General features: G+C 43.6%; 3 protein-coding genes across 3 annotated transcripts; 2 read left to right on the top strand and 1 right to left on the bottom strand.

The window, feature by feature from the left end:
• Positions 1-21,371: 21,371 nt before the first annotated feature.
• Positions 21,372-22,847, top strand: LOC123039971 (uncharacterized). The gene has a single exon (XM_044462941.1). The coding sequence runs from the start codon at positions 21,372-21,374 to the stop codon at positions 22,845-22,847; it is 1,476 nt and encodes a 491-aa protein (XP_044318876.1).
• Positions 22,848-35,981: 13,134 nt separating this feature from the next.
• On the bottom strand, positions 35,982-39,491 carry LOC123038753 (4-hydroxyphenylacetaldehyde oxime monooxygenase-like). Its single transcript, XM_044462240.1, has 3 exons — positions 39,009-39,491; positions 36,741-37,178; positions 35,982-36,599 (listed from the first exon to the last, which is right to left on the bottom strand). Exons 1-3 carry the CDS (start codon positions 39,489-39,491, stop codon positions 35,982-35,984), a joined length of 1,539 nt encoding a protein of 512 aa, XP_044318175.1.
• A 17,670-nt stretch (positions 39,492-57,161) lies between these two features.
• On the top strand, positions 57,162-58,859 carry LOC123038752 (tyrosine N-monooxygenase-like). The gene is made up of 2 exons (XM_044462239.1): positions 57,162-58,091; positions 58,230-58,859. The coding sequence occupies exons 1-2, from the start codon at positions 57,162-57,164 to the stop codon at positions 58,857-58,859; spliced, it is 1,560 nt and encodes a 519-aa protein (XP_044318174.1).
• The last annotated feature ends 13,230 nt before the right edge of the window (positions 58,860-72,089 follow it).

The following is a 72,089-nucleotide window of genomic DNA, read 5'->3' as shown; positions in this document are numbered from 1 at the left end:
CTATCTTCACTTCTCAACTTATAAAACAAGCCTCATGGTGTCCACGATCATAGATAACAACGTCTGACACGGTCTGTGTCTCCTGCGTCGGTGCTGGTGGTGGAGTGTGAAACACTGTCTAGGAGAAGTCATAAGTGTTTGCAGCTTCGTCATCATCATCGGAGAGTGTTTCACACTTATGACTTCTCTCACACAGTGTTTCACACTCCACATGAAGGCATCATCGTCATCCTCCGTCGATGCAGCACTCCTTAGTGTGGCGGGAGAGAATGGCGGGAAAGAAAATGGCGGCAAAGAAAATGAAGGGAAAAAGATTGCGGGAAAGTACTTTTTTTCATGTATAAAACGGCAATGGTTATACAGGATTTACAAGGCACTTTTAAATATAAACTCCTATGAAGCTCAAAACAATTTTTCTAGTAGGATAAAAGAAATAAAATACAAAAAAATACTATAAATAAAATAGCTACTGATAACTAAATAGAAACAAAATGAATATGTCAAAAAAACTAAAGAAAAAAATTTAAAGCAATTAAAATTGAAAGAAATAGCATAAAACCTATAAAACACTAAAACAGAACTGTTTTCATAAAAACATAATTTTAAATAATTATAAAATTCGCCAATTAATTACTACTGATAAACAAATTCACAAAGAACCAGTGGCAAAAGGAATCATCTAAAAAGAATACACCTAGCTCAAATTATAGGCAATCTAGTGATTTGAGAAAATTCATGAAAATTCAAATTCAAATTTTCAAATCTAGTCAAACTTGATATCTACAGAAACTTCATAAAATTTGTAATCTAATGCAAAAAGAATCAAATTAAAATACTAAAAATCCTATTTGATATGAATTTTTAAAAAAGTAGAGCAACTGTTGGCTGAAGTTGGCCAACGGTTGGCCGAAAAGTCCTTTTTGGCCAACGGTTGGCTGAAAAGTTCCTCTTCGGCCATCGGGAGGCCGACGGGGTGACACTTTTGATTTTTCTCCATTAGGATGTATAGTTTCCGAATTTGTTATAAAAATCATCATAGTTTCAAAAAAAATATGTTTCTATCCAAGGTGGTACTAAATTTTTGTCCAGAATTTCGTACTTGGGCCACGCATTATAGCCCAGTGAAGCCAACCCACTTATTTTCTTGTCCATGCAGCTAGGAAAATTCTATTTGCCACATGGTCCAAGAAATAGTCAAAGTTTCGCACACGACGCCCATGACCGAGCCGACCCGTTTTAGTTTTTGCTGTTGTTCTGCTTCTATTTTCTTTTTATGTTTCTTTCCCTATTTATTTTTCACTCTTCGCTTCCAAGTTTATTTTTCTTTATTTTCTAAATTTAATATTTTTAGAAAACTTATAGAATTCAGTTCCTTTTCATTTTCCTAAAAACAAAATCAAAATTCTGAAGTACCGTTCCTATTTTAAAAATGTTCGGTACTTTAAATTTTTTCTTTTGTTCAAAACAATAAAACAAGTTCCCATTGTTTCAAAAAATTATTGTGTGTTCTAAAATTATTCTTATTTTCTAAATAAAATTGTACTTCAAGAAAACTATTTTAAATTATAAAAATATTCTTGTTGTCATGAAATGTTCACGAAATATAAATAATGTTTGTGTTCAATAAATCACATCTCCTAAAATTGCTCTGAATGAGCAAAACATGTTTCCATTTTTAAAAATTGTTCACAAATTTGAAAAATGTTCATATTTTTGTAAAAGATTCATATTTTCAAAAATCTTCCCATTTTAATTTCTGCTAGTATTTTTTGCAAAATGAATGGAACTTTCAAAAAACTATTTGTATTTAATAAATATGGTTGGTTTTTTAAAAATATTCTCGTTTCCATGAATATCAAGTAATTCATATTAATTAATATAACTTTTTAACTGTTTGAAAAAAATAAAAAATGTTTCGAATCTAACATTGGAGTATGTTTTTAAACATTCGTTCTGGCCATTGGTTTGCAGGACCTGTTTGTTCGTGTGGCTAGGAGCACATGGTTGAGTTTTTGAAGTTGTGAGTTCCATCCTGCAAGTAGTCATTTTTTGGATTTTTTTTACTTGCGCCTTACAGACACATGTCGTTTTGGTGCCTGCCAGTGGGCTGGCCCAGACGGAAACCGTTGTGCGTCTCATGCGCTTTTTGACGATAAAGGAGAACTAGCTGGCTGGTTATAATTGAAAGAAATCATGGGCACATGTCAATAAAAAATAATATACTAATTTAACATTAATGAAAAAAATAGTAGACACGCGAGCGCTAAAATAATTAAAAACAATAACCCTGATAAAGAAGAGATTGCCTGGTTACGCGCTAATTATGCTAATGAAATGGAACTTATACGCTCCAATTAGTATTCCATCCGGTTATGCTGTCATAGGAGAGAGTGGTCGGAGCAACCATGCCATGAAGGTCGCCACGCATCCAACAAATGAGGACGCCGCCACAACCCCAACACGGAGGCGGACCCGCAGAAAAAAAAAAGGCACGAGTTTGTGGTCGTCCTCACAGCGACCAAACCCACCACTATCAAGATCTCACCGGCCTAACGTGACCTGTGAGAAGACCGAAACTCCTCGCTCTGTAGCCCCACTACCACGGAGACGCTTTTTGATGGAGACATCAATTTTCTCCCCCTATTGCTTCTCACAAAATAATATCTCTTCCGTTGCAATGCACGACATATGTGATACTACCTACTAATAAAGCAAGGTGTGTTTTTTTGATTTTTTTTATCTGTTCACCATCAAGAATATATTTGTTTATATCCAAAGTGATACTAAATTTTTGTCCAGATTACGTACTTGGATCCCGCATTATGACCCAGCGAAACTAGCCCACTTATTTTCCTATCCATGCAGCTAGGAAAATTTATTTGCCACGCGGTGCGACAAATAGTCAGAGCCTCGCACACGACGCCAATGAACGAGTTGACCCGTTTTTGTTTTTGTTGTTGTTGTTGTTCTTGTAACTTTCCTTTTCTGTCTTTGTCTATTTATTTCCTATTTATTTTTCACTTTACCTTTCCAAATTTATTATTCTTTATTTTGTAAATTCAAAATATTCAGAAACGTTCAGAATTTATTTATTTTTCATTTTGCTAAAAATGTCTGAATTCCGAAATATTGTTCCTGTTTTAAAAAATGTTCAGTACTTTAATTTTTTGTTTTTTGTTCAATATAGAAAAGTTTCCATTTTTCCAAAAAAATGTCTATAGAACAACAACAAAGCCTTTAGTCCGAAATAAGTTGGGGCAGGTTAGATGTGAAACCCATAAGATCTCGCGATCAACTCATGGCTCTGGCACATGGATAGTAAGCTTCCACGCACCCCTGTCCATAGCTAGTTTTTTGGTGATACTCCAATGCTTCAGGTCTCTCTTAACGGACTCCTCCCATGTCAAATTCAGTCTACCCCGCCCTCTCTTGACATTCTCCGCACGCTTTAGCCGTCCACTATGCACTGGAGCTTCGAGACGCATGCGTTGAATATGCTCAAACCATCTCAGAAGATGTTGGACAAGCTTCTCTTCAATTGGTGCTACCCCAACTCTATTTCGTATATCATCATTCCGGACTCGATCCTTCCTCGTGTGGCCACACATCCATCTCAACCTATGCATCTCCGCCATACTTAACTGTTGAACATGTCGCCTTTTAATCGGCCAATTCCCAGCGCCATACAACATTGCAGGTCAGACCACCGTCATATAGAACATGCCTTTTTGCTTTTGTGACACTCTCTTGTCACAGAGAATGGGAGAAGCTTCACGCCACTTCATCCATCTGGCTTTGATTCGATGGTTCACATCTTAATCAATACCCACATCCTCCTGCAGCATTGACCCCAAATATCGAATGGTGTCCTTCTGAGGTGTCATCTTCCTCACACCTAGTAGTACTGAAAACCGCACATCATGTACTTGGTTTTAGTTCTACTAAGTCTAAACCCTTTCGATTCCAAGGTTTGTCGAAACTTGCACGTGTTTTCTAAAATTGTCCATATTATCTACATAAAATTCGCTCTCTAAAAAATATTTTGAAATTAGAAATATATTATTTTTGTCATGAAACGTTCACAAATTCAAAATAATGTTTGTCTTTAATAAATCACATTTCCTAAAAATGTTCTGAATGTTCAAAACTTGTTTCGATATTAAAAAAAGTTCAGAAATTTGAAAAATGTTCATGTATTTATGAAAGATTCATGTTTCAAAAAATCTTTCCATTTCAAATTTTGCTCATATCTTTTAAAAAATGAAGGAATTTTCAAGAAAAATTGTATTTTTGAAATATGGTTTAATTTTAAAAAATCTTCTCGTTTCTAAGAATATACGGTAATTCATAATTATTAAGATAATTTTAAAAAGTATGAAAAAATGTTTCAAATCTAATGTTGTAGTATGTTTTTAAACATCCGTGCTGCTTATTGGTTTGCAGGACCTATTTGTTCAAGTGGCTAGGAGCACGTGGTCGAGTTTTTGAAGTCGTGAGTTCGATCCTGCAACTCGTCATATTTTTGGATTTTTACTTGCGCCTTACAAATACAGGTTGTTTTGGTGCTTGCCAGTGTGCTGGCTCAGACGCAAACATTGTGCATCTCATAGCTATTTGACGATAAAAGAGAATTTGTTGGTTCGTTATAATTGAAAGAAATTATAGGCACATGCCAATAGAAGAGAATATGTTGATTTAGCTTTAATAAAAACAACAATGGGCACACGAGCGCTAAAATAATAAAAGATAATATACCCTGATAAAGAAGGGACTGCCTGGTTACGCACTGATTATGCTAATGAAACGGGATTTATACGCTACAATTAGTATTCTATCCGGATATGCTGACATATGAGAGAGTGGTCGGAGCAACCGTGCCTCGAAGGTTGCTGCGCAGTCAGCAAATGAGGAGGCAGCCACAACCCCAACATGGAGGCGACCCGCAGATACTAAGGCACGCGTTGGGTGGTCGTCCCCACACCAACCAAACCCACCACTATCAAGATCTCGCACGCCAAACTTGTCCCGCGAGAAGACCAAAGCTCCTCGCTCTGTAGCCCCACTGTCACGGAGACTGATTTTGGAGGACCCATCAATTATCCCCCCTATTGCTTCTCACAAAACAATTTCTCTCTCGTTGCAACGCCAAGACATATGTGCTAGTACCTACTAATAAAGCAAGGAGCGTTTCTCCGATTTTTTCATCTGTTCACCATCAAAAATATATTTGTTTCTGTCCAAAGTAGTACTAAAATTTTGTCCCGAATTATGTACTTGGGCCACGTGTTATGGCCCAGCGAAGCCAGCCCACTTATTTTCTTGTCCAGGCAGAAAGGAAAATTCTATTTGCCACATGGTGCGACAAGTAGTCAGAGCTTCGCACATGACGTCCATGACCGAACTGACTCGTTTTTGTTTTTCTTGTTGTTCTGCTTCTATCTTTTGTTTTCTGCCTTTCTCTATTTCTTTCCTTTTTTTTACTTTTCCCTTCCATGTTTTTTTTATTTTGTAAATTTAAAATATTCAGAAAACTTTAGAATTTCATTTGTTTCATTTTTCTAAAAAATGTCAGAATTCTGAAATATTATTCCTGTTTTTTTAAAAATGTTCAGTACTTTAAAATTTTGTTTTTGTTCAAAATAAAAAAGTTCCCATCTTTTAAAAAAATGTTTGTGTTTTCTAAAATTGTTCATATTTTCTACGTAAACTTGGCTTTCTAAAAAAATATTTTAAACTAGAAAAATATTCTTGTTGTCATGAAATGTTCGCAAATTCAAAATAACGTTTGTGTTTGATAAACAACATTTGCTAAAATTTGGGAAATGTTCAAAACATGTTTCCATTTTAAAAAAATTGTTCACAAATTTAAAAAATGTTCATATTTTTGTAAAAGATTCATGTTATCAAAAAATCTTCCCATTTCAATATTTGCTCGTATTTTTTCAGAAATGAACAGAATTTCAGCAAACTATTTGTATTTTTTAAATATGGTTGGAATTGTAAAAAAATGATCACATTTTCAAGAATATCCGGTAATTCATAATTATTAATATAATTTTTAAAAAGTTTGAAAAAAATCTTTTGAATCTAGCATTGTAGTATGTTTTTAAACATCTTGCCATTGGTTTACAGGACCTGTTTGTTCGAGTGGCTAGGAGCATGTGGTCGAGTTTTTGAAGTCGCGAGTTTGATTGTAAAACATGTCATTTTTTGGACTTTTACTTGCGCCTTACAAACACAGGTCGTTTTGCTGCCTGCTAGTGGGCTGGCGTAGACGCGAACCGTTGTGCGTCTCGTGAGCTATTCGACAGTAAAGGAGAATTTGCTAGTTGGTTAGAGATAAAAGAAATTATGGGCACATGTCAATAAAAGAGAATATGCTGATTTAGCTTTAATGAAAACAACAATGGGCACGGGAGCGCTAAAATAATTAAAAATAATAAACCCTGATAAAGAAGGAACTGCCTGGTTACGCACTGATTATGCTAATGAAACAAGATTTATACGTTGCAATTAGTATTCCATTCGGTTATGATGTCATAGGAGAGAGTGGTCGGAGCAACCGTGCCTCGAAGGTCGCCGCACAGCCAGCAAATGAGGAGGCAGCCACAACCCCAACATGGAGGCGGACCCACAGAAAAAATGGCACGAGTTTTGACTATGAAGAAGACGAGAAGGGACTACAGTTGCAGGTATCATGTGGCGTCTGGGAGTAGCAGCGGTGCTCATGGCGTATCTCAAGTCCATTGTACATGGAGGTTCGATGCATGGATGAATCCAAGGTGGTGGAGAATATTCGTCAAGGTGAAGTTTGTTAGAGTTGTGTCGAATATTATTATACAAGGTAGGTTACAGTTGGACTCTGAGTCGTATGGTGCGTAGACAGGATATGGAGTCGTGTCCAAGTAGGATACTTGTATCCTAGACCTCTTATATAATGAGAGGGTAGACACACAATGTAACCTATGCCGACAGAAGGCCTTGTACAATGCAAGGTGCCTAGAAGAGATGTTTAGAGAAATAAATCATGCATTCCTTAAGCACCGGTGCTTATTTGTACTGGGTAGACGCTTAATTAGACGTCTCTTGTATAAAAATAGGCACCGGTGCTTCAGAAAAATTCGGTTTATTTTTCTAAGCACCTCGCTAAGCATTTAACATTGTACAAGGCCTAATAGCACAGGCACGCAAGGGGGAGCCGGCGTGCGTGCCGACGCCCGGGCGGCCGGGGTGCGGTATTGTAGCGGTGTCATTGGGAAGAGCACCCGTAGTTAAGCCTCAGGGATGTAGCCAAGATGGTAAATCTTGTTAACAAATTTCGGTGCCATGCTCGTGTGATTGCTTGGTCCTTGATAGATCAGCTATGCACCTCGGATTTATTATAACATTACTTCCGTGAAAGATGAGTACTCCCTCTGTCCCATATTAATTGACCCTCAAACGGATGTATCTGTCACTCTATATACATTTGTTTCCGTGCCAATTAATATGAGATGGATATAGTACTAGAGTATGTGCTAATGAGTTGCTCCCATGCTTTCTCCACTAAAGTTTATCTGGAAAAGCCCGAACAATTTCCCCGGTCAAACTTTGCTAGAGTAGACTACACACATACATCGGATACCATTCTGATTTTTTCATATGTAGTGTAAAGAGAGTCTAATGACAGAGAAATGCAAAGGTAACTAAAACTAATTAATTTAGACCCACCATAAATATTGAATACCGGTGCATTTTTCCATCCTTCTTCTACTCCGTGTTCCACACACCCACTTGTCCCAGTTAAAGTCATCCATGAAGACTTTCCCATTTGGCCAAGAATCTCCGTAAGCCTTGGGAGAGGCCAGCATAGTTAAATTTGTCCTGAGACCGGCCAACAACTTATCGCATCAATCCCAGCCATGGAGACCGTCATATCTGCAGTTGCAAGTGAACTCATGAGGTTGGTCGTTGTGGGGAGTATATGATACTAGTATACGATACTACCTTCGTAATGCATAGTATCATAAACTAGTATCTTAGTTGCTCTTATTTATTGTCATGCGTGACACATAGTAGAATCGAATTTCTTATGACACGGTATCATAATATGATACTCAACCCTCTCTTTCTTCGTTTAAATCTACGTCACCCCATTAAAATTGTCTAGTTAACACGCATGATACTAGTTATGATACTCCCATTACGACCAGCTCAAGTCAGTTCATCTTCTTCCTGATAAACAAGTACAACTCCTTGAGTCATGCCCAATCAGAGGAGAAGGTGGTGCAGAGGTTGCAGCACCTCCTGATGAGAGCTAGCACCATCATTGAGGAGGCAGACACGTGATATATAACCAAACTCCGGGATGATGATGCAGCTCAAGAAACTCCAGGCCGTGTACCGCGGATGCTGTGAACTGGACAACTAGAGGTACCATGCCTTTCATTGGTTGACAGTGCAGGCTGCGACAAGGTTAGCATCAATGACTCGTCTTGCAGCAGCTTGCAGTTAGCCATTCCTTTTCAAGCGTTCTCGAGCAACAATGACCAGGCAATGCGCCTCGAGTCACATGGTGCCTTGAAAAGTTTTAGGAATTGCTATGGCTAAAATCAGAATTTATTATTCTTCTGCGTGGATGTGAGCGCATGTCCCGTAGGCCATGTGATGTTTATCTTTAAAATTACAATTTCATGTTCGGCTGACACACTGAGAAGCAAAACCTCTTGAGCTTCTTGCTGGAGCACAATTACCCTCCTGGTGATCATGCACCAACAGTTCTTTCAATAATAGGTGGTGTAGCAATCAGAAAAGAACTTTGGTTGCCCATGTGTGTCGCAACGAAAGGGTTCGGTCACACTTCTCTATTTTGCACTTGAATGGAAACAACCTCCTGACCATACTTGACCATGGATGGACCTTGTTTGGGACGATGTTGGTAGTTATTGAGTTAGCTTCTGATGTGGGCGACGATGAATGGAACATGTTTTATTTATTTGCCATTAGAATGGGCAGAGGAACAAAAATCGTCATCCTAAGTAGACTTCAAACGTTAGCCCGGTTCGAATCGAGGAAACCTATTTTTCTAAGTGGTCTGTCTTGCGATAAGGTGAGGTACCTTGTCAAGATACTAGCATCCGTGAGTGTAGACCCTACAGAACATCCACGGTTAGTACAACTAGCAGAAGAATTTACCAGGTTGTTGCACAATGCGCCAGGTACACTTCTTGCAACAAATATGCTTGCGTATGTGTTGAGAATGAACGTCAGTGTTCAGTTTTGGCGTTGCATATTGGACAAGGGACTAATATATGTGCAATCAAGCATGCTTAAGGACCAAGCCCCTCTAGTAGACATGACGGACTATGCTTTGTATCCACTTAGCATGATAGCTTGTACCTCTAATGTTTCAATCAAGAAAGAATTGCCAAGTCTGACATTTGGGGAACTTACGAGGGATCCTAGTGTTACGCCAAAACAAGACATCAAGGATACCACCTCATAATTCATTTCCTCATTTTGTTACAAGTCATGCCCAGGTTACACATTTCCTTCCCAGGGAGGAAGCGGATAGGAGCGCCAATCTAATTTTGTTTCAAAACTCTTGGACCTCTTGTTGTATTATTTTTTGGTAGATGTGATTTATTAAAAAGCTATTTTTAGGTGTGATTGTATACCATTCAATGTACTGGAGATCTATAATAAAATGGTATGCTCTATCAGAACCAACCATGCCCTGCACTTCTTTTATGACCAACAATTTTATCTCACACCATTGTACAAATCATGATCCCTACACGAAAGTGAGAAAACTGAACTGAAATTAAAAAAGAATGTTTTCTGGAGTGTTGGACACTGAAACTTCTGAACATTTAGAAAACCGTTTGCTGCACTGGTTTGGCTCCCTGGCCACAACGGGAGGCTAAACGGGATAGAGAAGCTCTAAATCTGAAGCTACAAAAAATATAAGAAAAGTGTCATTTGCTTCACCAAAAAGAGGTAAGAAAAGTGCATGTTTACTATTGCGGAGAGCAAAATCAGATTTGCTCATCAACATAAGTCTAATTGAGCCAAAAGGCCACGCGCAGACTCACTTGACCACACTTTCTGGATTAGGTTCTGAGGAACCAAAAAGGAATGATATCTATATTATTTGTATGAGAGACACTACTCAATGCTTGCTTCTCAATCTAATCCTCTTTGGCTTGTCTTTCTAGGCCAGATATCTACTTGTGTGCACGGATTCAAACTTCTGTGTGAAAAAGGGCAAAATAAAACCAAATGGTGCCGTGATCTCCTATGGCCAAAAACAGGTTAGAAATTTAAAACTGAGTTACAATTGAAGATCACCATGAGAATGGACTTCTATGGTCGATCATGAACAGACAGGCACACCCCAGGTAAGCAGTTTAGTGACTGCACTAATAATGATATAAGATGATAAAATCAGCCTGGCTTGTCTTTCTAGGCCAGTTGACATACAGGAAAAAGAAGAAATCAGCTTGGCTTGTCTTTCCAGTAAAGGAGCGCACTTCTGCTAACAAGGACAGCCAATAATGACAAAATTGACTGTACAAGGCAGTCCTGAGAATCCGGGCTCTGCAGTGCCACTGCTGAGCTGCCGGGCATGGAAGTCGTTGCTTGGAAATAAACATCAGGTCAAGCAACACATTAACCATTGTGGAAATCAACATCCGGTCAAGCTACATCTTTACTTACCATTGTGGACATCAATATCAGGTCAAGCCTGACATCTGACGAATGCACAGATGTAACGTTTTTCGATTAAAAGACTGAACTAGTGCAAAATAAACCACACATTATCAATCAGGTTCTGCAAAACCCAAAAGACGACAGTACAAACAAACAGTTTACCTGTGCCCTGAGAGATTACTGAAGTATATGGAGCTGTGATTCTCATCATCACTAACCAAGATAGAAAGTAAGCATATCGTTTCTTGTCGATGTGTTGCCCCTTACTTCTCCACTCAAGTCCTTCTCGAAAAGACCGAAACAATTTCCACATACGGTCAAACTTTGCTAGAGTGAGTGGTCAATATTCTCATGCTGCTTAGCTTATCCATGTCACATGTCAGGACATTTAGACAGGTATCCTTGTGTCACCCACCATCTTGTCGCGATCAACTACTTATAAATCTCTAGAGACTTCTCCATTTTGCAAAGATTCTCTGCGAGACTTGTTCGGCAGAGGTCACTTAAATTGTCAATAGAGAGAGTTGCTTTGAATAGGAAACAAGACTAAGTTTGTCGATCGTCCAAGTTGCAGCAGATGAAAATTCTTCTCCATTACCATAGTGCAGATCAACATCATAGTTTTCACTTTCAGTGAGATTTCATTGAAATTCACTGAATTTCATTAATTTCGGTAGACAATAAAATATTACATTTTGGCCAAAATATTTCAGGAATTTCAGTAGTACACAACAAATAAAATAGTTTTCAAAATATTTTTTCAAAATTTCAAATATGTAATTAAATTCAAGTAAATATTTCGGCTATTTGGCCGAAATGCAAACTGAAATCACTGAAATTCAGTGATTTCGGTTGGTGCTGAAATTTTCTCGAAACAGAAATTGAAAATCGTGATCAACATCAGGTCAAGAACTCAAGATTGACCTATATGAAAAATGCTCACAGTGCAACTTTTTTTTATTAAACACTGAACTAGCACAAAGGTGAAAATGACAAGTATCCTTGTGTCGCCCACCCACTCGTCACAGTCAAAAGTCAAGCATGGAGACTTTTATATTTCGTGAAGACTCTCTGCAAGACTTGGCAGATGCCAGCCTATAAATTTGTCAAAAAGCCGACCAGTTGATTACCTAATTAATTCCGGCCATGGAGGTTGCCTTGTCTGCTGTTGCAGGTGAACTAGTGAGCCGTTTCATCTCCTTCCTGCTGAACAAGTACCATTCTAGCCATCCACACTCGCAGGAGAAGGTGATGGAGAGGTTGCAGCATCTCCTGGTGGGAGTTTGCACCATCGTCGAGGAGGCGGACACACGGTACATAACCAACTCCGGGATGATGATGCAGCTCAATATGCTCTCAGAGGCCATGTACCGAGGATACAGTGTGGTGGACAACTCAAAGTACCGAGCTCTCCAAGACGGGGCAAGCTCTGACAAGGTTAGTAGCAAGGACTCATCTATCGGGGGCTTGTATTTAGCCAAGCGTTCTCGAACAAGTAATAAGGGCACACACCTTGAGTTGCATTGTGCCTTAGAAAGCTTGGAAATTGTTGTTGCTAACATGGCAGAATTTGTGATCCTTCTGGGTGGATGCGAATGCATGTCTCGTAGGCCATATGATGTTTATCTTTACATAGATAACTTCATGTTTGGCCGGGCATGCTGAAAAGCAAAAGCTCTTGAGCTTCTTGCTGCAGCACGACGACCCTCCTGGTGATCATGTACCGGCAGTTCTTCCGATTATTGGTGGTGCAACAACTGGGAAGAAAACTTTGGTTGCTTATGTGTGCGGCGATGAAAGGGTTCGTCTGCGCTTCTCCTCTATATTGCACTTGAATGGAGACAACCTTCTAAGAATACTTGACCACGGAAGGACTATGAAAGGGATGATGTTGATCGTTATTGAGTTTGTTTCTGATATAGATGACAATGACTGGGAAAAGTTTCACTCATTTCTCATAAAAATTGGAAGAGGAAGCAAGATCATCATTGTAAGTAGAATTAAAAGATTGGCCCGGTTTGCATCGGTGAAGCCAATTTTCTTAAGTGCTCTATCTCACGATGAGTTGAGGTACCTTTTCAAGATAATGGCATTCGGAAGTGTAGACCCGACAGAACATCCACGACTACTTCAGCTCGCGGATGAATTTGCCAAGGTGTTGCATAGTATGCAAGCTTCACTTGTCGAAACAACTGTGTTTGCAGATGCGTTAAGAAGGAGTCTGGATGTCCAATCTTGGTGTGGCATATTGGACACGGGGATAAGATTCCTTAAAAGGAACCTCTCCTTGTATGGTATGCAGCCAAGAATAGCGCTCCTAGAACAAGGCCATCCAGTGGACATAACGGACGTTACTTCTCATCCACACATCATAGCACCTTATACAATGAATGCTTCGATCGAGAAACCGCAAAGTGTGACTGCTACGGAACTTCTAACAGATCCTAGTGTTAGACCAAAAGGAGACTTCATTCTCATTTTATGGGAATCAAGGATACCCCCGCACGAATCATTTGTATATTTTGTTACAAGTCGTGCTCAGGATACACATCATGGTAGCACCTTGCCAGGGAGGAAGCGACGAGGAGTGCCGGTCTAATTTTGTTTCAGAACTCTTGTAATATGTAGCTCTTGTTGTATTTTTTATTCAGAATAAACAGATGTGTTCATGTATACCATTGAAGTAATAAATGTACTAATTATTTTAGTTAACGTACCATAAACTTGTACATTTTATCAGATCCAACGATCCACCACCTGCTCTTTTTAGATAACGAACAAACTAACATCATCTAATGTGACAGTACCTACTACCATTCTTTACATCATTAGCTAGTGAAGTCTAAGTAAGGTGACTTGCTAATTATGTGCCTCCCATCCCTCCATCCCCGCGCTTGACGTTGGCGACCACCATGGCTCCACATGAGGTGCGACGGGGAGGCCACATGTTGGATGGTGGCACGGCACGCCTGCGGCCTCGAGTAGGCAGGAGGAGGCTCATGGTTCCATGATGGTGGTTTGGGAAAAAAGGGAGGTTGGGGATGGATTCATCTCTGGTAGGCGCTGACGACAGTGTCCGCCATATTAACTGCACAGGAAGTTGGTCCACTATTCTCTCGGGGATGACGGGGCGGCTTGTGCTGTGCCACTATGGATTCTGTTTTTCTCTATCGAGCTAGATAATTAAACAAACAGAAACAGTAATGAACGAAATGCCCATTGACATGCCTAGCTAGGAGCAATGGTTAACTGACCAAAATGTAATGCATATTTGCGCAGGTTATTACTCCTATATGGCAACGGTTTGTGATCAAAGTAAATTATGAAAGGCCAGCACTCTGCGCCGATCGACCAGCCCAAGCACCTACCACAATCGTTGGATTACTCCATCTCGGACCGTCAGATTAGAACCCCACGTCATCCTTTCTCTTCCCCATAACTTCGTCCCAGATTAGAGACAGAGGGAGGGACACGGCTTCACTTGCTCTAGACAACTGGCCCCTGCAGGCCCGCCGCCGTCGCTCCCATCTTGAGCCGCCGCCGCCGCACGTCCTCCCTCTACCGACCGCCGCCGCCTTTGCCGCCGTCGTCCCATCTTCGACCCCTTTCTCTCGTCATGGAATTTTCCGGGTCTTCATCCCGCTCCTCCCGTTACTCCAATCCCTTCGCCGGCACTAAACAGGTGTCCATCCGCGATGTCCCAATTGCTGATCACGTCCCCATCAAGCTTTCCCACACCGCGGCCAATTTTCATTTGTGGAAGACTTACTTCAATCTTATCTACCGCGAGTATGATCTTCGCGATCACATTGATGGCTCTGTGAACTTCTTCGCCACCCGCGCCGACTCCGAGTGGATGGCAATCGATGCTACCATCATCCGGTGGTTCTTCCTCACTGTCTTCGACAACATCACACTGTCGTGAGTGACGGTGACTCCGCCAGCGCTGTCTGGAGCAAGATCACCGGCCTCTTAACCGACAATCGACTGCAGCTCATGGTCTTCATCCAGCAGGAGTTTTTTGGGTTACACCTAAACGACTCTCCTATTGAGGAGTACTGCATGCGTCTCAAGACGATCGCCGATGAGTTGCGTGACCTCAAGTTTAAGGTCTCCGATGGGCTAATGCTCTCAACACTGACGGCCGGCCTTGATGAGGACCGAGGCAATGCCGCCTCCAACCTCACGCTCCTCACTACGCCGACATTCGAGAAGGCCGTCGCCTACCTTCGTCTTGAGGAGCGCCGCATCAAGCAATAGCGGGCGCACGTGGTTCACACCGCCCTTGCCGCCGACATTTGATGCCGATTGTCCACCCGGGCCGGCTCCTCCATCCCAGCGGAACCCGACACACCGGCACCCGGCGCCTCACGCGCCCGCGCCACCGCAGTCACCTGCGGCCTCCGGCCGACATGGAGGGCGCAAGCGCGGTGGCCGTAATGGCTAGCAGCGCACGGGCACACCCTTTGCTCCCTATCAGCAGCAGACGCCACCACCGCCCCCGCCATGGAGTGGCGGGTACAGCCACTGGACAGGGGTCGTTCACGCCTACACCATACCAATGCCCCACGTACTGGCGCCCAACCTGCTGGGTACCCGCCCATTGGCTCACCAGGCGTTCATCGCCACACCGCAGCATGCTACCACCGCGGGTTTTGGCGCCTACCCCACATCACCTGTCTTCCCTCCTTCCTACTCACTGTGGGATCCAGCCCTACTCACCGCTCTCAACCCCGCCCCTACACCGACCCAGTATGGCGGCTGAAGTGATTGGTTCATGGACACTGGAGTTACTCCTCACATGGCGACTAACCCCGGTAACCTCCTCACCTGCCGACCCACCGCCACTTGTACCCGCATTATTGTTGGCGATGGGTCTACTCTTCCTGTCGGGGATATACCCCGCTGTGTTACCCGGCCGGAGATATGACCTGGCTGGGACTTGGTGTTTCATTGGTGACCCGACAGATTATAAGCCGGTGGACAGTTAAGCATTGTAAGCCGGCGGACGCAGTTAGGCATTGTAAGCCGACAAACACAGTTAAGCCGGCAGACAGCTAAGCCAGACAGTTAAGTCAGATGGCAAGCCAGATTGTAAGTTAGATTGTAAGCCGGATTGTAAGACGACTTACGTTAAGAAGCCCAAGACGTTAAGAAGCCCATGGTGAGAAGCCCATGGTAAGACGTCAAAATAAGTTAAGTCCTAATCCAAGTTTGACTCTACATGTAACCCGTCCCTTCAACATATATAAAGAGGGGCGGGGCACCCCAAAGGAGAAGGGCAAGAAAATAATCGTTAAGGCTAGACACAACTAGAGGAGAGCCGGATTTACGGCGTCTCTCTCATGAGCATAATGAGACCTAGCCCCAAACAGCATGTTGGGATATTACTGGATGATGTTTCCCGGGGCCCGAAGCTGTCTAAATCCTTGTCTTGTGTGTTGTGTCTCTCGTCCCGATCAACCCTCTCAAGCTACCACATAGATGCGTTGGCCTCACGACTAAGTCCTCACACTAGGACATCTGCCGTGACGTTTGCACGATAGTTGGTGTTTGGAATAAACGGATGTGTTCATGTATACCATTCAAGCAATAAATGTACTAATGATTTTAGTTAACGTAGCATAAACTTGTACATTTTATCGGATCCAACGATCCACCACCTGCTCTTTTTAGATAACGAACAAACTGACATCGTCCAATGTGACAGTACCAACTACCACTCCTTACTATCACTAGCTAGTGAAGTCTAAGTAAGGTGACATACTAAATTATGTGTTGTGCTGTTGGGTGGCGGCACGGCACGCCTGCGGCCTGGAGTAGGCAGGAGGAGCCTCATGTTGCCGTCATGGTGGTTTGGGAAAGAAGGGAGGTTGGGGATGGATTCGTCACTGGTAGGCGCTGACGACAGGGTCCCACACATCAACGGCACACCAAGTTGGTGCACTATTCTCTCGGGGATGACGATAGGGACTGTTTGTGCTGTGCCACTATCACTATGGATTCTGTTTTTGTTGACCGAGCTAGATAATTAAACAGGCAGAAACAGTAAGGAGCGAACATTCGCTCCCAAGCTCGTTGGCGCGACTCCATCTGCACCCTTGTATCAAGGCGTGCATCTCCGTGCGTACACATGAGCTCATCGACTCTGCATAACCGGGTTGTGGCGAAGAGCAGCTTCATTTCAATTCCCCTTCATTCTCGCGTTGCTCCTCCGTTGCCATGCGCTACCTCCACCGCACCTACCGCCGTACGCCGCGCCCGGCCAAGATCCGTCAAAGAGGATAATGATTTAAATTTGAGGTGTTAATGGTGTGGATATTCGCAGTAACATCAACAGCCTCCTGACCTGTCGGAACGAGCATCCAAGCACTCGTCCAGAAGCCAAGAAACAATTTCTTGTAGGAAGACAGCTGCTAGTTTCGGATTGTTGAAACCTTGGCCCTTGCTCAAGCTTGCCCTAGCTCTCTCTCTCTCTCTCATCACCCTCTCTTGCCGTGGCTCGAACCAATGAAGAAGAAGGAAGAGGAGAAGAACAGGAGCACAGAGTGGACACGGTGGTGTTTTTCTGGCGCACGAACGGCTTCTAATTTCTGAGCTCGAACTCAAGATCCACACCGTTACAACAATCGCTGCACGCGATTTATACCCGGAGCCAGCGCCCAGGGCACGAACCCACGTCTCCACTCCCTTGTGCCCCCATTCCGCCCACTCTGGCCGCGCTCACGACACGCTCCAATGCCCGCGACCACGGCGAGCTCCAATAGAATGGCCACGATCACCCCCGCTCAGCTCGCTAACGACTTGGCCCTACACACACACACGGTGTACTCCTACACGGACACCCCCGTGCTCCACACGCACGCTCTCACGTACACACACACACCACGGACACGACGTGTGCGATACGGCCAGTGCGCGCGCCCGCACGCACGCCCAACGCATCCTGCCGCGACTTATTGGCCAACAATAGCAAATAAAACCAAGCGTCCATCGTCTAAAACTTACCAGAACTGAAGAGTGGAACCAGAAAATATAGTACAGTCAGTTGTCTAGCTAGACCGGAAACAAGAAGGAATTCTAACTGTTCCCTTATAACCGGTTAGAGGAGTGAAAATTCGGTTTACTCTTCTAACCGGCACCTACCGATCTCCAAAAACCGTTAGAGGAGTAAAAAAATTGCCAGGCCGCCGCAAATCTTCCTATTTTTACTCCACCGCTCAATGGCGAGTAAAATTTCTCTCCTTCTCTTTCTCTTCTCCCTGTTGCCCTGCCGACGGCGTGTCGCCCGCCCATCCCCCCCCCCCCCTCTCCTCCCAATGGCCGGACGCGGTGGCCGGAGGTCCCTGCTGTCAGTGTCAAAATAGGTGGATCTTGGGTAGGGGGTCTCGAGTTGTGGATCCTGGATCGACAGGTAAGAACAGGCGTAGAGACAGTGTTTACCCAGGTTCGGGCCCTCTCGAAGAGGTAAAACCCTACATCCTGCTTGATTGTATTGATGTGTTTGTATGATGATTGTAGAGTTGATCTACCACGAGATCGGGTGAACTAAACCCTAGATGAGTAGGATGATGGTTCTAGCCTCTACAGACTAAACCCCCCTGTTTATATAGACTCCAGAACTACCTAGGGTTACATATGTCGGTTACCATCGTGGGATAAACATGCCGATCATACCAAGCGAGACTTGGCGGATATGCCAAGTGTCGAAAGGTTTCCTTCTGGAGCACGAGATCGTCAGTAGTCCGGTCTTCCTCCAACGAACCAAAAGTAGACCTTCAGTCCGTCCCATGAGAGATAGGTCGGCAGCCCGAGGACCCCTTAGTCCCGGACACCCTCACCCTCCGCCAATCGACAACGTGGACCCGCGCTGCCACGCCTGTGGGTCCTCGTCCACCAACGCATCCTCGAGCCACCACCGCTCGCCCGATCCTCCCGCCCCCACCTGATTCGAGGATTTCCCGGAGCTGCCTCCGTCGCGACCGCCGACAAGGATCTACCTCGGCATCTGTTAGTGCTCGTGGGGGACGTGGGTGGCGGAGATCACCGACCGGGAGTTCCACTAAAGGAGGTAGATCGGGTCGTTCCATAGGGCTGAGCTCGAGGCCATGGAGTACGACCGGTGGCAAGTCCGGTACCACAGCTCCGCCGCCCGGATGAACTTCCCATTTGGGACGGTGCCGATCCATCTCGTCCTGCCGGAGCCGAGGTGGTGAGCACTCGGATGGCGCGGTAGGACCAAGGGACTCGGGAGCGCCTCGAGGCGGAGGCCGTCGATGAGGCGTACATGGAGGACCTCCGCCGGCAGCACCCGAAGCTCGTGGAGGCGGATCGGACAATATTCGCAGTCAATGGCGGCGAAGTCGTCGTCATCTCCAACGACGAGGAGGGCGGCAAGGAGGGAGGCAAGAAGGGCGGCGAGGAGGAGGAGATTGACGTCGAGGAGTTGCGGAGCGTCTTCCCTGAGGACGATGACGGCACCAGCCCTGACCCAGCTTTCACCGAGGGTGGCCTGACGAGAAAGAATTGGCTCGACCTCCAATTCGGCCGTTGAATGTAAGTTGTTTTTAGTGTAGTTTAGTTTAATTTTAAATTTGTGCTCGATGTTCGGTTGTGAAGACTACCTATGTTGAACTTATGTTTAAATGCATGCAAGTTTCGGTTGAAACTAGATCTAATTTATGCAAAGTTATGTTTATTCCGCTAAGTTTAAAGGATTGGCTAGAACCAACCAAAATTTAGTGGAGTATAAATACTGCACTAAGGTTTATTAGGCCGGATACTCTGCTATTTTTTAGGGATCGGTTAAAAATGCCCTAAGCTATGTTTTTCTGAAGGAAACTACTTGCTATGTCGACGTGAACCATAAACACTTAAAAAGTGATTGCAATGCGCTCTGTTACACTATGTCAGTTATAATGTCCCATAAAGCGTCTAATATGGGCTGTACTATGTCAGTTATAATGTCCCATAAAGCGTCTAATATGGGCTGTTACTAAATTCAGTCCAAAGCCTTTCTCAGCACTGAAAAGAGATCCCGATTAAGCCCACCAAATAATGGGCCTGGGTGCTATACAGAGAACTCGGTTTGAACGCAACCAGCCTCCGGCGACAACAAAGACAGCAGACGGCGTCGCTGGCCGTCAGGAATCCCCCAAAGCATATCGACAGGTAATCGGCACTGATAAGGGTTTCTGTGGAGTTAGATTTGTATCGGTGGCTTGGTTGTGGATGTTGGTTGCTTTATAATCTAAAGCGGGGGGAAACCCTTTTTCGGATAAGGGTTTCTGTAGAGTTGGATTTGTTGGATAATAAATAAATCGTTGTGTGCTGTCTTCCCTACACCAACAGTTGGTATCACTAAATCTGCATTTTGTTATGAAGAATAAATAATCACAAAATGCACATTGACATGCCTAGCTAGGAGCAATGGCTAAGTGGTCAAACTTTACTATACAATTGTGCAAGTTTTTATTGTAATGATTTTTGATCAAAATAAAATACGAAATCCAAAATAAATAGACGCAGCTCTGAAGGTCTGGGCTGTGAGCAAATGTATCTCTATATTAGTTGAGCTCACTATTCAACTAAAATAGTAAACACTTAAACTTCCTCACCACCCACTTCCACCGTCGTGGCGGGGAGAAGTACTTGCTAGCGAGTACCTGGTGAGCTTGTGGACGAGCACCTTCATGCAAAGCGGCAGCCGGCGAGATCAGTGCACCGTTGTTGGCCTTGGCGGCGAGCAGCAGGGGGAAGCTGCAGAACCAACAGGAGTGAGAATATATCAATGGACAAGTTACATATCTTCATAAAGATTACTCAAGTAGGGGCTTCTGGATATCAGATATACTAACTTCAAGTATATATATTATGCTGTGTAAAATCAAGGAAATGTTTTTTGTGAGTCAAAAATCAAGGAAATGTACATCAATTGTATGAGAGTATAGCAGTACACAATGCTATCCGCTTTTTCTCGACTTATTACTTGTGCCCAAGAATTCAAACTTCGGTGAGGAAAATGGAAAAAGAAAAGAACAGCAACAGCGGGCTAGAAATTTAGAATAGAATTATAATTCAAGATTAGTTTGACACAAGCTTGAAGGAAACTCAACTTCCTTTATGGTGAAGCATGAACAGAGACACCCCAGGTAGTATACAGGTAAGCCTGCAAAAGATATTCATCATCACTGACGTATGGAGTTGGGATTCTCATCATCACTGACAAAGGTAGAAAGGGGGCATATCGTGTCCTTGCCAACGAGTTGTGTCATGATTCTCCACTGAAATTCAGCTAGAAAAGCCCAAACAATTTCCACGGTCAAACTTTGCTAGAGTAGGGTGGATGATATTCCTCGTGTGTAAAATGTAAAAGGGAGCCCCAAGAAAGACAAATGCACAAATAATTAAATATACATTTTGCTATTGAATCATGATTAATTTGGACCTATTGTGAGTATAAAAACAGTGGTCGATTTTTTCATGTGCCTTGGACAAGTTGGCTTGTCTTTGTCACGTGTTTGGTTTGGGCCGTTCAGAAAAGTATCAGTGTCACCAACCCACTACTCCAGTCAAACATTTAGTCATCCCTGGAGACTTCTTTATGTTTGCCAAGAGTGTTTGCAAGACTTGGAAGAGAGCAGTCTAGTTAATTTCTCCAGAGAGATCGACCATCAGCCATGGAGGTTGTCAAATCTGCAGTTGTTGGCGAACTTGTGAGCCGGTTCATCTCCTTCCTGATGAACAAGTACCACTCCAACAGCCATGCACAATCAGAGAAGGTGGTGGAGAGGTTGCAGCGCCTCCTGATGAGAGTCAGCACAGTCGTTGAGGAGGCAGATGCGCGGTACATAACCAACTCTGCGATGCAGTTGCAGCTCAAGATGCTCTCGGAGGCCATGTATCGAGGATACAGTGCGCTGGACACCTTGCGGCACCGAACCATCCAAGACAGTGCAGGCTTTGATGAGGTTAGCATCAACGACTCATCTTGCAGCAACTTGTATTTAGACATTCCCCTCAAGCGTTCTCGAACAACTGAGAAGAATGACAAGACCATGCGCCTTGAGTCTCATGATTCCTTGGAAAGCTTAGAAGTCGTAGTTGCTAACATGACAGAATTTGTTATGCTTCTGGGTGGATGTGAACGCATGTCTCGTAGACCATATGATGTGTATCTTTACACTGAAAATTTCATGTTCGGCCGACACGCTGAGAAGCAAAAACTGTTGAGCTTCTTGTTGCAGCACAACAAACCTCCTGGTGATCATGCACCAGCCGTTCTTCCAATCATAGGAGGTGCTGCAATTGGAAAGAAGACATTGGTTGCTCATGTGTGCAGCGACGAAAGGGTTCGCTCGCGCTTCTCCTCTATTTTGCACTTGAATGGAGACAGCCTTTTGAAGGTACTTGACCATGGCAGGACCATGGAAGGGATGATCTTGGTAGTTATTGAGTTTGCTTCTGATGTGGGTGACGATGATTGGAAAAAGTTACACTCACTTCTCATAACAATGGGCAGAGGAATCAAGATCATCATTGTAAGTAAACTTAAACGATTAGCCCGGTTTGGATCGGTGAAACCGATTTTCCTAAGTATTCTCTCTTACGATGAGTTGAGGTATCTTTTCAAGACACTTGCATTTGGAAGCGTAGACCCGGCGGAACACCCGCGACTAGTACAAATAGCAGATCAATTTGCCAAGGTATTGCACAGTGCGCAAGCTTCACTTGTCACAATAAATAAGGTCGCAGATGTATTGAGTAGGAACCTCGATGCTCAGTTTTGGCGTTGCATATTGGACAAGGGGATAAAAATGGCTAAAAGAAACCTCTCCATACATGGTGTGCACCCGAGAATTCTTATAGAACAAGGTCATCCAGTGGACATTAGTCACATGACAGACCTTGCTTCACATCCACTTAGCATGATACCTTATACAATTAATGCTTCAATCGAGAAACAACCAAGTGTGACATTTGGGGAACTTCTAACAGATCCTAGTGTTAGACCAAAAGGAGACTTCATTCTAATTTCATGGGAATCAAGGATACCCCCTCATAAATCATTTGTTCATTTCGTTACAAGTCGTGCGCAGGATACACATGAAGCTAGTGCCGTGCCAGGGAGGAAGCGACGAGGAGTGCCAGTCTAATTTTGTTTCAGACTCATGTAATGTAATTCCTGTTGAATTTTATATTTTTATTTATTTAGAACAAACAGATGTTTTCAGGTATACCACTGAAGTAAATGTACTCATAATTTCAGTTAATGTGCCATAAATTTGTACTCTCTCCACGGCCCTTATTTTGGATCGGACGGGGTACATTTTATCAATCCAACAATCCTCCACCTGTAGATAACGTACAAATCCACCACTCCTTACTATCACTAGCTAGTGAAGTCTTGAGTAAGGTGGCTTACTAATTATGTATTGTGCTGCTGCGTGGAGGTGGATGCCACAAAAACTTAGATCATATGAGATTACAGTTGCAACTATAAGATAAGACTGGATTAAGAAGTCTGGTAGGCTGAATTGAGGGGGACGTACCACTTAGAATTTTTATTAGCAAAGAGCTTTTTGGACCTTCAGCTGAATCAAATTTTCAGCTGGATGAATCCATTACTCAGGACATTCCTCAAGTTATGGAAGCGGAAAATGAATTCCTAACCTCCCCGTTCTCTGAGGAGGAAATTCGAACCGCGGTGTTTCAAATGGAACACAACAAGGCTTCGGGTCCGCATAGCTTTCCCGCAGAGTTCTATCAATGTTTTTGGGACGTCATTAAGGCATACTTGGTTCAGTTGTTTAACCAACTGCATGCTGAAGACCTTGACATTTCTCGTTTAAACTTTGGGGAAATTATCCTATTGCCTAAGATGAAGGAGGCTAGTCGTATTCAACAATATCGTCCGATTTGCCTTCCGAATGTAAGTTTTAAAATCTTTACGAAGGTCGCAACTAATCGGTTGAACGGGGTGGCTGACCATGTCGTAAAACCCACTCAAACAGCATTTACGCAAGGCCGCAACATATTAGATGGAGTTGTCGTCTTGCACGAAACTGTACATGAGCTTCACTGAAAAAAGTTGAATGATGTCATTCTTAAAATAGATTTTGACAAAGCCTATGATAAGGTTAAGTGTCCCTTTCTGTTGCAAACTTTGCGCATGAAGGAGTTTTTGCAAAAATGGTGTCGTTGGGTAGAGAGCTTTGTCTCTGGAGGCAGTGTGGCCATAAAAGTTAATAATGACGTTAGCAACTATTTTCAGACAAGGAAAGGGCTTCGTCAAGGGGACCCCGCTTCTCCTATTTTGTTTAACATTGTGGCCGACATGCTAGCTACCCTTGTTGAGCGGGCTAAGCTGGACGGTCAAATTAGTGGTGTCATTCCACACTTGATAGAAGATGGTCTCTCTATTCTACAATATGCGGATGACACTATTCTATTCATGGATCATGATCTAGATAAGGCAAGAAATCTCAAGTTGCTCTTATGTGCTTTTGAGGATCTTTCTGGTCTCAAAATTAATTTTCATAAGAGCAAACTTTTTTGCTTTGGCGATGCTGCAGAATCAGCACCTGAGTATGCTGAGATTTTTGGATGCCAGCTCAGGCAGTTTCCGATTCGATATCTGGGTATTCCCATACACTATTGGCGTCGCTTAACTCTTGCTGAGTGGAAGCATGTGGAAGAGAGACTTGAGAAACGCTTAGCCAGTTGGAAGGCCAAGCTCTTGTCTTACGGGGGACGATTGATCTTGATCAATTCAGTTCTAAGCAACATGGTTTTATATATGTTGTCATTCTTCCACCTACCGAAAGGGGTTCTCCAGCGACTAGACTACTTTAGATCCAGATTTTTTTGGCAATGCGATAACGAATCCAAGAAATATCGACTGGCTAGGTGGAGTGTATTATGCAGACCTAAAAGTCAAGGGGGGCTGGGAATCCAAGACCTTGAGATTAAAAACATTGCTCTTCTCAGCAAGTAGGTTTACAAACTACTCACTGAGAATGGAGTATGGCAGGAAATCATTCGCAACAAGTATGTGGGATCCAATGCCATTTCTCAAGTTCATTGGAAACCTGGGGATTCGTATTTCTGGAGTGGTGTGATGAAGGCCAAGGAATTCCTTTTCCAATTTGGGACCTTCTCAGTTAGGGACGGTTCTCAGGTTCGATTCTAGGAAGATATTTGGCTAGGGAATAAAATATCCGAGCTTGTAAAGGATTGTTAGACATAAATTCGTCACAATCAAATAAGTTTTAGGACAAGAAAACCCAGATATTTCTTTTCGTAGGGACCTTTTTGGCCCTCGCCTGGCAGCATGGAATGAGTTACTCACTCGCCTGGAGGACATTCAACTGTCAGGTGCGCCGGACATTTTTCGATGGAACTTGCATCAGAATGGCAAATTTTCAGTCAAATCCATGTATGATGCAATGGTTCATTGTGATGTTTCAGTTGATAACAGGAAATTGTGGAAGCTCAAAATCCCTCTAACAGTGAAGATTTTCCTCTGTTTTTTTTAACAGAGGAGTCATCCTAACTAGAGACAATCCGGCATGATGAAACTGGCATGGTTCCAAGACATGTGTCTTTGGCCAACATGACGAGTCTATTAAACACTTATTTTTTGAGTGCAAGTTCGCTCGGGCAGTTTGGGCCATAGTTCAAGTAGCTTCGGATCTATACCCACCACGTAGTGCACGGAACATGTTCGGCAACTGGTTGCGGGGTATTGGTAAACAATTTTCTACACATATTCTTGTGGGAGCGACGGCCTTATGTTGGGCACTGTGGCTTACCAGGAATGATGTGATTTTTAATAACAAATGTGTCTCATCTCCTATGCAGGTTATTCATGTGTGTACACGATGGCTCCGTACTTGGTCTATCCTGTAGAGGCCGGAGGACAGGGACCTTTTTATGATGGCGTCTACATGGCTGGAGCATGCGGCCAGGAAGGTTTTCTACCCCATGAATGGCGGTGTGACCTATGGATAGGATCTGCCACTCCCTAGGCTGGACATGTTTTTTTATTGGCACTGTATCGAATTATTTTTTGCTTTTAGGGTACTCTGGACTTTTTTGATTGTGTGCATCTAGTTATGCAGAGGTCGGGCTTTCTTTCGATGCGATTGTATCACCTGATATATCTATTCAATGAAATGTCCTTTATCAAAAAAAAGTCTTCTAGGCTCCAGCATCCTTCCCAGCCCCCCTCCCCCCTCCCCCCCCCCCTTCCCACACACACACACAAAAGCAGTGATATATTGATAAAAATTCGCAAACAAGAGGCCTGCTTTGGTACACCCCCTCCACAAACTGTATAAGGGCAGTATGTGCATTTCATGAAACCGTATAGCCATCTGCATATGTGACACATACGAGGCATTGTACCCACTTTGCCACTTTTTTTATCAAACTTCAAAATATTGCGCTAGCAACGTGAATCAAACTCAACACCTCTTGGTCTAAGAAGAACCACACTAACCAACTAGGACATCATAATACATGTGCCAGTTTACTTTTTTTTTCTTCTACTTCAGTTCGCGGTTGGACCGGGCCATTGTTGAACCGGTCCTTTTATCACTATTTCTATTTCGTTTTTCTTTTTTGTTTCTTTCTTCTTTTTCAAAAAGTTCTCACACTTATAAAAATATGTTCAAAATTTAAAAATTGTTCACTTTTTTAAATTTTGTTCATAAAGTACAAGTATTCACATTTAAAAAATTTGTACAGATATGTCAACAAATTATCTTTTGAATAAAAAATGCTCACATCAATATAATTATCTTTTTGAAAAATTGTTTGTTTATTGTTCGTTAAACAAAAATATTTGTTTATTTTTTGGTTAAATAGAAACATGCTCACATAAAAAAAATGAACACCTTTAAAAATTTTGAACATCTATTAAATATAAAAATAAAAATGAAAATATATCAATCAGTGATCGGTTTATCGTTCATTTTTTGATTCCTTTTCATTCTTGTTGTTTTTTGTTTTCCCCTTTCTGTTCTTTTTATTTTTTTAAAAATGCTCACAACAATATAATGGACACAAATTTTTAACATACACTAGCATGACCATGCCAAACATCCATGATAAATTTCATTGAGTTCTGATATTATATGCATATTCTAAGGTTTTCTTGGTGAAAAAACCCAAAACACTTGCCGAATGTGACGCAGCATGCACTCGGTGTCTGAATTCCTACAAATTTTGCATGGAGGCCTGCCATGAGCATGCCCACAAGCTGGCAAAACTTGGTCTCATTTCATTCATATCCTTTCTATCATTATCAATCAAGATGAACATTTTCTTACATCCGAATTATTTCTTGATATTAATTAACAATTTTGGAATTTCAAATTGCGTATGAAAATTTTATAAACATGACCACTATTTTCCAGAATTGCAAATAAATTCCTAAATATTGATGTTGTACACAACTTGCAAAACAAATACTTTTTATATTTATAAAAAACATTAAAACAAAAACATATTTTCAAATTTATGAACAAAAGTTTCAAAAATGGGAATATTTTTCTAATTTCTAGAACATTTTTCAAAAATAACATTTTTTGGTATTGCAAAAATATTTCAAATTATACAACAGGTTTTAAGATGAACAATAAAGTTCATAAAGCAAAACAAATGAAATTACCAAAAAAATCGTAAAAATAGATTAGAAACAAATAGACTCAGGCGTTGCCCAACCGGGAGCCAGCATCGTTTTCGGTGGCTGCGTACTGGGCCGGCCCAAACTTTCAAATATGAAGAAATGTCATCAATTTTGAAAAAGAACGTTTATGAATTTGAAAAGAAAGTTTATGAATTTAAATAATTTTCACGAATTTAAATGGAAAAAATGCATTGAATTTGAAAGCAAAGTTTGCGAATTTTAAAAATTGTTCTCGAACTTAAATGGGAAAAAAGTTCGGATAGGGTGTTCGGGTTGGGCGGAAGCTTCTGTCTTAGAGTGCCTTTTTTCGACAGCATTGTAATAGACCAAAAAATTTCTAGGACCTTGTATCACCATTCCAAGGCACCATGCAAAGTTTTTCTGGTTTCCCATATTCAAATTTTTCATGCACAAATACAAAAAATGTTTGCGGAAATTCAAAAGGATTTGGTTTCATATTTTCCCTTTTTTTGAAAAAATGTCTATGTTCAAAATTTTGTTCGCTCTTTGTAAAATATGTTTGTGTTATGATATTTGAGCAATTTTGAAAGAAACAAACTGTTTTCTAACATATATAAATTCTTTTAAATCCATGGTTTTGTACTTTATTATTAAAATTAAAAAATATGAACATTTTTGAAAAAGAAAAATAAACTAAAAAGGAATAGAGAAAATAAAAAAGAAATAGTGATAAAAGGGCCGATTCAGCAGTGGGCCGGCCCAGCCGCGAACTCAAGTAGAAGAAAACGAAAAAAAAAAGAAATAAGTACGCAAAAGCATTGGATGTCTTGAGCCTAATTCACATTACCTGCACTATTTATTTTTTTAAAAAAGAAAGTGAAAAAGAGCTAAGGGTGCCGCGTATCGGCGTGGGCGAAAAGACTATCGTACCATTTATTATTAAGAGGTATAAAGAGATCTCAGCGGTCAATGCGTTTAGGGGTTGTTCCGAAGAAAAAGTGAACAAACATTAATTACCAGGAACCGCTTCCCGCAATCAACCTAGATAGGCACCTCCCCTCCCTCCCTCCTCGAACTTGACATTGGCGACCACCATTGGTCCACATGAGGTGCGGCTGGGAGGCCGTGATGGGCGTCAGCACGGCATGCCTACGGCCCTGGGCAAGCACGAGGCCTCATGGTTTCCGTCATGGTGGTTTGGGGAAGAAGGGAGGTTCAGAAAGGATTCACTGCTGGTAGGCATTGACGACAGGGTCCCAGACATTAGTGACACATGAAGTTGGTTCACTATTCTCTCTGGGATGACAGGACGGCTTGTGATGTGCCACCGGGGATTCAGTTTTTGTCGATCGATCTAGATAATTAAAATTCAGTTTGTCTAATTCACATCTAAATGTTTTCTAAGGATGTCACATCTAATCTCTCACATAATGGACAAAAAAAAAACAGACCATGAACATAGTGAACATCGGGTCAGATGTGACATAACTATGTCACATCTAGATGTATCCTAGACAGACCCATTAAAATTGCCTCCAACATGTTAATGATTTAAATTTGAGGTATAGATGGCGTGGTTACTCAGAGTAACATCAACGACCACCTGACCTGTGGGAGCAAGAATCCTAGCACTCGTCCTGAAACCAAGAAAAGATTTCACAAATATACAGGCGGACAAAATCAATTTCATGTAGGCAGATTTGTTGTCACTCAAACTGTATTTTTTTTATGAAGAATATAGATGCACCAAATGCCCGTTGACATGCCTAGCTAGGAGCAATGGTTATGTGACCAAAATGAACTGCACATTTGTGCAGGTTATTATGGCAATGGTTTACGATCAAACTAAATTATGAAATCCAAATTACTTGGATGCAGTTCTGAAGTTCTGGTCTTTGGGCAAATGTATATCTATATTATTCGAGCTCACTATTCTACTCAAAGAGTAAACACTTACACTGCCAGTATCCTTCCATTCTGCCTCACCACCAACTTCTGGGAAGATAGTGCTAGACATCAGTATGTAAAATCAGAAAACAAATACTGGTAAATAGGTTAGATGAGTTGCACAATGGAGAAGGGTGTGGACGTAAAGCAGATGAGACGATTGTGAGGCGCGTTACGCGTGCATGAGACCACCAGTGGCATGTCATCGGGTTATTGTTATTTTTGAATCACCACATGTCCACATGAGAATGGGTCCCTGGTGTGACAGGCGCGGAAACAAAATAATGGCTGTTGTTAAAGTTAACAGAGTTTTTTTTAATATAGTACAGACGCAAGCGCTCATATAAACACGCATACACTCACCTCTATAAACGCACACCCTATCCCTATGAGCACCTACGAGAGACTGAACCGACATATCATCTTAAGAAATCCCGAAATAAATCCAGGATAAATGCGAGCACCAGGATTTGAACCCTGTTGGGCTGAGATACCACTATCCACCTAACCATCCCAACCACAGGTTCGTTCGCTAAAGTTAACAGAGTTGATAGGTACTACTCCCTCCGTTCCTAAATCTATCTATATCTATATCTATACCTACTATTAAAGCAAGGTGACATTCTTGGTTTCGTCCCGCAATTAGTTTTTTTCTCATTAGTTTTGATCACATACGAGGTGGCGAGGTGGTACTAAAAGCTGATCTCAATTTTAACGTTGCTGGGTGTTGGGCCTCCTTCGTACAGATACATATATGGGCCAAAATATCATGTCAACTTTATTTTGCCCGCACACCTGTCGTGGAATTATTGCAAAAAGGCCCTTCCCATTTCTGGAAATTGAACCCGCACTCCCCACGTAAGTGGCTCTAGGAAAAACGATTTGGTAAAACAAAAAATCCCTTTCGCATGCCCTATGTTTCTTCGTATGCAGGCCGGCAGCGTTGGAGGCCGCCGCGGCGAACGGGGTGGACGAGGTGGCGGAGAAGGAGGTGCAGTGCATCCTGGCGCCGCACGGGGACAGCGAGCCCGCGGCGCACCTGTCATCCACTAGCGCGGACCCCGAGGCCGTGCCGGCGACGATGGAGAGAATTAGGATGAGGAGGATGCCACTGCGGATCCATGCCAATCCGGAGTGCCGGCACAGATCCAAGCGGCCCCGTCAAGCTGCCGCCGAGGTCGACCCTGAGCAGGCCATCGCTGCCGCGCCTCTGCCACAGGCCCAGCCAGCTCCGTGCGCGCAGGCCCAACCAAAGCCGCGCTGCAATGGGCCGATGAACACGAACCAGCCATCGGTCGCGGGTGTTACGGTCTGGGAAATCGCAGAGATGGGGTCAATGGGCCTGGGAAATCAGAAGAGAGAGAGAGAGATGGGGTCAACGGAACCAACACCAAAAGAGGGGATCAAGGGCGGGGAGGGAGGAGCTTACCGCGCCCATCAGTGCTCGACCCGGGCGCCACGGGCAAGAAGAGAGAGGGGAACGCCACGGTGTGGGCTGTGGAAGACATGGGTGCGTGGTGTGGTGTGGCTGGAGCACGGATAGAGAGAAGGGCAACGCTGATGGAGTGATGGGGTTCGTGGGCTCGCTGGATGGATGGATAGATAGAGGAGGAGAAGAGCACCGCTGCTCCAGAGAGGAATGGAGATTGCAGAATAAAAGTACACGTAGTGGAGAGCTTCTCGGTGGGGATTTGTTGGTGTGGATTTGTTTTTTTAATGGCTGCACCGACCACATTTTTTGGCTTCTCGATTGCAAAAGAAATCTAAATGAGCACCGATATAAGGGCAACTCCAACGTATCGAGGCAAACAGACGCAAATTTTATTCATTTTTTGTCCTTTGGGTTGTGGTTTTCAGCTTTGTTCACCTTGTTTGCATTTTGATTGATAGTGTGCCCAACGCGCTGATGCATTTTCATCCGCGCGGCCGGTATCCAGTCAACTTTTACTCTTTTTGTGTCTATCAAAAAAATTGCCCAAAGTTCACATAATTCAACCAAACACAAATATTTTATAGTTTCACAACCAAACAAAATCTCATGGTTTACAAATCAATTGGCACAAATACATTTGAAAGATAAAAGTTAAATCTCATAGTAGCTTGGAGTGTTGCTGCTGGGGGCGGAGGCGAGAGGTGGCCTAGACATTGGGGTGCTATGGCCGCGGCGAAAACAGTCCACCAACGCCGGCAAGAACAGTCATCAGGTACGGCGTGCTGCTGAGGGCGGTATGTGGGTGCAAGCGGCGGCCTGGACACCGAAACTAGGCGGCAACGGCGAGGGAGGGGCGGCGGCCGTGTGTGGTGGTTGTCGGTGGGAGAGAAGGGGAATGGCCAATGTGTCACCGACTTGCAGCCCATGGGGAGGACAAGGAGGGTGTCGCGCGCGTGTGCTTCGTGTTCGCACCGACGCAAATCCGGTCCAAATTTGGGTCGATAAAACATCGTGAGCGGACAAAAAATGAACGCTCGTCCATTTGTGTCGGCGCGTTGGGCCGTGATTTATTTCTGTTTCGACCCAAACGGACACACGCAGACAGTTTGTGTCGGCGCGTTAGAGTTGCCCTAATTAGTTGTCGTTGTTTTTTTGTTACAGTCATAGTTTAATGTTCATGCCTACCACAACTTATGAATACATCATCAGATACAATAATTAAAAATAAGTGAAATATTGGAAATAAATACTTCTTAAGGGAGAAGATATTTTGGAGCTCACCCGGACTTGCCGACAATTAAGATATTCCTCAACTCTGGATGTCACCGACATCGTTGGTGAGATGGGATGGGGAGAGGGAGGGATGAAGAGTAGAGAGAATGTGACAACAGTGCATCAACCTGAAATTTAGCTATGATGGGGAGGAAAAACTTGCTTTTTTAGGTTCCATAGCTAAGGTTATTGCCTTGGAATTGGTTATATTAAAACATGTTGTGACCATGTGAACAAGAGTCTTGACGAATGTTTATTGGATAGGGGCCTATGATATTTTTCTCCCTTGAACCTTTGAATAGTATACAACAATTCTACCATTTGTATATCCTGCTAAAGACAATTACACCATTTCTCTTTCACTCGATGATAGTGCTAAATTGAAGTAGGCGCCATCAAAGGATATCCCTATGACTTTCTCAACTTTATACTACTTAGTATGGACAGCAACAATCCTTTTTTTAATTGCAGACACCGAGCGTGTTTTTTTTAAATACAGAGTGTTTCAAATTCTTCTTTCTTAAAAAAAATGCTTTTAAATATGTTCACACTTTTAAAAAAAATGCTCAAAATTCCCAAAAATGATTTCAACTTTTTTAAAATAAGTCACAAAATTTTTCTTAAAAAACATGGTTAAAAGTGTTCATTTTCGAAACATGTTTCAATTCTCATAAAAATATTAAAATTTCAGAATTTTTTAATTATTTTATAAAAATAAAAAATGTGTTTAAAAAAATATATATAACCGATTACTAGACTATTCCATGCACCACTACTCTTCCATCAGAAGAAGGATGTTAGGGTGGCTTCTTTACATCTACACTTCATACTTCGAAAAGCGATAACACTATAGACTTATTAATGATGTTTATCAGAATTGTATATAAGAAATGGCGCGTACTATCACATGGGGCTGGCTTCACAATATTTTTTGCCCGTTGCAACGCACGGGCATTTGTACTAGTCTACTAATAAAGCAAGGTAATAAAGTAATATTCTTGGTTTCGTTCCGTGATTAGTTTTTTTCCGTTAGGTTCGATCACCGTTTGTCCGTCTTATTTTGCTCATGTACGAGGTGGTACTAAACGTTGTTTGATATCAATTTTGAGTCCGTTGCAGGGTGCCTGGGCCTCAACATGCTTCGTACATATACTTAAAGAGCCCACATGGGTCAGCTGGCTTTGGGCCTTGCCAGGCCAAATTATCCTGGCCCACCGATGCGGGGGATGCAAAAAAAAAAAATCTGGCTGGTGGGCAACTCGAACACACATCATGTTCGAGGGGTGATGTTTCGACCAACTAAGTTGCATCACAAGATAATAAGTGCGAGTCGGTAACGCGGGCGACCAACTCGAACGACTAGGGTTTTGCTGGCCCATAGCCGGCCGCCCGCGACGGCCGGTGCTGGTGCTGGCTTTTTTGTCCCAGGGCGGCGACACTGCATCGGCGTGGCTGGTTTTTCAATCTCTACTGTAGGTCTCCGTACTTCTTGGGTCCTACTATAAGCCTAAACTTTTTAGAGATACCAACACGGACTATATATGGACGTATATATACACATTTTAGAGTGTAGATTTACTTATTTTGCTCGGTATGTAGTCCATATTAAAATTGCTAAAAAAGCTTATACCCCTCCCTCCCAAAACAAGTGTGTTAACTTTAGTACTTTAACGTGTTAATTTTACTAAAACTTTCAACTAAAGTTAGTACAAAGTCAAGACATTAAATTTGGAACGGATGATGTATTTAAGAATGGAGGGAGTACTATTCTCCAGCTTTGTGGCTGGAAAACCCACAGGTCTCTAAGCTTATCTTACTTGTCGAAAATGTAATCATTATGCAATTATGTCCTTCCTGTTAAGAAGCAAGCCGCGTCTACTCAGCTCCCCGTGCTAGGCACAAACCCCTCTACGCGGTGGCGACCACTGGATCTACTGGGGCGGGGCTAAAGGAGGGTGCGCGCATCGGCCAGGGCAGTTCCTAGTCGTGCAGCGGCGACACTCGCCTCTATCGTCTGCGGGAGCTTGCGTGCTTCCCTGGCGATGGTAGGTAGCCGTGTGCAGTGGATCTGGTCCAGACACCCAGATCCGTCATTGCTGTGGCCCGTTGATGGTCGACTGCGTGTACAGGGGTTGGCGAGGAATGTTGGTTCCCTGTCGGTGTTCCGGCGGCTACGCGTGGCATCACGGTGTGGCTCAGCATGGATCCGGTCAGCTGTTGATTCGGAGTGTCTTCGACTTCGGTCATGACCGACGATGGCAGTGTCTTGGGCGTCGTCTCCTTGTCGAAGGCATCATCAGTTGCATTCGTCGCCACTTTGTTTTGCCTGCTCCGTGGGAAACCATAGATCCGGGTCACCGAGGTCGGATGATGGATTGATGGCGGTGCCTTCGGGGCCATTATCCCTCTTGGGGGCATCGTTATAGAGCAGGTGCTTACTAGCGAGGACTTAAGTAGGACAAATGCTCCATCTACCACATCAGCAGCGGCAGGTCTCGGCGACGTGGTACAGCCGATGCTCAGCGGTGGACGCATGCTGATGGGTGTGCGTAGGAGGATGGGGCTGCCTGGCTTCGATGGCAGAAAGACCCAACAAGGTGAATACATTGATCCGACGGCAAAATGGTAATCAATACTAGAATTTGATAGGAGATGATTGTTAAAAATATCACCGAGCTACTAGTAATAGTATCTGTGGGAAATCAGGAATAATATGGTAGCCGGCAAACAAGAACAAGATAACCGAGGAGCACGCACAAGAAAGGAAAACTGAAGCGACTAAGGTACTTGTTCATGGAAAGCAAAGACAAAACAACTTGCAGTTGATACAACGCTGAGACGTTGCTGAAAACTTATCTCGAAGCAAGGGTGTGCATCTGTCACTATTGATGGGACAGAGCATAGGGTCTGTATGGCTTGGTTCTGAACGGTCATTAGCCATTCTGAAAAAAACACAAATGTAGGGAGCTTCTTCCCCAAAGGCCCGGTAGCCTAGCCGCCGCCGCCCGTACCTTCCTCAACCTCTCCTGCCCCGCCGCTGTCGGAGGAAGCCGACGGGCAAAGCTCGCCTCGGCGGACGGCAGCGGCTAGGCGTGCTCCTCTCGTGGCGAGTGCGATGTCCCTGAACAGCACACTTTCTCAGGGAGTGTGCGCAGACTCCGAGGTGGCAGCCTTCGACTGTTCCGGTGGCAGCTTTGCTCGCCGGGACGGTGAGATGGTTGGGTGCGATGGGCTATGGGGCGGTCCGACATGTTTGGGATTTGGGCTGCTGCGTCCAGATCGGCCGGCGGCGGCAGCCATTAGCCTGTTGCTTGGCGCACATACTTTTCAAATGTAGCGCCCCAACGCCCACCCACACCCACCAAGTGACAAGAAAACTGGATAGGCACGGGTAAAAGGAACATAGGCAAGTGTTCATTTTCAGAAAGCTTGAACATACAAGTAATTGGCAGACTTAAGAAGCAAAATACTTCCTCCATTTTTATATACAAGGCCACAAACTCAGATTACAAGTATCAATGTCAAATTTAGTGCCTTGTATAAGTAAATGAAGGGAGTACCAAGTTCTTCAATCCCAAGGTCAGACCACATACATAACTTGTCACTTAAAATGTTAGATCCAAATACGCGTAGGTTAGAGTTATATGGTTATACTACATTAATTAACACAAGGAACATACAATCATCACAAGGATGAAAGGCGGCACATCCTAAGTTGTGTTTGGCATTGAGGTGGATCAACCTAATCATGCTTTAATTTTCCTACCAACTCTTGCTTATTTTTTCGTCTGGCTAACACCGTATTTTTTTTGCTTTTAGTACCATTTTCTGATATAGCAGGTTACAAAATACATTGAGCAGTGTAACAACCGCAAAGCATGGACGGACAGACTTACTTATTGTAAACAAATGAACACAAAACAAATGACACATACGACAAAACATGAAGAAGTGACCAGTCATATTTCCAACCATTTGGTTTTATCACTGATATGCAGTGTACCTTGTCGGCACCAATATGAGTGGCGTCTTCTTTCGAATGGTCAGAGCCCCTTCTTCTTCCATGCTTAAATCCTCAATATTCATTCCAGGTGGAAGCTCCCAGTTGAAGCAGTAAAGCATGTTGGCCAGGATGAATTCTACATTGGCCACACCCATGTCCATTCCTGGGCAGATGCGCCGTCCCGAGCCAAAGGGCAATAGCTCGAAATGTGCCCCATTGAAGTCTATATCCGTGTCCTCAAAACGTTCAGGGTAAAACTCCTCCGCCTCCTTCCAAACATTGGGATCCCTGGCAATAGCCCATGCATTTACGATAACCCTTGTCTTGGCTGGGATGTCGTATCCTGCAATCTGAATCTTCCGTAAGGTCTCCCTTGGAACCAGCAAAGCCGCCGGGATATGCAGCCGTAGGGTCTCCTTGACAACCATTCTTAAGTAGTTTAGCTTGGACATGTCTTCGTTTTGCACCCTCTCTTTCTTCCCTACCGCAGTTCTGATTTCTTCTTGTACCTTCTTAAGCACCCTTGGGTGCCGAATTAGCTCTGCCATTGCCCAGTTTATTGTTATTGCACTAGTATCATTGCCAGCGACGAAAGTGTCCTGAAACATATGTATTCACGTGAGAACTATATATATTTGAGTACTAGTTGGACAAGAATATGAACCAAATAATAATTATTTTCTTTCCAAAAAGGAGTTGTATGATGCATCTTATACAAAGAATGAGATAATTATTATTACCATGAGGATAGCCTTGACATGATCCTTAGTGATCTTATTGCGCTTCTTCCATAAGTCGATAAGTTCTTCCACAAGTGTTGATCCGTAATTGTCATCAAGTTTTTTTCTGGTGGGGTCCTCATTCACGTAATGTTCGATGACTTGTTCAAAGAATCCATCGAGCTTCTTAAAGATCCTGTGTCGGCGGGCCTTGATGCCCGTAACACGGTCAAAGACGCTGCCAGCGGCGTTGGCGAAGAAGTCCTCGGCAGAGAAGCTGCTCAGCATGTCCACGGCCTCGTTCATCACAGGGACCAATTGCCCCTTGAATTTCTCTGCAGCGCGGTTTCCCCCAAAAACAAAAGAGCCAAAGATCCCATCCAACGTGGCAGAGATGTAGTCAGTAACCGGCACCAGTTTTGTCCCGATACTGGTGAGGTTATTCACCAGCTTTTCTACCTAATCATTGACATGTAGAAATTAATAGGAGCACCACAGTTGTTCCCTATTAATTCTCAATATTCTCTTATCCATATACTAATAATTTATGTTTAGTTATGGACTACACCCTCTCTCTACATGGTACAACTCTAACTCTATGTATAGCACTATGGCTAGTATTAAATCTGAAGAAAGCAACCGTACTTAACCATCAGATGTGAATTAGGCAGTTAGGTTGACCATGAGATTAGTTTATTTTCTGAATTTAGTTGTTATAGTTTACAAATATCTACCAAGGATGTGTGTCTCACACATGAATTCTGTCAAATGGGCTCAAGGTGTATGGTTCAAAAGGAAAAATGAATCCATCGCACAACTATTAGGTAATTTTTCTGAGGGACATGATACATGTGTAACTAAAATGTGCCCCCTAGAAAAATATAACACATGTGCCATCTCCTTGCATTTATTTTCTATTAATAAAAGATTATAACCAAAGTTATAAACCGTTAGTGGTTTGATTAAACTTTACGATCAAAATGGTGGAAGACTATAATTTAACTAACATATGCTCATAGTTGTCCTAAAAATAGATATATCCTTGAAAATTCTACGTTGGCAGTAGAGAAAAACTATCTGGTGCTGATAATTATGCCTAAAATAATCATGCATAAATCCCCATAACTTTCCTGAGAGAAAAATAAGTTATCTTCAAAATTACACCAACATGTATCAGTGAAGATAGATAAACTATATTGTTAACTAGTATACTAGTACATATGCCCGTGCGTTGCAACGGAAGATAAAATAGTATGCATTTAAAGTTAGTGAGAAGTATATGCGAAAGCAAAACCCTGTGTGCACATGAAAAAGGAACATTTAACTTCTCGGTTTTGCCGCGTGTGAAGGAATCAATCCACTAAATTTTCATCCATTGACCGAGGGCATTTAAGAGTTTTGTTACGGCATCGTACACCAGAGAAGGCCCATGAGTTATTTAATCTACTGTTCCTTTCAATCCTTGCCATCGAGGGGATTTTAAGGTATGAAGTTTCTGAACATTTTAGGAAACATGAATTTTTAAAATCTGAATAGTTTTTTGAAAATAATGTACACTTTTGGAAAAATGATAACAAAATATGGAAGGGAACATCTTATAAAGTTCACAAACATTTTCTAAAACACCAACTTTTTTATAAAAACATGAACATGATTTGAATTTGTGAACATTTTTTTAAAACGGGAACATGTATGGAAAATTCATAAGATTTTTAGAAAATGTGCATCTTTTATACACAAACATTATTTTAATTGTGATAATTTCACAAAACAGGAATATTTTTTGAATCTAGGGCATTTTTCGAAGGTATTTGTATAATTTTCAGTTTTCTACTATTATGGTATATAGATTTTCGATGGGTAGGACTGGAAGGCTTAACTTTAATTCTTAAAACATTTCATACAACTTATTTTTTTAGATGAGCACTGGTGTATTTTAATTCAACATAGTTTGGATGGTGGATATAAAAACACAGTATTTCTAATCACATAATATTAGTGTCTATGTCACTCTTTATTTCTTAGTCACTCAAAAATTTCTTAGTGTCTATAGTAATTCTTGATGCACATATGTGTCCGAGTAATCCAGTTAACTGTCCTTGTTTTCTATTACACTTCTGACAAATTTTATATCATGCATAAGTTCATATGGAAAATGTAGGGTCGATTTATATAGTTTCATTTGGAAGTATTTTTTGTGCACGCTCCCACATGGGCGATAAGTTGATGACAAATACATGATCTTCATAAGATTTATTCATTCATTCACAAAACTAACCACGCATGTACCTGGGCATCGCGAGCGTAGCAAGCAGCCTGCACGCGGCGCCTGCTGAGCAGCTCAAGGATGAAAAGCTTGCGCATCTCCTGGACATACTCGCCGTATGGGGAGAAGATGACGTCCTTGTAGCCATATGACAGCAACCGTGGCCCTGCCGAGGGGGACCGGCCGGAGCAGTCGACGTTGTGGGTCTTGAGAGCCTCGCGTGCGGCCTCCGGCGAGGACAGCACCACCGTCTGGACCATGCCCAGTCGCAGCAGCATCACCGGCCCGTGCCGCTTTGAGAGCACCAACAGGCTCCGGTGGGCCAGCGGGCCGATCTGGTGCAGGTTGCCCAGGATGGGCAGCTGCCAGGGCCCTGGTGGCAGCCTAATGCTACCGGACCTGTTCCGGCTCCTGTGTAGGAGGAAGAGCAGGGAAACGAGTGGGAGGATTACTAGCAGAAGCTGCCATTGTTGGGGTAGGAGCTCAAGAAGCTGAGAAGCCAGCATTGTTCTAATCTTGCGTGATGTGTGGCTTTGGCTGAGGTCCCGGGTGGTTTAAATAGAAGGTTCCTAAGCCCATTCTTAGTTGGCGTTTTAAAGGACCTTTGTATCAGTTGGTCAAGTCATTTTAACCCCAATCATTGAAAGAGAAGAAAAACAATGGTTGGAGAAGTAGAAGATGGCTTAAGACACCCATTAATGAAACCTGCCACAGTTCTGTTAAACAAAGAAACAAAAAAAGACAGTAGCTAGCAAAGTAGTTAGAGGGGAGCGTAGTACTAATAAAATGTTCAACGATTTGTCACTTGTGCCGTCTTGATGCGATGATGCCCACATGCACAAGAAAATAAACAAACAACTAGTGTCGACTGAAACTGGCATTTTTAATTTGCACAATGCTTAAATTTAAAGGTGCACATCTCAAAGAGGAAAAAAAACGAATGTAACAAATTCTTGCAAAGATGTTCAATGCTTAAAAGTTAACTCTTTAGGTACTATAAATTTTTCCTTAAGAACCTGCTGGCATATAAAAAACTCAAATATTTGTGTTTTTTTTCGAAACGGAGGCAAAAGATTTGCCTCATCCATTAATTAAGCAGAAGAGAATTGCCCGGTTAATCAACGGAAAACCGGGCGAAAACCGTCACAAACCGCTGAGCGGCACACCAAGATATCCCACGCACACCTTTACAAGGAGTGCTTTGTCAAGCTAGCACACAAGCGTCATCGTCATCACTTCTCCCCAAACAGGCGTCATCGCCATCCCTAAACCCCGAGCAAGCGACTCCGACTTCTCCGTGGACGAACGTCGAATCAACACTCACCGCAGAGGCTGAGTAGGAAAACATGAAGATCCATGCCAGAACTCAACCACCCGAATCGAGGGCTACGCAGCTCCGACTCTAAAGCAAAGATCCAAAGGAGAACTATGCAAGACTGGCGTCGTGGAAGACCACCGAACGGACCACGTGTTGCCTGTCATCGTTGCCACAGGGACCCCGCCGCCGCAGCTCCGACTTCACCACAACAACCAAACCGAGGTAATCCCAGGAACACGCCGAAGAAGAGCCGACTACCACTGCAATGTCTCCGACTTCACTCGCCCTATCGTCGTTGCCACAGAAGCCTCAACGCCACACCAACGCATACCACCAACCTCCCAACACACCAGCTGGTCCCTCTGACCGGATTGAACTCCAAAATCGATGCCCTCGAGAGGGAAACGACGCCAACACGCCGCCAACGACCGACCCTCCTGGTCTGGGGTTTCCCCTGGAGTTGTCCCTCGCAGAGGAAGAGAGAGCATCTTGTCGACGCCTTCAAAAAGGTTACGGCGTCCACAGACGCCACCGTCACAGGCTCCGGCCATGGCCAGAGACGGGTTTTCACCTAGCCCTCGTAATCCTCCGGTCGACAGCCAATTCGGCAGCCCACCTTCCCTCGCTGCATCTCCATCAGCAGGCACCAGAACTAACAGCGGCCGACCGGACCCATGACCGCTGGACGCAGTGAGCCACCATTCCATGCCGAGCACCATGCCAGGAAGGAACAGATGAGCGCTGCCCAAGGCCAGAAACCACCACGGTTCCGAGCCACAGCCAAACATCAGGGGCACCGGCGAGCACCACGCACGCCCGAGCACCCGCAGGGACCAGATCTGTCGCGCCCGCTGCACGTCGCCTCGGACCCGTTGCTGGCAGCACGCCTCGTCGGAGACCCTTGTGGCACCTCACGCCCGAGTTGCTCCATCCACGCCCGAGCTCCATGCCCACCACGCTCGAGACCCCCGCTCGCCCCTTGCACGCATGCGCCATCGCCGTGGCCTCCCTGAACGCCAGCGCCCCCGCAGCGGCTTCCCTGCGCGCTCCACCCGCACACCACCAGATCCGGGCGTGAGAGCCCCGGATCTGCCGCTCCCGCCGGAGGGGAGAAGCTCCAGCCCGCCGGCGCAGAGCTCGCGACGACCACGCGCCGGCGCCGCACGAGCCAGCCACGGGCCGTCCGCATCCTGGAGAAGAAGCCCCGCCGCCGCCTCTGCCACACGGGCTTTGCCCGGCGACGCGTCCCGGCGGCGGCGAGGAGGGAGACGACGGAGGGGCCCGCTGCCGGAGGGAGCCTGGGTCGCCGCCCGTGTCGCTCGTGCGGAGCGACGCGGGGGCTCAGTTCGTTCACCAGCCAGGTGCTCTAAAAAAATATTTGTGTTGAACCTGCTGGCATATAAAAATCTCAAAGATGTTCAGCAAAATGGTTTTGAACTTTAGTTGAACCTGCTGGCATATAAAAAAACTCAAATATTTGTGTATTTGTTTTTTTTAAAGGGAATATATTGCGAAGATACCAATTACACCCAGCCTCTGCACCAACAAGATGTTCCGAAGACATCTAGGATTCACGCAGCCAAAGGAGAAAATAAAAAGAAAGGTCCCCCCACAGCGATCGCATGCTCAGCAGCAGCACACATACCACCACATAATACAACACACGAGAAACATAAAAGGTCTCCAACAGCAATGCCTCCAATAAGGGAACAGTGCACAAGCAACGTCGTTGCCCGATCCAAGATTTTAGATTTTCACCCTGCAGAAAGTCTACGCTCTCAAAACAATTCCTTCGGCAAGACAATCATTAGGCACAACCAATGGCCATTGAAGGTCAGACCTTAAGTTTTCAGCCAGAAACCCATGACTTGTTACCCGAATAGCACCACCAAAAATGAAATCCGCCAGTGTTGCCGCCCCACTTATCACTGCTGCTCCTGAGAGTTATCTGACACCTGGCAGACTTCATCGCCACCAAGGCTTCATCCGTATAACTGATCCTCCGACCTCTGCCACCATGACCTTCTCCACCGCTATCTCCACCAAGGAAATCAAGAAGCCGACATGTCTGAACTGAAGGTATCATCAACTAATAGAGCTTCGGGCCACGATGTCAAGACCGCGTCGGTTGATATGGATGTGCAAGACCGGAATCTAACCGATCCAGATATCCCGAGCAAGATCTTCTTAGGCCGTTCTGGAACACGTCGATGGCCAGATTGAGGCAGACCGATCATGCGGGATGTTGCCATGATGCGAAAAGAGCACGGGGACCGCCACCTTAATCATCACCGCTGCAGGCCCCAATGCCGCCCCGATCTAGCTTGCCACAGCCAGGTCGGGTGACGGCACCACCACGATGCCTAGCAGCCGGCGCCGTCAGGTAACACCGCGCCAGCCTATAGGCACGTCCCAGACTCGTCGATCCGCCCAACCCAAATGGGTTGCGCGAGATCCGCGCTCACGTCCACAGCCACAGGGGCTACCCCACCGCAGAGCAGCCGTGCATCCAGTATTAATGTAATCTCGCTCTCGCCTCAAGAACATGCCGCTCCACGCAGCCGGATCACTGCCAGATCACGATCCACCATCTTAGAGAATGATAGCGCCGCCACGCGTGGGAAGGGGCTGCCGTCTCGCCCCACCTGGCCCGTGATCGCCTTGTGCCAGATCTGATCAAGTGGCTAGGTCGTTTGGTGCCCAAGACCGGTGGCCATCCTCCTGCCACTATGCAAAGGGCCGCGAGGCAACATATCCCGACCACCCACTTCACTGGCTATGCCCGGCTTTGCCAGGCGGTGGCCTCAGGGGGCAACAAGAGGTAGTAGCAGGGGAAGGCGGCAGCAGCTGGGTGACTAGGTTTTAGCCCCTTGGTCGCCTGGAGGGAGCGACACAAGGAGCGGTTCCGGTATATCCTTCCGCCTTGCGTGGGCAGCTGTGACTCCTGCGTGTGTATGTTTTCTATCATGTTACAGATGTATTTGCTATTTTAGCTGCTCACTCTACTAGCTTGTCAGAACCTCACATTTCGCTGCTCATGTATATAGATGTTGTCACACTCATGGGGCTTAATTAAAATGTTTAGCATTTTGGCACTGGTCGTAGCATTTAACTGGATTTGTACTGCTCCTTTTCTAGATGCAACTAGTGTTCATAGTGTTATATGTTTTATATGTTTGTAATGTGTCATGACTTGTTGTTTACACCAAGTAGCCATCGGCTGATTTGAGCATCTTGCGCGGTGTCACCGCCAATCTTAGCACCTCCCCCTTGCTGGATGCTGCTCCAGCCGTGCCGGTTGCAGCTTCCGCCGAGGCCAGTTCTGCCATGCCACACGACGTCACCGCCCCATAGTACGTAGCACCACCCCCCGCTGGATGCAGGTCCCTCCGAAGCCAGTTGCAGCTCTCTCTGAAGACCATTCCTACGTTTGGTGCGAGGTCACCACCCATCATAGCATCACCCCCTCGCCGGATCCAACTCCCGTCATGCCGGTTGCAACTCCCACCGAGGCCATTTCTAGCATGTCATGCGACGTCGCTGCCAATAGTATAGTACCACCCCCCGCCGGATTCCCGCTGCCATGCCTTCTGATTCTAGCTTCAGGTGAGGGTAGTTGCAGCACCACGCGTTGTCGATTCTAGCATGAACCTCCTTTGCTTGGAGCTGGTAGCGTGGCATGGCGGCCGTCACGGCGCCGGCCAAGCATCCAACGAGGCAACACCTCACTTCGACAGCTATCGCATCAGCGCAACGTGCAGGCAACGACGACCGACTCCTAGCGCCATCATAGATCACCACCTCGTCGGATCCATCGTAGACTTGCTGTGCCGACGTGAAGGAGGGGAGAAAAGCTGTGACAGAGGTGGGGACGAGAAAGAAGAAGCGAGAACTGGGAGGAGAATAACAAGTGGATGCATGTCTAACGGTCTCCTTTTGCAGATCAGGTAAGCAATGATAAAAGCGGTGGATAGACCCACCACGCATGTGCGACGCGGCACCAGGCGACTGGTACTAGCGTTCCGCCAGCTGACCCAATTTAATCATATCCCTTGTTGAAAAGAAATCAGTGTATTCTTTCTTTTAAGAAAAAATCAGTGTATTCAGTACTATATAAAAGACCGTAGGTCTATATTTCTGTCCTTAATTCTGACCTACACCAGCTCCGTTCATCCTGTGACACTTGGCGCTGAAGTGAGGCCACATGTGGCCCCTAAATAAACTTATTATCCTAAATTTGGGAAGCAAGCACAATGCTTGTTGAAATGGCCTTTAAGTATTTTCCATTGGCCTCACATGGTTATTGAAGATGTCATATTCCTTAGGTAAAACCTCTAGGAGATAATGGTGCTGCTTATTTATTTCCTAGACTTTTTCATGCCAATAAGAACTTTACAGGATTTAAAATGACATTTTTAAGCACAATTAAGGTGGGTTATTATTTTAAATGCTCGCCGTTTTATGGCTCTTAGATTGTGAGATATTTTGCTGCTCCCATAGATGATTTCCTCTTTGATTAATGGGATTCTCAAAACGCATGAATAGAAAAAATATATATGTTTGCAATGTCATAGTCATTTGAATCCCGTAGAAAATATATATTTGATTGCATCACATGAAAAACAAATGATTCATTGCAAGAGATTTGAGTGGATACACAATTCCACGTGAAATGTACTGTAATGGAATCGATATTGCTTTTCATTAACATGCTACTCGTGTTCGGGTGTTATTTATGTATTCTGGCCCAGTTCTTTTGAGACATACGTATATAATTGTAATTGAAGAGGCTCTCCATGCATGCCTAAGAGTATTTCATGTCGGTGTTATGTTACCATTGATGACGTGTTAACACTTAGGTGGATTCTTTTGGAGATGACATGACTCACTTTACGTTTTTTCAAGTACCAACAAATTTTCCTTCAGTGCATAGTTATCTTTCACGGTGTAACTCTTCACGGAAAACTAACATATGCAAAGTTTCGTCGTGGTTTTCCATAGTGTTTCCCAAGCATCTTGGTAGCTGTTAATGTGAAGTTGTCCATTGTATTTCCTATGCCATTTAAACAACCTTGTCAGCTACCGGGTTGTAGTGATTAGAGTTTGACCAGTCTTATTGTATCAAGCCTAGTCTTTCGCAAAATTAGTCTCAGCGGGGTTGCCATGGGTGGGCAGCAGTACAAGCCAGCACGAGGGACAAACCACTTTTACAACCTACCACACTTGTGTTACTTGTACTGCCCCATATGTTATGATACCCACGGGCCATCTAAGCATAAAAACACCAGCCAACATCTATCTTCGATGTGTCAACTGAGTAATACAATAAAAAAACTGAGTAATACAATAAATAATCAGAGTCACGCTTGTCAAAAATGAAAATTCTTGAATATAGCTAACCCCGACAAGAATGACTGCACATCACCTTGTGCACAGGTCAGGAGTCTACCCTCTTTTTCAGGGAAAAATCTAATTCTTGCAAAGACGTTTAATACTTCAGAAGTTTCTTTCATGCACATAATTTTTACCTTAAAGAAGACAGAGGTATTTATTTGTAAAGTTGGCAGTTTAAATCGCCAGGGCATGTAAATAACTCGAATATTTTAGTGTTGGTTGGTTTCCTATCAGAAGATTTTAACCAGGTACTTACGAATGTATTTGTTCTATCAGTATTTACTACGCCAGCTCACCTGACATTTTTCTACGTGCGTAGATATGTTGCCACTCTTAAATATTATGGGACGAAGGGAGTAGTTAGGATTTGTGCTGCTCCTGTTCTTGATGAAACTGGTGTTCATGGTAAATCTACAGCTAGTCTCCCGCAGCTCGCCTGAGTCATTATCTTAAATTTAGCTAGCAATTCAAAGCTTGCTAAAAAACAGATTACCGAAAAAGGGTTTCCCCCGCTTTGTATACAAAGCAACCAACCAAGCCGTACAAGGATAGGTGCTGGAGCGGAAGCAGCACAGTCACGCCCAAAAGAAACGACAGAGAAAGAGCAAAAGAAACAAATGCCGACAACGGCGGATCAACGAAAACGAAGAAGCCTCGCGAACGCTCCGCCACCGGGATCTTCCACTAGGCTCCAAGACTCCGAAGCGCCGGCACCTATCAACACCTCCAAGAAGGATCGCGACGATGACGACGCTGCTGCCAAGGGTTTCCCCCGGTACACGACGAGGCGAGAGGAAGGGTAGCCCCCGACGCCCTCCCGGAAGGTCAGGTGGCACCCACAGGCGCCACCGCGCCGGTGTCGGCCAAGCCGACAGGGGTTTCCCCCGATCCCAACCCGCACCTCGGGCGCTCCGGAGCCAGCCACCAAACCAACCACCACCCAGCGCCAACACGGTCAAGAGGCCCCCACACCGTCTCACCACGACACCGCGAAGTGAGGACAACAAGGCGAAGAATCAGAGCCGGGACTAGGGCAGCAGCACCGTCGGCACGCGGGAGGGCCCCACCTCCACTGTCAGCGACGGTAGCCGTCCGGACGCAATAGCAGGAGCACACCAGGCCCGTAGGCCCACAGGCCCGGCCGAGCCCTCGTGGGCCCGTAAAGCTCCCGCCCTCGCGCTGCGGCCGGCACGCCATCGGCGCCGCTGCCCACATCCGAGCCGCTCCTCCTCCACACCGAGCCGTAGACAGCAAGGCCACGCCGGCGCCGGCCCGCTAGGACCCAGATGGGGCCCTAAGGGCCCAGATCTGGGCCGGGGGCGCGTCGCCGGCCACCAGCGCCACCAGGCCACCCCGCCGCCAAGAGGCAGCGCCACCACCGCGCCAGCCGCCGGCCCCCGCCACCAAGACGCCGGACCACCGCCAGCCGAGCTTCACCCGCCGCCGAGCCCTGCCCCGGGAAGGGCGCTGCGCGCGGGGGAAAAGAAGGCCTGCCGCCGCCGAGCCACCCGGCCAGATCCGGGGGCGCTGTCCGGCGGCGGCGGGGGAGGGAGGACGGAGGGGTGGGGGCGAGGAGAAGGCGCGGAGGAGCCGCCCCGGCCGCCGCCCGGGGAGGCGGCGCGAGGCGGAGTCGGGAGAGGGGGGGTGTCGAAAAAAAAACGGATTAGGAGTCTACGATGGCCTTACGTGGTTAAAGATGACGTGGTACTGCTTCTTTGAGATGACGTACCTCCTCTATGTATTAGCTAGCTGACAAAGCAAAACTCACATGCATGCATGTCTTTCAGCCGTCACACTTTAATATTCTTGGGCATAATGGACAGTAGAACTAGCAAGTTTGTCATTATTTTCTACTTCCTCCGTACCAAAATTCTTGTTTTAAATTTGTCTACATATGAATGTATCTAGTCACATCTTAATGTTAGATACATTTGTATCTAGATAAATTGAAGACAAGAATTTTAGAACGGAGGGAGTAGTATTTTCTAGCTGGACCTTCCATTCATGGATGTCTTCTTAATCCTTGAATGTCGTCAAGTACCCACTTTGCGACCTATGGTGCGAAGTTTGTAATATGAAACAAAATTGTAGCTTATATGTCCCACCGGTCACCAAAGAACTATATTCTGCCGGTCAATCATACGCAAGTTGTCATGACCAATCATCCCCGCAAAGTATAAGAGAAACAAACAAGCCAGCAAGTTTGCACTAAATTTTGGGGCCCATATTTCTACTTAACTATAGTTGCCGGTGAGGACGTTGGGCATCAAATTTTAATCTATATGGTCTGAGCTGCCAGCCCTAGAAGCAAAATATATTTCTGACCCTTGGGTGTCTCCGGTTCCCCACCTCTAGCGTATGGGGGTAATTTTGCCAATGCAAGGACCTTGCCACTACGAACACATCTAAAAGGCAGGTAAGTGAGTTCACTGAGTCATAAAAGCTACTTACTTACCATTATATCGATTAGGGATATAGTGTGAATCTCTTTCCACAACATATTAAAATACAGATATACCTAAACCATAAGCGTTGTCCTTGCTCTAACAAAAGTATATAGCCCCTCCATTCTTTGTATTAGGTGTATTGATGAAGACACTTATCCGACGATAATTTTGGACCAAAATTCCCCTGCTTACAATGTTAATTAGAGAAGTAATTGCCAGTGGCAAATTAATGATATTTCCAATTCATGGGGAGTACAATTGGCATCTAGTGAACATACCTATAACAATTCAATATTTATAACCAGAGTGCCCTTACATACGTATAACAATTCAATTTTTACTTACAAAATACATCTAATGAAAAGAAAAGGAGAGAGTATATTGTTAGCCAATTATATTCTAAAAATAATGAAAAGCAAAGGTCAAACTTAAGTAAAATTTGTACCAGAAAAAAAGATACAAAATGTTGGGAATCACAAGGCTGCCTCGGGAATGGTTCACACACTGTGTGCTGAGAACACCTCTCTCCACATCCCCCCCCCCCCCTCCCCCAAAGGACCCCTATCTCGTAGTGCCCACACAAAAATATTCCATGACTTCCTTTGCCAATTTAGGCACAAAATAGTAATAGCTCTACTTCAAAATACAGGCCATACATTGCTTTGCTAGGATTAGTCTTTGACCAAATATAGTATTAATATATTTTACATGTGACTTAAAATTGATGTCATTAGGTTCGTATTCAACCAAACTTACCTGTGCGTTTCATTTGTATCACATAAATGTGCATACTAATTTGTACCAATCTATCAGACGCTTGTCCTAATGAAATGAAGTAGGCTGTGTACTTTGAAAGGATTGTGTATGCTCACTAGGTTGCACCAAGTTTGTAGATCCACAATATTTGCACACATTAATACGAAAATTTGTACTATGGTTTTAATAGTTTTTTCTGTAGCTATGTGTTCCACCTTCACCAAGAAATCATATTCTACAGTTCATTGTAGACTTGTCGGCATGATGGATCATCTCTGTAGAATCTACTAGAAACAAAAAGCTAGCAAGTAACATAATCTGACATTGAATATGCAGCTAGTGTTCAAGTTTAAGTCTACTCTGGCCCAGTTGTCTTAAGCCATATTATACACAATGAACAAACTAAGGAAGCTACTCACTGTTTGCCGACTAGAAGCGTGTCCATTAGGGAATCTCCTATAAATCTTGTTGATAAAATGTCCTTGTCATCAACCAACAAGATATCATACAAATACTTCAATTGGTTGTATCTAAGTTATCTAATAGGAGTGGGGAATAAATGTGACTGCTGTCAGTTTCACCTTGAAGCTTGTGCAAGGGTTGTTGGTGAAATAACATACAACTTTGCTCTCTTCTCTCATCTATTACGTGCCACATAATCACTATGTCCTAGGTGACAAATTTACAAAACTCTATCTTACAACTATTGGAGAATGCTCATAGTGTTTCATGATGGCGTGGGTACCATTGATGACACAGTGCTGATTAGGTGGACTTTTTTAAAACGATGTAGCTCACTTCACGCATTTCCTAGTCTTTCACAAAAACATGTAAATCGATGGATTTAAGAAGGGTGGGCGGCACTACATGATACTAGCTCAAAGGAGAACCCACTGACCAGAAGGCATCCCTGATGTGTTAATTGGTATTACTCAAAGGTGCACTACTCAAAAGGGGTTTCTTAATATAACCGATATGATAAAAATGTTTAATGCTTCAAATTTATGTTTGAAGCATATATTTTTCCATAGCAAAATTTATATTTGTTTTTAAATTTCTATTTCAAATATTCAGGCATATGTAGAACTTAATTTTTTGATTTATGTCTTTTAACTATTCACTATGCCAACACATTACGACATGTTGCTGCAAGTGATGATACATTGCCTGCTCTCATGGTGTGCAGCTAGCAAAGGGCAACTCCAGCGAGGATCAACATATCGCGTACAAATATGTGAACCTGGCGGTCTAGACACTTTAAGCCATACATCGAGAGTCATCAAATTTGTCCGGACCGGTCCGGACATCCGAAATCCCCCAAACCAGCACTAACCTGGTGTAGGTTCAGGAGAGTCTGTACGTCCACCCGCCTATTGTTAGTTGGACCACATGTCCCCATGATCCATTTGTCTCACTCTCACCTCTCTTTCCTCTCAGTCCGCCTAGCCCATTGTCAGTCATAACCCACATTCTAAATTTGATGACTACGGTTTGATAGCTGACGCCCCGCTCATTATCCAAGGAAACATCCGGTCATTTCCGTGGACATTTGTTGTCGTCTGTTTTGTGGTCCCCATTGTAGTTGCCCTAACAAGTATAGGATTTCTGTTGCTCCTATTTGAGATGCAACTCCCCTGAGTCATTAGCATAAATTTAGCTTGCTGCTCAACAGCTCAAGGCAGGCTGAAAAGGCAGGTTTGGTATTTTCGTTGGCCTTAGGTGGTCATTGATGATGTCCTATTGCTTCTCGGTGATGACGTAGCTCCCATATGCATTTGCTAGCTGCGAAAGCAAAACTCACATGCAATTTATGCCGGAGTTCCGTTCATGCATGTGTTATTAATCAATGCAAGTTGACAAGTTGTTACGAGCATCATTTTTGTAAAACAAAATACTACTACGAAGGACTATGGACTACGAACACATGGATGCGAATAAACTATATTCTGCAGTTCAATCATAGACAAGTTGGCACGATTGATCATCTCCACAAAATCTAGGAGAAACAAACAAATTAGCGAGTTTGTACTAAATTTTGTGGGCCATATTACTACTTATGTAAATAGTATATGAAGACGTCTGGTGTCAATACTTAACCCATGTGGTTCGAGATACCAGCTCCCTAGATTCAGAATATCTACTAGGTATCTTGTGCTTCTCTTGTCTCCAAGCTGCTTGCCCTACATGTCTTCTGTCATTGGTATTGGGGGGGGGGGGGTCTCAACTTCTTAGTCTCATCATTGTTGTGTACTTGCACTTTATCTAATAGGTGTATGACGTTGAGTGCGGTGATTCAATTAAAATACTTTTTGTGAATAAAATCAGAATCTTTTTGCATCGAAGATGAAACGACGCGCTAGGAGCTAAAAAAAATCTTGGTAAAATGACATTCGAGGACCTCTCCCCAAAATACAAATTTCTGGTCTAGGAGAAACTTTGAAAAAGAAAACTATTTGGAGAATATTTTTTTCATGTGTAGAGCCCCTCGAATGTAATTTGTCATAAAAAAATGTGCATGCACCTTGCGTATTGGAGCATGTTCGACGCCAAAAAAATCAAATTTTTTGAACTTTCTGAATTTATTCTTCATCGGTTGCAGATGAGCCTGGACTCGGATGGGAATTACTATATGACGCCAATCTTTCCACATCAAATGGAAATGGCAGCTCTACCTAAAATATAGGAACTATAAATCCTAAAACTAACTCCATGTGCTCCCTCCACCCTTTTTATCAGGTGCATTTGTGCATGGTAACCAAGACATTTATTTTAGGGTAATTTGGCACGAAAATACTCATGCCCGCAACATTGTTAAATGGCTTGCACACAAAATGTAGCTATATGTTCCACCAGTAGCCAAGAAATTATATCATACACTCATCATGAATATGGTAACAATAGGGCACTATGCAAAGTTGCATTTTCTAGTAGTGGTGGTCAATATTTGTGAATTTGGTTGACTCATAACTCCATACATATATAGATTTTCCTGCGAAATGATCTTCACCTGTCTGTATTGATACGGTGTATCACTCATAATCAACATGTTGGCTAAATCTACTTAGCGTCCATTTGTACCGCTCTGAATTTGCATGCCGTCAAGTAATAAATGATATCTTGAACTAATTTCCCATCAAGACTTGACATCCATTCTTTTATCCTGCTTATGTATAATTTGTAGAACAAACACAGGAGATGTGCAAGTTTTTTACTCGTAAAAACCAAAACGATATATACTAATGTTTGCCCAAAAAGTAAATATAATCAATGGTAATTTATGCACAATTGCGGCCGGGCACATGGCTAATTTGTAGAGATAATACTACTATGCATTACAAGCAGGCACATAGTGAAACTGTTGCTATGTTCTCAACCGGCCACCAAGGAACGATATTCTACAGCTCATCATGCACAAGTTGGCACGGTTGATCATCTCCACAAAATCTAGGAGAAACAAACAAGTTATCAAGTGTATGTACTAAATTTAGTAGGCTATATTCTATTTGATTTTTGTAGTATATGTGTGCGGCCGGTCAGCGTCAAAATTTAATCCCTGTGGTCTGAGCTATCTGCTCGCTAGCTGTTCATAGAAAGTGATTAATCATTGAAGCGACCGATTAGCCACTTGCCGGCAATAAAGATCTAGTAGACCTGTACTATAGTGAATTGCTTTTCTTGACAGCTAGACCTACTATTCTTTATTTGACTACCTTCGCTGCCTCATTTGTTAGAGACTCTTTGTAGGAAGGTGCCATAGCTAACTGCCAAATAAAGTGTCTGTATTGATGCATGTCGTGATGTCCCAGTTAATCAACCATGATAAACTAGTCCAGAAATGGAGATGGGAAATTAAACGAATAACTAACTACCAAATGAAGGAATATACATCATTTGCAATTTCTCTTGCGATACTTATCTGTAGTTGGTTCATGCTCCCTGATACTTATCCGCACAGTCTTCTCATAAGTCATAACTGTTGTTTCCTCTACTAGAGCCTGCACACTTTACTCTATAATAGATCACATGTAGTTGTTGTGCATGGTTTAGAAGAGTATTATAGATATAGCTTCAACATTTTTAGCATTCTCTTCAATATAGTAAGCTAAAATATTTGTAAGCGTTAATGTGGGGTTGTATTGATTTCTTATATCCCTATTTGTATATTTTGTATCTAGAATTCCAAATATATATTAATTTGAATTGATCCATGGTTAAACTTAGTTGGCATCATGCATGTTATTTCTCTCTACACAGAATTGTGCGTGCGTGCATGTTCTTACAAAATATCAATTCTGCAAAATATTGTACTTAAAATGCAACTCGAATAAATGAGCTTGAAGAGCACCATGCATGACAATAAAAGTTAAGTGGTGCGGAAAGAACCATGACGAGTTTTGAAACACTGAATGGATATAAGGGGGCTTATGATGTTATGTTTTAATGGTCAGTATGTTTTTAATGCAAATTGGAAATTTCATGTATTAATAGCTGCAGTTCTCTTATCTTATTTTCTATTAGTAAATTGTCTTTCGATTTAAAAACTACTAAATCATTGTAAGATTTTTCTATTATTAAACCAAAGGAGCAAATATGCTGCGATGCAAATTGGAATTTTGAAAGTTCCACATGCGCATATTCTCTATGAAAAAAATGCAATAGGATAGTTTCATGTTGAGAAGCTGTGATCAATGTGGCCTATTTCCTTTTAAAGCTTGTTAGATTCCACTGGTTCACGGATTAATAAACACTGGCTTTGCCCATTTATGAAGTAGTTATGTTGGCCTTATGTGGTTACCTCTGATGACGTCGTACAGATGATTCAGCTCCCTGATGCATTTGCTAGCTGCCAAAGCAAGACTCATGCATGCATGTCTCTCGCTGCAACACTTCTATATTCTAGGGCAGCAAGAGAACAGAACGACTAGCAAATTGTCATTATTTTTAAGCTGGTTCTTTCCATTCATACATGTCTTCTTAGTACATGCAACTTGTTAGGTGCTACCTCAATAAAGCTTCCACGATACCGCGATGGAACTGATAGGCAAGTTTGTACTTGGTTAGGTAAGGGGATTCAGATTATCAAACCAGGGGTGGTTGTAGTATTGAAACATTAGGTTCATCTGAACCCAATGAAATTCATCTAACCATTGATTAAATTAGTCTATAGCAATGTCGCATTAGGCAAACTAGACATCAAAACCCTTACGGCAACCAACAATTTAACCAATCTCTCTTTGGCCTTGTTCCAACACATCTTTTCCCATTCATAGACACACTAACCCTAAGCCATTGTTTGTTTGGGCATCAGCTTCATAGAATCAATTGTGGATTCACCGTGATGCCAAGCTGATTCATTGACTCAATTTTGACACTGAAGTACTCCGTGACGTGCTTCAGACAAATACACTGGAAATTGCCCGAATCAAATTTTGACTGTTTTTCAAAGCTGATTTGAAATAGCTATTTGTTTCAGCTAAATCCTGTCCTTAAAGCTGTGAAAAAACACCGACTACGACGGACCGACACTATAACTCTGAAAGAAGTTTTTCTTTCTCAAAAATTGGAAGAAGCTTGTCCTAGGTACAGGATGGAGTTTAACATAGGAAAGATACGGATGAATGGTTAAAGTCCGAAACATCAAACCTTGCTCTATGGAACACTAGATGCACTACAACGTGTGTAAACCTAGATCAAACACGCGTTCGGAACTCGATTTAACACGGGCCAGCTCTTTGGATAGCTCAAGCTGGATTTGCTCACTTGGATGTGTATTTCAAGGATACCCGACATTGATGTCTTTGGAACACGTGAGTGTGCATGTTTGTCTAAGACATTTCAACAGTTATAATGTAACTGGTGGAAGTAATTTACCTATGTCAACAGATGTGGTTCCTTGTTTTGTTTGCTTGTTATTCTAATACTACAATATTCATATGGCACCCTTACTGAAAAAATCGAAGTGCATCAAATTTTCTCTGTTTCTATTTTTCAATTGTGTTACTTACATCATATCTCTAAACTAAAGTTTTGTTATATACAAAGTAATAAGGAAATTCGTGTATTCGATTCGTAGAAGTGCATACATATATCTAAGTGAATATTTATATGTCGTCATTTTGAATTTTGTATGGAAATTATATATTAGAAGACATATGTTTATATATAACTAATTTGGACCGGTATACTTCGAATGAAGTAGTACAATAGGAGGCGATCTTTCCCTTCCTCCCCCTGTGCCGCTCCCGTAAGGGGGCCGGGGGCAAACCCTAAATCGGCGTCGCCCTTAGCTCCTCCCTCTTACACCTCGTCCCTCGCTACCGCTCGAGCGCGGCTCGGCAAAGCCCCGCCGTCGCCGGTGGCGGCAGAGCCTCTGCGTCCTCCCGCTCGGCAGGCGCTGGCGCGGGCTAGCTCCCCGGGCCGGAGCATGCCGCTAGGGGCGAGCGTCATGGCGGCGCGCTTGGGTGACTCTAACTCCCAGCGGCAGGCGTCTAGGTTGTGCGGCAACGGCGGCGCTGCCAGATAAGAGATGAGGCGGTACGGACCATAGGCGTCGCGGGTGGCCACCTCTGCCATGGCCTTCCTGGATGGTGGTTGCATCTGCCAGACCCGGCTTCGCAATGGTGCGGGCCGTGGGCGGCTTGGGCTGCTGTAGGCTACCTTCACAGGGGCCTCCTTGGTTGGTCGGCGTGGTGGCGCTGTGGCGGAGGTTCGACCACCCCTTCTTTTGATCTTTGGGGTGCTCGAAGCTGTGCTTGGAGGTGCGTCTGGTGGGTGGAGCATGGCGGTTCTGCCCTTCTCGCCTTCGGCTTGCCTCGGTGGCAGGGGTGCTCCAGGGAGTTGGCAGGGGTGCCTCCAGTCCTGTTGTTGCCAGGGGTGGTGACAGCGACCTGCCCCGGTTCAAGAAATGGCACGGCAGTTGCGGCGTGGCTGACAGCTGTCAGTGGCCTCCACATGCCTTGCTCAGACCTACAGGTCCCCCGTACTTACCAAAAGGGCCCGCTTTTCCGACGATAGTGTCAATGGACCATGTTGAGGGGGTTGTGGTGGTCTTGGTGCTGGGGCGGCGGCTCTGGTGGTGGGGGCATGGGTCTCGTGGGTTGAGCTCGTTGCTTAGGTGCTACCCAGTGGCCATTGCCGTGTGGGCGACGTGGCGGCCAGAGTGTGACGTTCGCGGTGGCGGTGATGTGGCGTTCGTACCTATGCCGAAGGCGATGTGTGTGGGCCGGGTGAAAACCTGTTCTGCCTTCAGGTAGGCTGGTAGCGGCGATGTTCGTGCCCTTCTTCAATGCGTCGATGCAGGCCTCATTGTTCATCATGCTGCTCCAGGGGAAATCCTGATCCTCGGATCAGGCGGTGGCGGCACACTGGTGTCCGACCCTTTCTGAAGGCGCCACTTTTGAGCTCACGGTTGGTCGTATGCGGTTTACTTCGCGGTGGCATGTTCACAGTTGATAACCATGTCTGCTCTTGTAGTGGTAGGGGTGGCGTTGCTGTGCACAACACATTGTATCCGCCTTGGGTCTGAGTGTGTTGGTGGGGCGTGAGTTTGTATTGAGATGGTGGTTGCTTTATATATAAAGCGGGGCAAAAGCATTTTTTGGTATACAACTAATTTGAGATTATTCTTATGTTTGAAAGTCGTAGACAAGACAGAGTTATATTACATATGCACTTAATATTCATTTCATATATGTAGTTATATCAACTTACGTGTGATAGATTTCAGAGGTTATAATTCGGACACACTATAGATTCACGGTGAAGATAGATTAGCACAGACGACGAGATGAACATGATGGCATATTTGCCACTTGTTTTGGTAATTTAATAGTTAAGTCACATCCTTATTTTATTTTAGCCATTTTGCTTACATCCAACTGTGGCGACAAGTTGAATGATGTGAGTTAATCTAAAGAGTCTCCAGTCAAAATAAATATTCATATAACATATCTATAGATATGGAGAGGAGCTAGCTCCTCACGATGTTTAGACATCTGAATTTATTTTTTTAGTACTTGGGCCAGTTGGAGCCTAGTTAGCACTTCGCCCTATTAATACCCTCTGAAACGAGCTAGATGCACCAAGAGGAAGAGTGGCTTCCAACACAAATCTCAACACATCTATTCAGTACATCCTATTGCACAACTTTCCATCTATATATCCTACTTCATAGCATCCGTACAGCTAGCTCATGCACTATGAGTTCGCAAACAATGTACGGATTCTCAAGTCTTACGACTTTTGCTACGCTGGTCATTACCATGGCCACCGTACTTGTGTTTTTTGTACTCAAAAATAGAAAAGTTTTACTGTCCGTCAAAAGTGAGCAACACCAGCTCCCACCCGGGCCTCCCACACTGCCCTTCATCGGCAACATTCACCAGATGATGTGGAACAAGCCGGCCGTATTCCGGTGGATCCATCGCCTGCTCCAGGGGATGGACACAGACATCATGTGCCTCCGTCTTGGAGCCATTTATGTTGTCGCCGTGACATGCCCGGAGATAGCATGTGAGGTGCTGCGGAAGAAGGACGAGGTGCTGGCCTCCCGTCCGGCAACCTTCGCCTCGGGTTCGTTCAGCTTCGGGTACAAGGGCACCATCGTGACACCACACGGAGAGAAGTGGAAGAAGATGAGGCGCGTCCTCACCTCAGAGATCCTCACCCCGTCCATGGAGCAGAAACTCCATCATCTCCGGCAGGAGGAGTGTGACCACCTTGTGACGTACATCAACAATACCTGCATGGCATGTCCAGACAACCTCGTCGACGTGCGACATGTCGCCCGACATTTCTGTGGTAACATGATAAGAAGGCTCGTGTTGGGTAAGAGATACTTTGGCAGCGAGCTGCCGGGTTCATCGGCTAGCGGACCCGGACATGATGAGATGGCACATGTTGCCGCTCTCTTCACGCTCCTCAACTACCTCTACAACTTCTGCGTGTCCGACTACTTCCCAGCCCTCATCGGGTTTGATTTGGAGGGCCATGAGAAGGTTTCCAAGGATGTGATGGGAATACTCAACCGGTTGCATGACCCCATCATTGAGAAGAGGATCATCGAAAGGTCGAATCTTCGGAATGGTGGTGAATGCAAAGAGGCCAGGGACTTTCTGGACGTCCTGGTTTATCTAGATGATGCAGATGGCCAACCATTGTTGTCCGTAGACGACATCCGGGCGCAGATAGTGGTTAGTACACATTTCAACCTCTATCAATATTCAGTAATCCAACAAACAACCATGCATGCATTCGTGAAGTGAAAGAAGAATTTGATCCCCCGTTTTTCTTTTCACACAAAACTGACCATTTTTTCTATATCAATGTAGGAAATGATGTATGCAACAATCGATAACCCATCAAATGCTGTTGAGTGGGCACTCGCTGAGATGGTGAACAAGCCAGAGGTGATGAAAAAAGCAACTGATGAAATCGACGCCATCGTCGGTAAAGATAAACTAGTCCAGGAGTCTGACATTCCACGACTAAACTATCTCAAGTCATGCATCCGAGAGGCTTTCCGCATACACCCATACCATGCCTTCAACCCACCCCATGTCGCCATGGTAGACACCACTATCGCTGGTTACACCATCCCTAAGGATAGCCATGTCATTTTAAGCCGGATGGGACTTGGTCGGAACCCCAAGATCTGGAACAAACCACTTGATTTTCAGCCCGAGAGGCATTTGAATACTGCAAATGTACTCCTCAGTGAACCAGGACTACGCTTTATTTCATTTAGTAGTGGGAGGAGGGGTTGTCCCGGAATTTCACTTGGTACCTCAGTCACAATGATGTTGTTCGCGAAGATGTTGCAGGGATTCACCTGGACGAAGCCCGCTGGCGTTGACAGAATAAGTCTCCAAGAAAGCAATACTGGCGCCCTTGCCTTAGCTGAACCCCTGGTTTTGCAAGCTAAACCACGTCTGGCTGCACATCTCTATGAGAAAAATTAATAGAGTCAATGCATGTTTTATCTGATTATGAGGAATATATATCCTAATAAGAACTTTGTTGACCCCATGTCCTCAGTGGTCGTGCATTCCTCGGTTTTTCAAGGAAAAAAAAGATGGAAACAACGTGTGTCTGTACAAATAAAGCAATGACAATGCTAATGTGATGTGTGTTCTTGGGTTGTGTTCACAGTCTGAAGCCGCAGAAGGCGCAAAAGTTGTTATTTTCTAGTATTGTCAAAATAAATCTATTAATTGTATGTACTGAGCATTATGATACTCTGCAAACAGTTCATAGAATTATAAAATTATATGTTGTCTACCACCTTCGCATCATAAATGTACAAAGCTAATGTTTATTACAATGTGACAACCAGCAGAATAAGCTATAATTATTCACCTGGTATTATTTAATATACAATTATCAAAGAGAAAATAAGATGAAGACTGGTGAAGAAATATGTATGGAGGGAAGATAAATAGTTTTGTATCATTAATATGTATGATATGAATACAAAATTATATTTCCACATTTTCTAATGTCGTGGAAAGAAAAGAAGGACAAACATATACTGGTAAAACACATTGTCATATGACATCTTGTATTCCTTCAATGTTTAAATTAGGATCATATTATATCGACACTTCACTTTCAGTACTGTACATGGTGCTCTTCCGGCTCTCTTCTTTCGCTTGCATGTACTCTGTCTGTAAAGAAATATAAGTACATTTAGATCACTAAGCGCTCTTATATTTCTTTACAGAGGGAGTACCATATTTGCACCGTCAATATATATGGTGCAAGAATAACATTCGCACACACGATTGCTTCTAGAGACACAGGGTAGGATTCCAATTCAGTTTAACTATGGAGTCATTTCCAATTAAGATACAAATATTGGAATGCTTATTTACAAAGTAATCCAAATAGGCATATAAAAAATCAATGCAAGCATACATTAATGCTTACAAATATTTTCTTGTCAAGCTCAAAAATAAGCTACAAATGTCAATAATCTATATAATATAACACAAGTGCAAGATCGGGTAGAGCAAGTGAAGTTATGAGAAAACAACAGGCCGCGGGCGTGAACCCGCAGTGGGTAAGCAAAAGTAGCAGGATTCCTATTAAGTTTAACCGTGTGTCAAAGAAAAAATAAGTATAAGCATGGAATCATGTCCAACTATAGATAAAACTATCCAAATTATTGTTTAAAAGCCAATCTAAATAGGGATATAAGACAGCAATACACCCATGCATTCATGCTCACAGATATCCACACAGACAAGCCGTAAAGAAGACAAAAAAAATTGTCCAGAATCTATATAATATAACAAAAGTGCACCCTCGTGTGGAGTAACCAAAAATTATGACACTGTAGGCCGTGGGGCATGAAGTAACCGTAAAATTAACCACCGCGACTATGAGTAGGACATGCACACACTGTAGATCCATTCATTTGGCAGTTAGTGATTCGTTAGATTCCTATCTCCATTTATCTGGACTAGTTTATCGTAATTGAGTAGTTGGGAAAGACATGCATGCATACGGACGCTCACAAAGAGTCTCTCTAAAAAACGAGGCAGCGAAGGCTGTCACGAAAGACAAAAGTACAGGACCTGATCAGTATTGACGGCAAGTCGTCAAAGAGTCGCTTGCATAATTCCAGTTCCTTTGAACATGCAGGGAGCAGGTAGCTCAGGCCACATGGAGTAAATTTTGACCCCGACCGTATGCATATACTACACAATTTCAATAGAATATAGCCTACTAATTAAATTTAGTACGTGCTTGCTTGTTTGTTTCTCCTAGATTCAGCGGAGACGATCGATCGTGCCAACTTGTCAACTTGTGTATGATGACCTGTATAATATAGTTCAATAGCGACCGGTGGAAAAAAAATAGCTACAGTTTTGTGTGCGTCCTTGTAATCCACAATAGTGTTCTATTTTTACAGACAAGCTATGTCCCCAGAAGCAGTTGCTGTTAAAAAATATATCAGTGAGTGCATTTAAATTTCAGATACATATCAGTATATATTATTGTTAGGTAGCGCATCCATTCACATATATAAGATGCTTTGGATACTTCAGTATGGACAACATACGGACTTAAATGGGTGTTAAACACACTAAAACATGTCAATATACATCCGATTCAGAAAAAAGTTAGAACATGTTATATTATTGAACGGAGAGAATAGTTTACGAAAAAGAAGATCCATTCTCGCTTGTGTTATTTATACATAATATTCGTCGATACATACGTAGATGTCAAGTCTTGATGGGAAATTAATTGACCATATTATTACTCGCTGACATAAAATACTTCAGAGCAAGCTTATTACTATTATTTGATGGGACATTAATTTTTGCCTAAAGTAGAATATTTTTTGTTCAAAGACTGATCCTTCAAAAAAAGTATGTTATGTATTTCGGAGCAAGTTTATTACTATTTTGCACCCAAATATGAACGGGGCCAGGGTTCACGGAAATTTCTCATTTGGGCTAGCAAGTAATAGTCGTCCTCAGGGGAGCCCGGTGGAGGTTGACGTACTAAGCACACCAGATAATTCCCACCTATTTTAATTATTCCTTCCCAGATTCTATTTTACTTCAGCTTCACCATTGCTCTTTTTTTTAATGTTTTCGGAATGTAAGTGGCCATCAATACATAATGCATCCAGTCCTTTTTATTAAATGTATTTGTTTCTGAGATAATTTTTTAATTTTTAGGTATCTTTCCTTCTTCCTCCTGTAGATTCTAATCAATTCCCCATAAACTGTAAGACTCATTAATTAGCTATGCAAATTCAAAACAGAGCTCGAGCTCCATGGATCTCAGTTTGAAAAAAAACATTTTAAAGTTTCAAAGAATTCTGAAAACAATAGCGCATCTTCATAAGGATGTATACTACATGTGTAAAGTTTGATGATGATGTACATTAAGGTGAGATCTACACACAAAGAAAAATATGTGATTTCCAAAATAGGGGATAATACACAGACTATTCACTATAAAAAATGCACAATTTTTTAATTTTTTATGTAGCTCACATGTTAATGTATTTCATTGTAATTCTTTGTACCCTTCATATAATACATCCTTATAAACATGTAGAAAATATTACCGAATATTTTGAAGCTTTAAAGTATACATTTTTTGAACTTTTCAAAAAACTTCATGGAGTTCGGGCTTCAAAATGCCTCACTCTAACTAGCTACCATTAGTTACTACTGCAAGCAACATGTAAGCAGGGGAAATAATCCTCGAATAAATGTATTGGTAACCATGCACAAAATCTGAGTCGGAAACAGAGGGAGTATATGAATTCAACTCTAGCAATGACAGTTGTTAGGTTATAGGTAGATTAGAACTTCAATTTGATGTCGAAAGAGTATGACTTCATATCCCTAAACTAAACTTGAAGAGTCGTTAATTAGCTACTGGTAATTACTGCTCTAATCAACATTATAACCAGGGGAAATAATCCTCACATCAATGTCTTTGTCACCATGCACAAAAAAGATACCTGGTAATAGAAATGGAGGAAGTACATAATTCACTCAAGAAATAATGGTGCTTATTGTTATAGGTAGATCTGACTTTTAGTGTGTTGTGAAAATATATTAATATTATATCCTCTAGCAGATATAGTGGCAGGTACATAGCTTTTTATGACACAAGGAACTCACACACCTGCCATTTACCGCCAAACCTAGGGACATTGTTCTCGGCAAAATTACCCACACCACCCTGATTGAACTCATTTTCTTTCAAGGAGAACGAGAATCTTTGAATTTCTTATAAAGGAAATTAAGTATTTATTTTCAGGGTTTGATAAGCGAAAGGATGAAGACTGATTTACATCCTCTGAAAGCACAGGAAGTATGGCTTTTGAGCTTTTTCCCCACCCACCTCTGAGCATCCTGTTGGAATGGCCTTAGGAAAAACTACGTACGATCACAGCCAACTTACCTCTTCTGAGCAAATAAATGTAGTATTTAGTCCAACCAATCATTGGTGAATATATGTTTTTCGTGAAAAGTGGAGTATTTGTGGCCAAGATCTTTCTATTAGTAGGTGCACACATCTAGAAGAAAGCTGAGACACCGAAGGCACGGGAAGGCAAGCAACGTGTAGACAAGAGAAGCACAAGGTAGGACAAAATATATCTGATTCTAGGCAGCTGGCAGCTCAGACCATATGGATTAAATTTTGACGTTGGACGTCTTCATGTACTAGTATAAATAACTAGAAATATGGCCCACGAAATGTAGCACAAACTTGCTGGCTTGTTTGTTTCTCCTAAATTTTGTGGAGATGATCTATCGTGCCAACTTTTGTATATGATTGATCTGTAGAATATAGCTCCATGGTGAGCACTGGGACATATACTTACAGCTTTGTTGCGTGCGTCGTTATACTCCATAGTAGTATTTCTTTTTACAAACTTGGCACCATATCCGACAAAGTAGGCAGTCGACGACACTCGAGATTAAGGGGACATGCATGAATGGATGTTCAGCTAGAAAATACTATTAGGAAAATAATGACCAACTTGCTAGTCCTTATGATTTCACCTGCCGCTCTTGAATATCTAAATGTCTTGCTTTTAGCAGCCAACAAATGCATAGAGGAGGGATGTCATCTCAAAGAAGCAATACGACGTCCTCTACAACCACGTAAGGCCAATGTAAATTCTAAACCTGTCATTTCAGCAAGCCTTGAGCAGCTAGCTAAATTTAAAATAATAACTCAGACGAGCTGCTCGAGACTAGATATGGATTAACCATGAACACCAGTTGTGCGGGCCTACAACAGGAGCAGCACAAATCCTGAAGTTGTTAACTAGGGAAAAAAAATTTGTAACAAAATATTTGAATTCTTTATGTGTCCGGTGATTTAGACTACACATTTTAAACTTGTGTATTTTTAAGGAATTTGTGCTTAAAACTTAAATTTGAAGCATTAAACTTCTTTATCAGAATTAGTTACAATTAAAAAAATTCCTTTAATTTCATGTTTGGCTAATTATTATAGTTATCAGTTGACACATCACTCTAGTTGTGGGCTTGTGTTTTTATGCTTAGATGGTCCGTAGGTATCATCTCATATGGGACAACACAAGTGACACAAGTGTGGCAGGTTCTAAAAGTGGGTTGTCTCTTGAGCGGCTTGTAGTGCCGCCCACCCCATTGAACTTTTTTTTAGTGAAAATGAAAGACTGAGCTTAATACAAGACTGGTCCAACTCTAATCGCCACAACATGGTTGCTGAAGTAAGATGCATCTACATTAAGAGTAACATGCTATTTCAGTGATGTATCATGTGCCAAATACTAATTTTTCATTAGAAAAAAAAACTAAGATTATATATGGGAGAATAAAAATGGCTAGCAATTCTGAGGTGCAATCACTAATGAGTGTTAAAACAACATATACAATAAGTGCGGAAGTAAAAAGACATGCAGAATACAACTTTGAACTATAAAGAGGAAAACAAACTCACACGTTAAATAATACATATTTTGTGCTTAAAAAGTTGCATTTAAAACGTTTTATCACTTTCTTATTGGCATGGATGGTCTACAGAAGTTTGCATCATTCTTCTGTCTTACAATTAGTCGACATCAAAATTGAGTGAAATCCATTATAGATGAGCGATTTGTAAAACGGTGATAAGTTGCACTATATTTTTAAAACCTTATTCCACTTTGGAACAGATTTAGTGACTAGGGGATGGCCGGGCTGACTTGTGGGGTTATCCGGCTGTCAAAATTATAGTGATACGATCTGGTTGATCCTTGGTGTTGGACCTTAGAACCCGTAGGAAAATGTTAGATTAAAGCCCCGCTTGGATTGCCTTTCAAATTTTAAATCATAAATGATTACCCATTTATATTATTGTACCTGTAAAATACAACTGAATATATTTTCTGCTGTGATCGAGGAGACAATGCCCATCACGTCCAACACTTGTGTTGCACTATCGCAGATTGAACTCAAGACTACATCTTATTGGGCGCGACCCAAAGCATTGCCCCTGCAGCACATGGCCGCAAGTGAGCACTAGTAACCCAACACGTTGGCACCCAATATTATAATTATATACCGACGTCTCCCCTCCCCCGTGCGGCGGCGCCGCCCCGCACCGGAGAGCCCCCGCCCTCCTCCTACAGCCTCGCCCCTCCACCGCTTCCCTCCGCCTCCGTCACCCGGGGCGTCACAGGGCAAAGCCCTTGTGGCGTGGCGGCGGCGGCGGTTTCTCCTCGGATCTCGATCTGGTTGGGAGGCGGCGCTCCTCTCCGGCCAGATCGGCGGCGGTGGCGCAGATCGGCGACGACATGGAAGTGGTGCGGCGGCGGGGGCGGGGGGGGGGGGGACGGCACGAGCAACGGCTGATCTGGCCTTGACTCATGTCGGGCTAATTCGTTGTGCTACCGATCTCAATCGCCGTCGGCAGGCACTGCTCGTAGACTTGATCTACAACACGAGGATGTCTGGGGCACCGGCCCAAGGCTTGGTGGTGGTGGACTTCTTCTTCGTCGGAGTTGGTCGGCCGGCTGGTTGTGCTCGCATGGTCATGCAGTGACCGGTGGCTTGGCCGGTCGGTGGCGGCGGAACTTGGCCGGTGGGGGCGGCAAAGTTCTGTCTGAATCCCGGGGCAGCGGCCTTGTAGGGTGGAGGCCGGTGAAGCTCGGGCTTCCCGCGGCGGCATGGCGTGGTGTAGTCCCGGTCCAAGGCAGATCTCTGACGGCGATCTGCTATGGATTGGTTCGGATCAGAGACAGCGACGAGCGCACGGGATCCTTCTCGGAGGCTCTCGCGGCTTGGCGAGGCGGGGTGGAAGCCCTCCTCCTAGGCTCCAGTGATGGCACACTCAGGCAGTGGTCGGTGCACCAGGGGTCCAGTGATGGCACACTCAGGCAGTGGTCGGTGCACCAGGGGTCCCATGGTGGCACTGTTGCTGCGGTTGGTCGCGGATCTAGGCGGTTGGATCTGGGCTTTGAAGGCGGTCGAGACGGTGCATAGGTTGTTGGTGGATTTCTTGGGACGGATCCGGGACGGTGATGACGATGTCATTATCATCGTTTCCTTCATGAAGGCATCATCGAGGTGAAGCTCCCAACTCCACTCAGTACCTCCGGGGGAAACCCTAGATCAGCTGATCGGATGTTGGCGGCAATCATGTGTCGTAACCCCCTTGGGGGCGGCATTCTTGGAGGTGCACTCGGCTTCGCGGGACCAGCGGACGGCTTCTTTGGTGGAGCGGTGCTTCATCCATACATTGATGGCGACGGATCTAGATGGCGTGGCGCAGTGCAGATTCGGAGTTCGATGTGGGAGGATGGACTCGCGCAGGAGGACGACGCTGTCTGGCGTCGTGGTGGCGTCGATGGCTCAGAGACCTGGCACGATAGATGCAACAGTACAACTCTGAAGATGGACTCGTGACAGGTGGCTGCAGTGGCCCATACCCGGCAGGCGTCCTGGTTGAGGAGTGCGCCGGACTGGTAGGTGCCCCATACCAGGCAGGCGCCCTGGTTGGGACCTCAGGTCTTAGATGTTTAGGTTTAGCTGCGATGTCTGTTTGGTATTAGGCCCAGATTATCAGCGCCCCTTCATCAACTGGATAGGTGTAGCGACAGTTGTTGCTTAGATGGTGGCTTCAGTCTTACTGTTGTATGACTTTGTTAGGTCTTGTAAGAATAATTAATAAAGTGGCCGCATGCATCGCCCAGATGCAGAGGCCGGGGGTCATCCTCCTTTTCTAAAAGAAAAAAGCACATGGCCGCAGAAAAGTCCCTTAGTGGTCGTTGGACTACAGATTGTTCGCCTCAGCACGACAAAGTTGGACGGGAGCTCCAAATGTTCCACCATCCGAGGGGCCGGTGGCCGCCACACTACGCCAACAAGTCCATGGTGTAGAGGAGGACAATCGACTCAAGCTTCCGCCGTCTTGCTCATCCCGTAGACTCGGTCGCCTTCGCTATGTTTGGTTTGTGTCCTCGCTCGACTTATAAAATTTACCAGGCGAAAGCCGGTGGAGGGGGAAAATAATCCGACAATCCAATTGTCTCGGTTCGGGGAAAACAATAGGCTCCATATTATACAGAGGTATTGCATATAAAAATATCAATCCAAGTGTGCCCTAAAGGTTTTGCACCTCCTAGTAGAGTAAAGGGGTAACCTTTAGATTCTTAAGGTTCAACCCTACCACCTCATGTTGGCGCTGGGAGCAGTAACCCAATACAACAACTTGTGCTTGTTCTACACATCTTGTTGTAATAAAAGGGTAGTGCAACAACTATAGTCATGAAGTAGATTAACAAGCAACAAATTATAGTAAACTGTTTTTATGGCCTATTCAATTGACGCGATTCTCAAAACACAAGGATAGGTAAACAATATACAGGGTTAGAGCAACATGTCCTCCAAAATCCAATACAATTTCTCGGGCAAGTCTATTTCTCGCCTTATACGAGATAGAAGCCAGTGTCGCCTACAGAGAGCCCGTAGTGGGTCATGCTAACATCACACCGATATCACTATAGAAGCAGTTAAGTGTGATTGTACTTTGATTAAGTAATAAAAATTTTATTTCTGCAAAATGAAACATCACACTGATATCATGAGTGTTTTTTCTTCACTTTTGCTTATTTATTTTAAAAAATACTAAATACATATCTTATCGAAAAATAAATTAGTAATTCTTTAAAAAGTTTTCATTGCTCATTTAAAAAATGTAAACACAGTGTAAAAATTATGTTCACTCAACTTATAGAAAATATCTTTACCAGTCAAAAAAAGTATCTGAGATTTCAGGAAACTCTCCCATTTGAAAAAAAAACAATGTACGGGACAAATTAAAAATTATACAATATAAAACAGTTCGTGTACTAAAACAAGATTTTGAAAATTAAAAAAAATCCATGCATTTGAAAAAAAATTAAGACATTGAAAAATATTTATTCCGTTTAAAATAATGTTTGGATAATTTGATGAAAAAAATATATTATAAAAAACATTTCAACATGTATTTGAAAATTTCTACCGCCTATTTCAGAAAATGGTCAAAACAAGTAATTTAAAAAATGTAATCATATATTTCAATAAATGATTTAGTTGTATGAAAAAGGTACAATGTGTATAAAAGAAGTAGAAATCAAAACATATATTGAAACAAATGTTAAACATGTATAAAATTTATTCCAGACATATACGAAAAATAGACAATGTGTATGGAAAACTAGACATGAATAGAAAAAAAATACCTGAAGAAAACATGTGAAATCCAAAATAGAAACGAATAGAACCAAAGAAAATAATAATAGGATAAATGAAATTTCACAAATAAACCTGAAAAAACGATGGAAAGCAATGAACAAGGTAAAATAAAAACTCGCGCACAACTACATGATTGGGCTTGTCCAAATATCGCCATGCTGTAGGAGAGCTTTTTCTTATTTCCGAGTCACGTTATAGACGAGATGTGTAAAGGAATCTCAACATGCGACAATAAGCTCCCACGTAATTTGTCTGAAGCAAAGGTGGGTTTATTAAATTTAAAACTTTTATCTTTTTTCAGCCTCAGTGTGTTTAAGCCACTGAGGTCGATATGGGCTAATGATGGCTACCCGTTTGACGTGCGCAGAGCAGGAAAAAGGCTGGTAGATTGGTCCTTGTTGGGCCACAGAGGCCCACAGTATGGTCGCCATTTTCTCCAAAAGAAAAGAAGCGAACTATTCCTGGAAAAAAGTAAAAAGCAAACAGGCCGCCGCTGCGGCGGCGCTGCCGCACCCACCGGCGGCGTGGTCCGTACCTTTCCCTGAGGTCGCCCACTTCCCAAATCTTCGGCGTTATTCCTTATACCTGTCAAGGCAGTGCCCTCGCCGGCGACCCTCAATGATATGCGCTCTACTCATCCTCTTGTAAACATTTTGTAGAGCATAGGCTTTGGGACACCCCCTTATGTAGCAACTCATTTTTACATCGCGATTCGTGCGAGTACATTTGTCTTTTTTGTTTCTCCCGTATAAAACTACATATGAACTTCAAACTTGGCAGCTCAACAAAACATTCTTACTAGAACGTGAAAAAAAACTTTCGGAATTTTTCATGCAATATAAATACTAAAAAGTGCATTTTTTAATACTAAAAATCTAATTTCGTATATTTATGTTTGACAAAAAAATCTGAAAGTTTTTTCTCACATTCCAGTTAGAATGTGTTGGTGTCTTGCATAGTTTGAAGTTCATATGTTGTTTTATTTTGAAAAAACAAAAAAAATAAAATCTGATGTACAAAGTTACACTAGTAGAAAAAGGGTCAAACGTGAAGCACATTAGTGCCGGTTTGTATTAGAGCCGGCACAAATGTATACATTAGTGCCGGTTCCAACGGCTAGCCTTTAGCACTGGTTCGTGGCTAACCTTTAGCACCGGTTCGTGCCACGAACCGGTACTAATGAGGGTGGTGGCAGGATGTTGTCAGTGTGGGCCCCCTCCAGCACCTTTAGTACCGGTTCGTGCCACGAACCGGTACTATAGGTTCTCCTGCATATAAACCCTTCGTCCAGCTCGCTCTGTTCTTCCCCCTTTCCCCTCTCCTCTCCTCTCTGTTCTTCCTCTTCTCCCCTCGAGCTCATCACACATTTTGCCCAAAATTTGTCAAGATTTGAAGGCCCCCATCCATTCAAGTGATCACAAAGGTTAGCAACTTTGTCCTTTCATCTCTCATTGCTAGATTAGCTCTTGCATTGGTTTATATAGTTATTAATTTGTGAGTTTAGTAATTTGGGAGGAAATATATATATGTGCTAGTATTTGATTTATATGCAATTTGAGGTCAAAATAACACTTAGTTTGCATATGTAGGTGTGGTTTACTTAGTGCCTTCTAAATCTCTGTCGTAACCACCGTCGATCGCCCGCACCGTCCCGTCGCCGGCACCACCTTGTGGTGAGCCTCTTGTTCATGAAATTTTATATAAAAAATTGATGTTTGTGTGATTTGGATATATAGTTACTCGTATAATAATTATCTTACCCGTACGTTGTTTGTTATACATAGTGCCATGGTTTTGATATCCGTCCCCGTCGGCCCTCGTCCTTGTTATGATTCGGATGTGGTATATTCTCTTTTAAAACTATTTGTTGCATTTCGTGTTTATGACAAATTATGCCCATCAAGTTGACATAGATATTTTTATCTAGGAGGTATGTGAACCGGAAATTCCAACCGACCCTATTGTCGAGAGGTTAAATTTAGTTGAAAGAGAAAACGAGTACTTGAAAGAAAAATTGAAAAGAATTGAGGGGGAGAAGATGGAATTGGAGTGGCATGTTGCCGATGTCGTCGATGATCAGAAGATCAAGATGGAGAAAATGCGCTTGAAGATTAGAAAGATTAGAAAATATGCCATCGATAGTGAGGCTTGGTATCATTATGCGGTTGGATCAATTGTTACCTTAGTTGCGATCTTGATCGCATTTGTTGTTGCATTTAAATGCTTTAGCTAGAGAGTTATTTGTTTGTTGCATTTAAGTGTTGTATGAACTTTATGGATGAACTTGTATTAATTTGGTCTATTCGGTGTTGTGTAATGAAGATGAGCCGGCAATGGATGTACGATGACCGATGCTCTCCCCAGTTCGTTGAGGGCGTGCATACTTTTCTGCTTGCGGCTGAGGCAAACCAGCGGGTGGATGGTTTTATGCCTTCTCCATGTGCTGGTTGTAAGAATGGTCGCAATTACTCTACGTCAAGAACCATTCACGTCCACCTGTTTGAGTCCGGTTTCATGCCCCACTATAATGTTTGGACCAAGCACGAAGAAAGAGGGGTTATGATGGAAGACAATGAAGAAGAAGAGAAAGACGACAGCTATCCTGGCCATGGGTTCCCTGAATACGATGATACAACAATGGGGGAAGAAGCTAAGCCGGTAATGCGGGAAGAAGCTGGGCCGGCAATGCGGGAAGAAGCTGAAGAAGAGGCATCAGATGAGCCCGTTGATGATCTAGGTCGGGCCATTGCCGATGCAAAGAGAAACTGCGCAAGTGATTTGGAGAAGAAGAAGTTGCAGCGCATGTTAGAGGATCACAAAAAATTGTTGTACCCGAATTGCGTAGGTGACAAGAAAAAGCTGGGCACCACACTAGAATTGCTGCAATGGAAGGCAGAGAATGGTGTATCTGACAAGGGATTTGGAAAGTTGCTGGTAATGATAAAGGATATGCTTCCAAAGGACAACGAATTGCCCGAGAGTATGTACGAAGCAAAGAAGGCTGTCTGCCCTCTAGGGTTAGAGGTGCAGAAGATACATGCATGCCCTAATGATTGCATCCTCTACCGCGATGAGTACAAGGATTTAAACGCTTGCCCGGTATGTGGTGCATTGCGCTATAAGATCAGCCGCGATGAGCATGGTGATGTCGAGGGCGAGCGCCCCAGGAAGAAGATTCCTGCCAAGGTGATGTGGTATTCTCCTATAATACCACGGTTGAAACGTTTGTTCCAAAACAAAGAGCATGCCAAGGCGATGCGATGGCACAGAGAAGACCGTAAGAAAGACGGAAAGTTGAGAGTACCAGCTGATGGGTCACAGTGGAGAAAAATCGAAAGAAAGTACGGGAAGGAGTTTGCAGATGACGCAAGGAGCGTATGGTTTGGTCTAAGCGCAGATGGCATTAATCCTTTTGGGGAGCAGAGCAGCAACCATAGCACCTGGCCTGTGACTCTATGTTTGTATAACCTTCCTCCTTGGTTGTGCATGAAGCGGAAGTTCATTATGATGCCAGTGCTCATCCAAGGCCCTAAGCAACCCGGCAACGACATTGATGTGTACCTAAGGCCATTAGTTGAAGAAATCTTACAACTGTGGAATGGAACAGGTGTACGTGCGTGGGATGAGCACATGGGGGAAGAATTTGACCTAAAGGCGTTGCTGTTCGTGACCATCAATGATTGGCCTGCTCTCAGTAACCTTTCAGGACAGACAAACAAGGGATATCGCAGATGCACGCACTGTTTGGATGATACCGACAGTATATATTTGAATAGTTGTATGAAGAATGTGTACCTGGGACATCGTCGATTTCTTCCGAGCGGGCATCCCGTAAGAAAGAAAGGCAAGCATTTCAAAGGTGAGGCGGATCACCGGACGAAGCCTCGCCACCGTACTGGTGCTGATGTATATGATATGGTCAAGGATTTGAAGGTGATATTT

This window comes from Triticum aestivum, chromosome 2B, assembly GCF_018294505.1.
Source record: "Triticum aestivum cultivar Chinese Spring chromosome 2B, IWGSC CS RefSeq v2.1, whole genome shotgun sequence".
Taxonomy (NCBI): Eukaryota; Viridiplantae; Streptophyta; class Magnoliopsida; order Poales; family Poaceae; genus Triticum; species Triticum aestivum.
The sequence above is the reverse complement of the archived record's forward strand: the minus strand, read 5'-3'. Positions and strand labels throughout refer to the sequence as shown.

What these genes read in the sequence shown, in the direction of transcription:
- LOC123039971 (XM_044462941.1), top strand. Translation starts at nt 21,372, where the DNA reads ATGGAGGTTGTCAAATCTGCAGTTGTTGGCGAACTTGTGAGCCGGTTC.
- LOC123038753 (XM_044462240.1), bottom strand. Translation starts at nt 39,491, where the DNA reads ATGCTGGCTTCTCAGCTTCTTGAGCTCCTACCCCAACAATGGCAGCTT. An exon ending in GCTACGCTCGCGATGCCCAG is followed by an intron (nt 37,179 to 39,008) that starts GTACATGCGTGG and finishes GTCAATGATTAG; the next exon opens with GTAGAAAAGCTGGTGAATAA. An exon ending in ATGTCAAGGCTATCCTCATG is followed by an intron (nt 36,600 to 36,740) that starts GTAATAATAATT and finishes CATATGTTTCAG; the next exon opens with GACACTTTCGTCGCTGGCAA.
- LOC123038752 (XM_044462239.1), top strand. Translation starts at nt 57,162, where the DNA reads ATGGCCACCGTACTTGTGTTTTTTGTACTCAAAAATAGAAAAGTTTTA. An exon ending in ACATCCGGGCGCAGATAGTG is followed by an intron (nt 58,092 to 58,229) that starts GTTAGTACACAT and finishes ATATCAATGTAG; the next exon opens with GAAATGATGTATGCAACAAT.